At 48.6% G+C, this 72089-nt stretch overlaps 1 protein-coding gene across 3 annotated transcripts; it reads left to right on the forward strand.

The window, feature by feature from the left end:
- Positions 1-1241: 1241 nt before the first annotated feature.
- Positions 1242-40809, forward strand: LOC119285852 (vacuolar cation/proton exchanger 2). Of its 3 annotated transcripts, none has more exons than XM_037565183.1 (12): positions 1242-1362; positions 1436-1712; positions 1970-2040; positions 2524-2552; positions 2643-2839; positions 2915-3127; positions 25937-26062; positions 26159-26275; positions 26349-26402; positions 26510-26626; positions 26748-26841; positions 40398-40809. In XM_037565183.1, the coding sequence occupies exons 2-12, from the start codon at positions 1446-1448 to the stop codon at positions 40412-40414; spliced, it is 1302 nt and encodes a 433-aa protein (XP_037421080.1). In that variant the 5' UTR covers positions 1242-1362; positions 1436-1445; the 3' UTR covers positions 40415-40809. The 3 variants fall into 3 exon arrangements, with proteins under 3 accessions (XP_037421080.1, XP_037421082.1, XP_037421081.1); XM_037565185.1 differs by having other exon boundaries at positions 40401-40809; XM_037565184.1 differs by having other exon boundaries at positions 1268-1362; positions 1446-1712.
- The last annotated feature ends 31280 nt before the right edge of the window (positions 40810-72089 follow it).

A 72089-nucleotide genomic window follows, 5' to 3' on the forward strand; every position in this document is an offset into this window, starting at 1 on the left:
AGAGAGACCAAGATGGGAGAGATGAGTAGGCTCAGGTAGAGAGGGAAAAATATGTACCTCACGTCCTCACGCCCGTCTTGCACCATCATCCTAAGCCCAATGCCGATGCTGCCCTGAGCGCCGCTGTTTCATCTATCTAGCCGCCACAAGAGAAAAACGACATGGGAAGGGCTCATAGGGTTTGGCTGTCGTGGGTGAGAAGGATATGATCTGGGCCGGATTGGATCGTCCGTGGCCATAAAAGGAAGATTAATAAAGTGTCTAAAAAAAGGAAGATTACAAACGCAGGAAGGCAGGGAATCGGTCTGCCAACAAAATTGATCGACCGGGTGGACTTCGAAAGGGAGAAAAAAAAACATGTGGGATCGATGGGTGGGGATGTCGAACGAACGAACGAACCAACGACGTACGGACTGCTCCTTTAGGAGTAAAGAAAAATAAGACAAACAAACAAAACAACAAAATCATTCAGTTATCTATATCTATATACCAATATAAAAAGATCCAAACATGCAAATCCAATTAATCTCGATCATTAAATTATGTCAATCCAACGACCGAGATTACTTCAATGTCGAGCGCTCAACACTTTAGCGTGTACTTAATTTCATGCCAATATAGTGCTAATCATATAATAATACGTAAATAATATCCTACTTAACATCCACATACACTTAATATATTTCCAAATTAACATGCATTGGACGTACACATTGACTAGTTGAAAGAGTCACATATAAGATGATGTCATATTAGGGCATGTACAATGGTTGATAAGACAACATTATCTTAATTCTTGCATGTAATTTAGAGATGACAAAAAATAATGTCTATAATAGATTATTTCTTAGCCTTATCTTCAATAACTAGCTATTCCTAAAATAATGTCTACAATATATTATGCTAAGAGATCATAAGAGAAGACAAGCCTTTTCTAAGAGCATGTACAATGATGCTATCTTAGGTGTGCCACGTATGATAAATGATGAGATGGAGGAGAAAGAAATCATACGAGAAGGCTTGTCTTATCTTATTTAAGAAAAGACAAGAGATGATCTCTTAGCACAATTTGTCTCACTATAATTTTAGAAACAACTAATTATTAAAGATAAGGCTAAAAGATGACTCATTGTAGACATGTTTTTTTTGTCATTTGTAATTTACATGCAAAATTTAAGATAAACTATCTTATCAACCATTGTACGTGGCCTTAGTTATCTAGACGAAACATAGTCAGATAAAAAAGATTAGTAGAACGAACGAGGAGAGGCCTTGTTGATTCGAAATCGACCATCCAAATCCGAGCCGTAATCCTTCGCATTTCCTGGAGCGCTATCTTCATCTGTCCGCGTCGCGCGGGAGGTAGGATTCTTGCGCTGTCCGGGGGTTGACAGGGATCGGTGGCGGTTCTTGATTTGGATTCGCTTCGTTTTAGATTTGTTCAGATGACGGGGGCGGCGGACAAGGCCGAGCTAGGGTTCGAGGAGGATGATGATATGGCGGCCGGCACGCCGCCGCCGGCCAGGAAGATGCAGTCGCTCGACTTCGAGCACATCGGCTCGCTCGCGGCGGTGGCGGAGTCGCTCTCGCCCCGGAGCAAGTGGCGGATGGCGCTCAGGAGCATACGCATCGTCATCTTCCAGGCCAAGATCAATGTGCTCCTGCCCTTCGGGCCCCTCGCCATCACGCTTCACTACCTCTCCGGGAACCACGTAAGGAACAATGCCCACAATGATCACCCATCTAAACTGGGTACTCTGCATTATTCATCAGAGTTGATGCAGTATGATTTACTCTTTCTGCTTTGTTAGCTACTTTCATTTATACTACTGTACTACTTTTGAATCTATAATAGGGGCGCATGCTTTCATTTTTTCTGCTGCATTCTTCGTCACGTTTACTTGCAACAGCAAGACTGACCTGATAATGCTTTCCATTTCTGGGATTGCTTCCTTCAAATGCTTCACAGCAAGGATGGGTTTTCCTTTTCAGCTTAGTTGGTATCACGCCCTTGGCCGAGAGATTGGGATATGCAACTGAGTAAGTGCCTAGCAGATTTTGTCTAATCTAGCTTCTGTATGTTATATAACTTACTGTATATTACAACGGATGAGTAGGGCATTTTGGAGGACGGGCTCCATGGAGCCTGTTATTGAAAAACAAAATCAAAATTCAAAATTTTCAGTTTCAAAAAATTATGAACAAAAATATACATGTAAACAAAGATGTAATGTATACGTGTGTAAAATTTCACGGTGAAATACCATGAATTGTGAGCCGCACAAAAGACAACAAAATCGTGGACTTTGAGAATGAATAGTGCATGTGCTAAACAGCCACACATTTGTTTTTTTTGTGTAGCTCTCATTTTAACGTATTTCAACATGAAATTTTACACACATGTATATTATGTCTTTGGGTATATGCGTATTTTTCAGAATGTTTTGAAACATAGAAGTTCCGCCCACATGGAGCTCGAGCTCCATTTAGCATTTTCAATAACAGATGCCTTGTCTTGTGCAGGCAACTTGCTTGCTACACTGGCCCAACAAGTATGTGTCTTCATTCCATATTATCTTAGCTTCCTAATTCAAATCTTGACTTCAGCAATCGGTAAAGACTCTTCCTTTTTGAAACTGCAGTTGGGGGGCTTCTAAATGCTACTTTTGGAAATGCGACAGAGATGATTATCTCGATATATGCACTGAAAAACGGAATGATTCGTGTCGTACAGCAGTCACTACTAGGCTCTATATTATCAAACATGCTGTTAGTTCTTGGGTGTGCTTTCTTTGCTGGTGGGCTTGCTCATCCTAATAGAGATCAGGTCTTCAATAAGGTAAGAATAGAAAGGTGGTTATTTTCATTATTATCCACACATTTTATCTCTATTAACTTGCATTTTTCTATGTAGGCATCAGCTGTTGTGAACTCTGGGTTGTTGTTGATGGCTGTCTTGGGTCTAATGTTTCCAGCGGTGCTTCACTTTACACATTCTGAAGCGCACTATGGAAAATCCGAAGTTTCTCTTTCAAGGTTTAGTAGCTGCATAATGCTTGTGGCTTATGCTAGCTATCTATTTTTTCAACTCAAGAGCCAGCGCAGTCTGTACAGCCCAATTGGCGAAGTAAGTAGTTGAAAGCTAATTTATGCAAACACTTTTTTTAGATAAGGGGAACTAGTTTATGCAAACACTGAAAACTGTAAAGTGAGATATGGATGCATAAGGTTTTACTCTGAGGGGCACATATCATTTTAATGCTGTATCATAGTTATTATAGTCATCCGTGTAAAATTGTGTCTTCTGCATTGGGTAGTGTAAGTAAGTGATCAAGCTGCACAGTATGCATGTAATATATGTCGAGGGATTTTCGTGGGTCCTAACAGTGGTACTAGAGCTAGTACATCGAATTTGTAGTCGAGGGGACGTCACGTCAGGATATCAGATTATCAGTAGATCTAAAACACAAGTAAAGGGGGACAAATAATTTACCCAGATTTAGGACCCCAAGGTGAAAGCCGTACTACCCAACTTGCTCTTTTCTTTATATATCGAGGATATGGAGCATTACAATGTCAGGGGGTACCCCTCGAGTCATGGAAACTCAGCGAGTTGCGAGGATAGTGCATGAGATTTTGGATTGCTTCATCATGTTCCCGCCAAGCCGACAAGTTGAACACTCCACTCACAGTTTCTTCTTCAGAGAGACGCTCCTGATTCTGCTCTACTTGTATACATGTTCTCTCTTGAACGATCCTCTTCCCTATGATCTTGTGTATCGCCTTCTGGCAACATAAGTTTTGCTTCACCCTTTGGTTGTCCAGACCGTTGATGAAGTTCTAGGGTGGATACCCTGATCTGTCTCATGCATTGCAGTTGGTAGCGACCTCTTTCACCATGAATCTCTCATGATTCTCCTCCTTGGCTGAATTCGTCGGGCGTTTGGGGTCGGAGGACTTGAATTATGACGCCTTCTCCTGTGCATTTGGACTTCCCTTGGTCGAAAAAGAAGTAGGGGCGTTCTTGCTGAGTAAGCCCCCGAGCCTTTCTCCGGTGACCCTTGGCTATTTGTCCTTGCCCTAGATGGTTCGTCGTCCGACGATGATGATGAAATGATGTCATATATTTGATCTGATTTCGTGGCAACGACATGGTCGGCACCAGTTGTTAAGAGATTTTCGCTGGGTCCTAACATCGGCACTGGAGCAAGTACGTGGACTTTGTAGTTGAGGAGACCTAACTGTTAGGATACAGTAGATCTAGAACGCAAGTAAAGGGGACACCATGATTTACCCAGGTTCATCCCCCATGGTGGGTAAACGCCTTACTTCCTACCTTGCTCTTTTCTTTATATATCGAGGATATCGAGGATTACAACGTCGGGGGATGCTTGTCGAGTTATGATGGAGATTTCGACGATAAGCGCCGAAATCGTTATGCATGGAGTAGTATGCTAAAACTAGTTAGAAAGGAGTGGACCCCCTTCTATGTGGCCCCTATTTATAGCTCTGACATTATCGGCGTAAGTGAAATTACGTACATGTCTCCCATCGCCGCTCAAATGGGCTCTGCAAAGCCCAAAGTGTCGGCGTTCTAGGAACCAGGGTACCCAGACTTGCATGCTTGCGGCCCATGGCGTGGCTCCGTCTACGGCCTAATACGACCCATCTACAGCACCTTCAAGACAAGACCCTTGCGAGGGGCCAAGCCGCGCGAGGCGGATGACATGAAGACCTCCGGAGGGAGCGGCCTTCCCTGGCTGCCTCCTGAGGAGCGGGGATTTCTATGCAGGTGCCCACCTCATGAGGTTGAGGTGACACAAGCCATGACGACCAAGGCCAGGCGGGCGCCAGCGGGCGCAGAGGAGCAGATTTCCTCTTTGGTGCTAAGGAGGCAAGCGCAGGCGCGGGGTCCCGAGGAATCAACCAAAGGTTTCCATTCCCGTGCAACGAGACCAAGACCGCCAGGACGACAGGACAGATGTCATCGTCGAGCCCACCGCAGCGTCACGGCTAGAAGCTTTGCAGGCGAAGACCACCTTTCGTCAGGATAAGATGTACTACTTGTCTCCTTTCAAATTGGCCACTGCGGGATCCCTTCCTGCCTACGTTTTGGAGGAAGAGGACCAAGGCCACTATAAATATATGTTAGCCACCACCGTAGAAGGAGAGCTCTCTCCAGATTAGATCCACACCTCACCAGCTCACACCCACCAGAGCAGACCTCGTGAGGTTGTTCTTCCCTTGTACTAGTTCATACTCAGCCCCTCGTGAGGCTAATCCACCTCAAAGCAGGAGTAGGGTCTTACACCGCAAGGTGGCCCGAACCTAGGTAAACTGCCGTGTCCATCTTCTTGTTCATCGAGCTAGGTCGTGGGGGTGACGAACTGGTTGGATGAAGAGGTTGAGTTCTTTGCACACGCCCCAGAGTTTGAACCTTTCTTGGGTCTGCAGAGCCCTGAATCTGACATTTGGCGCCAGGTAGGGGCGTGTGAAAGCCGCTCTTTCGTCGTTTGCTCCGCCGCCGTTTCGTCGTTCCCATGGCCGACGCCTGCCGTGCCCGTGCCGAGCGCCGGGCCGCTCGTGTCGCTCAGACGGCACATGTGGGCAACGACGTGCCCCGCCGCTTTGCCTCCCCGGTGGCCAACGCTGCCACCGACCCTGCTGCCCACGAGCAGCAGGACTCGTCGCCGCGACTCCATCACCCACTCCAGCCACGACGTCGTCTTCTCATGCTCGTCGCGGGCCGGCGAACGCGCAGGCTGTGCTGCTCATGGCGCGCGAGCTTCTGCGCTATCGCCAGGCCAACGACTGGCTATCCCGCATCGCCGAGCTCGTCAGCACCTCTGGCGAGGCCCCTGCACCGCCCCGTTCGCCCCGTCCTCCTTCGTCTCTGGCGGGCGACGTGGCTCACGGCGCGCCTCCTCCTCCTCTGCGCGGCGTGGACCCCAAGCCGAGGAGCGAGGCACCCCAGCGTGACCCGCCACGCAGGGGCGCCAGCACGTGACGAAGAAAGCTGCTAGGTGGTGCAGCGGCCCCAAGGAGAAGCGCGTGCGCTTCCAGCTCCACCACGTCAAGACCGTGTGCCGCCAGAGGCGGCGGCGCGCGGGCGTCAAGATCAGGCTCCTCCTCAGCGGCTGGCTCCCATCATCCATGAATGCGGCGGGCTGCCGTGCATTCACTCGGGAGCTGCGCCGCTTTGTCTGGCCCGGCAAGTTCAAGCCGGATCTGCCTCTGCGCTACGACGACACTCCTGACCCGCTGAGTTCCTCCAGCTCTATGAGCTGAGCATCAAGGTGGCAAATGGCAACGAGAGTCATGGGGAACTGGTTTCCCATGGCCCTCAAGGATGGCGCGCGTTCTTGGCCCGTGAACCTTCCGGTGGGGTCGATCTCCTCCTGGGACGAGCTGCGCGAATGCTTCATCGCCAACTTCCAGGGCACTCACGACCGCGCCCCTGCTGTGGGCGACTTGCGGCGCATCAGGCAGCAGTCAGGAGTAACCTTGCACAAATACATACAACGCTTCACCAACGTTCACCTCAAGATCCCAAAGATGTTGGACGAGGCCATCATTTCGGCGTTCATTGATGGTGTCCGGGACGTCAAGATGAAGGAAGAGCTCGCCATACACGAAGATCTGTGTTCGGCTCTGGAGATGTTCAACATGACAACCAAGTGTGTGAGGGCAGAGGAAGGTCGCCTCTCCCTCCTGGAGCTCTCGAAGGCCGATCCTGAAGACAAGAAGGCCAAGGCAAGGACGTGAAGCGCAAGGGCCCTGCTGTGCTCGCGGCCGAGCCTGAGATGAAGCGTGGCTGTGACCACGCCGAGTCCTCCAAAGGCAGCCGCCCGTTTTGCGTCTTCCACAACGTCCACAGCCACAACACCAACGACTGGCAGGAGCTTAGGGCAATCCGCGACGGGCGCATCGGCCGCCGTCCCGAGCGCAACGACCGTGGCTATGGCCGCGGAGGAGGCCGCGGTGGAGGCCGCTGGGACAACTGCGACCCCTTTCAATACTGGCGTGATCAACCTCGTGAGGACCGCTGGCAGGGCCAGCCTTGCGACGGCCCCTGGCGTGACCAGCCCCGCGAGGACCGTCCTTAGGGCAACACCGGCCTTCCTCCGCTGCCACCGCCGACAAGGAGGAACGACGACCATCGCCAAGACGATGGGGCTGGGGGCTTTCAGGAACCTCGCACCATTGCCTGCATCTTGGGTGGCGCTCAGGCCCTCGCCTCTCATCGCATCTTCAAGCAGTTCGCTCGTGAGGTGAACGCGGCCCTCCCCAAGCTCGTGGCGTCGCGTCCCATCAGGTGGTCCAAGTACTCCATCACCTTTTGTTTGACACGAGAAATAATAAAAAATAACTTGGGTTATTATATTATTATCTCTCTACACTCCAGGGGAAACAAAATATTGCGTGCGTGCTAGTGTACTAAGTACACAAATAGACATAGGGAAACATGCACTTTATTAATCCCTCATCGGAGAAACAAAGTTACAAGTTCCCTTTACATATGCGTTTCGTGGTCTACTAGCGCGGCCTGCCTGACTATAGCGATTGCGGTCTATCGGTTCCCGAGGCCTCGGAAGGCTCCCGGTTAATTACTCCCGTGGGTTGCTTCGCGAGATACCTCTGATTAAGCCGTGTGGTCGTCTTCGTCGTCTTCGCTTCGCGTTCCATGCATTATGATGGTGGTGTGTGTGGTGTGGGCAGCGGCAAAGCCCGTGACCTCGTCGGTACACGTGCCGCTCAAAACATGGCTTTGTGCTAGCCATGTTCGCCCTTGCCGTCGCGCCTCGTCGGTCTTGACAGCGTTGATGTAGTCGATGTTGAAGTTGCATGGGTCCTGCTTTGCTCAGACTTCTCGACGATGTAGCGGCTTGGTCAGGGTATGCAAGGGGTTCGCCTCGCGGGAGTATTCTTATGGAGACTGGCGTGGGTGTAAAACCAATGCTCGCTCGTAACGGCAATGCCGGTGTGGTTGGCACCTCGTCTCGGCTGAATGCCGAGTTTACGGCGGTCCGTCAAGACAAAGGACGCCGCCTCATGGGGCCATCGAAACTTAGTGTTGGTGAAGCCATGTCGCCTTGTCGCCATCTCGCCTCGTCTTCATGGGCTTTGGGCCACGGAAATCGCCGTTGTCGCCATCTTCTTCGCATCGCGGGCTCCGTTTTGCGGGTAGCGCCGAGGCCGTGTGTCATCTTTATGGCTCCGGGTTGCGGGCTCCATCTCGACGAGGTAGACATTGGTGGTGACGTCCTGTGAGCTCCATGCCTTCGTCCTCTGCGGCACCAGCTTGATGATATTGATGACGGATGTCATCCTGGCGAGCTCCACGTCCTTGTTGTCCTCCGCGACACATGGCAGCATCCTTGCGAGCTCCACGCCAGGATCCTCCGTGGTACCGGGTTGATGATGTTGGCGATGTGCGTCGTCTTGGTGAGCTCCGCGCCGCCATTCACCGCGGCACGACGGCGGCGTCCTTGCAAGCTCCATGCCTCCGTCCATGGCACCGGCCTGGTGATGTTGGCGTTGGTGTCGTCTTGGCGAGCTCCGCGCCGCTATCCACCGTGGCACAGCGGCGGCATCGTTGCAAGCCCCCACGCCTTTGACCTCGATGGCGCCGGCTGGATGAAGAAGACGACGGGCATCGTCCTAGCGAGTTCCGTCTCGCCATCCTCCGCGGCACGCGGCGGCCGACATCCCTGCGAGCTCCACGCCTCCGGGCTCCATCTTAACGAAGTAGACGTCGGCGGCATCCCCAACGGGCTCGACGCCTACGGGGTCCAGCTTGATGATGTTGACGTTGGTGGCGTCCTCCTTGCGAGCTCCACGCCACGATCCTCGTGGTACCGGGTTGATGATGTTGGCGATGTGCGTTGTCTTGGTGAGCTCCGTGCCGCTATCCATCGCGGCACAGCAGTGGCATCCTCGCGAACCTCCATGCCTTCGTCCTCCATGGCGCCGGCTTGATGAAGTTGACACTGACGTCGTCTTGGCAAACTCCGCGCCACGATCCACCGCGGCACGGCGGCCGCATCCGCGCGAGCCTCCGTACCTTCGTCCTCCATTACGCCAGCCTGATGAAGAAAAACGAGGGCGTCGTCCTAGCGAGCTCCATGTCGCCATCCACGGCGGCATCCTCGCGAACCTCCCGCCTCCGGGGCTCCAGCTTGACGAAGTAGACGTCATCGGCCTCATCACCAAGGGAGGCCACCACTAGGAGTCCAGCGGGCTGCGCGTCGACATCACCGCTGGTTTGTCGGCGTCTTCAACGTCTGGGGACGGTGAAGTACAAGATTAGCCCCGTCTTCGTGAGCTTGAAGAAGTCGGCGGCAGCAAGCTGCGTGATGGAGGGCCGATGATGTCGTCTCCAAGAGCGGCCATCATACTGGCTGGAGGACTAGCGCGTAGTCCTTCTAGGCGCCCACTTGCGTGGCGAACACCTCCTCCATGCTCAGGACATGCTGCTCCTGGACAATCGTGCACGTGCATGTGTATCTTGTCCTGCATACAAAAGGAAATATATGTATATATGTGCTGACCTGAGGTGCAGGCTCCTTGTCAGCGTACCGTCCCTTCGACTGGTCATCTCCTTCATGCCTTGGCGCACGCGCTGCTGCCGTATAGGCAAGCAACCCGTGTGCTGCCCGGCAAGAGCGCCACCATGGTGGGCGCGTCTTTGCGTGGAGGGCGTACGCCGGCCTCCTCGTCTCCTCTGCCTTCGGTCTTTTCCTGGCCCCCTTTGATGTTTGTGGTTCCTCCTATATTTATAGGACGGGAGGGCTGGTGCTTGTACGCAGCCGCGGCTAATTCCTTCCTTCTATTCTTCTTCTTGATGTCCAAGTCTGCACAAGGAAAAGGAAACAAACCAATACATGCCTTGTTGCTTCAAGCATGCCTTTCAACAGAAATCGATGATGTCAGTTGAGTTTTGTTTTTCTAAACTTGTAGCTTGCCAATTATACGACCACACATCCGGCTGCTCTCGTGCATGCTTTTTTTTTCAAAGTGTAGCTTGCGCAAGGTATTCAGATGCGTACATGTCCGCCCCTGCCGGCCGGTCGCATATACTTGAATACTCATGTTGTACGGTCTATACATACAACGGGTATTCAAGTACATACGGATGCGAGCTTGCCGTTATATACATACAAGAATACGTAGATACGTACGTAAGCTAGCTAAGTCGCCGACTTACATGTGGCCACAAACGTGTGCATGCACACATGCATATTAGTTGCACCAAATTTCATGCATGTCCCGTATGCAAGTACGTGTGTGCACGTGCCATGCAAAATTATTTTGCTATTGCATAATGACTTGCCTTTGCTTATATAGCCTGCATCAAACCTCATTAGTTTTTTTTTCTGCAATGGTGCACAAAAACTCGTCGAACAAATGCCCCCTCGTCGAGTCGAGCTTGAATGCGAATCAAATTGAGCTTGACTCAATGAAATGCTCTTTCTTTTCATGGCGCATAATTCATATGCAGCCCGAAGAACCGGTTCTGAGTTGACATCTCCGTGACCACGCGCGTGCCATTCCAGAGATGATTCATTAGAAACAATGTATCTTAGTGTAGGTATATCCATCCACGCTTATGTTATCTAGGGAGCTCGCTGGATCGTATAACAAGCACGATGCCAGCCAACAAGGTAACCTTATCCCGTCTTCATTCCATGGCGAACTAACATGCCTTGGCCTGAAAATAAGAATAAATAAAATTTGCCAATCTCATCGCGACCGCCTTGCTGCAGTGCCAACCGACTTGATTGGAGGGTTTCACAGATTCACGCTGGCCGTACTGGCGCGTGCACTGCTCCCATGATCTCCTTGTGTTGATGTAGGTGAGGCATCGGTAGACCGTCGACAACTCCCCTTCGTTGAGCGAATCGTCACACCATCCATGGTGTGACAATTCTAGTGGCGGGACGCCATCGGCCTTACGGATAATTGAGGGGTTGACGCTGCCCCCATGCTTCATTGTTGTTGGAGACGGGGTTGCGGAGACGAATCTGCTCCACCTTCGTGAGCGCAGGCGTTGCCTTCTGGCGCCCATCGTGTGTGTCGGTGTAGACCATTGGTTGTCAGGCTGTCATCGGTGTTGTCAGGGACGCATAGGTATTCCTGCACCCAAACACCCAAGACGTAGTTCGGTGTAGTGGTTGTTGTCTGAATGCCGTCAACAATGACAGGGAGTGTCTCTCCATGGTTGCAAACGATGTTGGAGGAGCACAACTAGGAACACCAGAGGAAAACAGGCGAAAAAGAGAGGGGAAAAATGTTTGTGGGTTTTAAATGTTGGTTTTCCTGTTATACACCAGCTATAGGCGTGATATCTGAGAAGGCTACCGAAGGACTTGTCATTGGGAACCGTCAAAAGACCTTGACGATTCCAACTCAACAACTTAAATAGCTTTGGTGTACATGTATGAAGACGCCGTGTTTTGGGATGCTTCCGAGAGGCAACAAAAATTCATACTGAGGGCCCCCATAGCTCAACATGCCCCCTGCACACGCCCCATGAACCCAGAGACTTGGGTGTGGTAAGTTCAGGATAAATGGTTTTGGGACAACAGCTTGGCGATTTTTCTTCGTGCATATTGAGGGGTGGTGAATAGCTACCTCCCTCCTTCCTTCTAGTGGGTCCCTTTCTGCTTGGGACCACTTGATTGCTTCTTGTACTGTTGGGATTTTTCTTGAATTTGCTTCTTGGACTTTGGGAATTTTATTTTGATTGCTCACGCGGATGATTGATTGGCCGCGAACTTCATGGACTTGCTTTGACATTCAGCTGAACTTCTTGAGGACTCTTCTTCCAGGATTCTTAGGGACCCATCTTGAGAACTTGGAAGGCAACTGTTCACCTCCGTGGACTAGGAAAAACCCTCTAGCACATTATCTGGGGCTTTTGGTGGCGCAACCCAGGGTTGCCATGTGACCCTCCATGATCTTTTGCTATAGTCTTCCCTGGAGTGCGAGCCTCTATGAACACGAGGCATGCCGGGAAACATGAAGAGCGCGGGGTCTCAATACTCAGAAGTGCCCAAGTAATCATCTCCGCTGCCTCCAGAAGCATACACCTAGTACGTGTCGTGCATGTGGGTGTAGGAGCCGCTCCACCCGCAAATCAACACATTGTGCCGCCCTCCAACAAGTCCTAGGGTAGCCGAAACTTCAATCAACAGCGTAGTGCGATAGGGGAAAGCCATTTTTTGTTGGACTTAGTCTGTAAAAATTGGGGAAAACTAGATATATCCACGAAATGCTAAGGAGAATGCATCATGGATCCGAAAGCCCACAGAAAAAGTTTCCCCAATAAACTAGATCAATATTTTTTGAGGAACCTTCCGTTGATTGGGGGCATAGGTCGGACTCCTTGGGAATCGATGAGCTGGTATGCTCCCCCGTCGTAGACTTGCTCGATGACGTATGGCCCTTCCCACTTTGGCTCAAACTTGCCCTTCGTCCTGTGCGTCACGACGATGGGCCGCCTGAGCACAAGGACCACCTTGCCTTTTCGGAAGACGCGTTGCTTGACGAGCTTGTCATAAGCTCTCACCATATTCTGGCGGTAAAGCTCCAGGTTCTGTAGGGCATTAAGTCGACCCTCTTCAAGGGCGTCGAGTTCCTGAAACCGCAGTTGTACCTGTTCGTCTTGGGTGATCTCATCTTGGATAGCCACCCTCAAAGAGGGTAGCTGGACCTCTAGTGGTAGGACTGCCTCATTCCCGCAAACAAGAAAAAATGGGGTCGCCTGTGTTGGGGTACCGACGGTAACGCAGTACGCCCATAAGGACTTGAAGAGATGGTCATGCCAGTCTCTCCTGTTCCTTGTCACCGTTTTCTCGAGTATCTTGCCGAGTGTCTTGTTGAAAGCTTCGATCGCGTTGTTGGATTGGTGTAGATGGTGGGGACGTGGTGATGAAGTGAAGGGGAGAGCGGTACGCCCATCGCTCCGGCCATGCTTAGACATATCCCTTCGTCTTTGTCGATTATCTGGTGATGAAGTGGGCGGCCTTCGCCTCGCCGGTGCCCGGCCTGGTGGTGTCCGCCTTGTCGGTGTCAGACTGGATGACTTGCCTTCGCCTCGTCGGTGCCTGGCAAGATATGGATTGCTTCATCGGTAAAAAAAAACATGTGGGTGAAGTACAACTTCGCCTCGCCGGGGCTAAGACGATATTGGTGATGTGTGTTGATGTAGAAGTTGGAGTAGACTTGAGTGTCGCCGCATGACGGCGGCGCTTGAAGATGACGACAATACTAGCTTGTCGATGTAGACCTTGGGGCATCGCAGTTACGTGGACGACCTCCGCTCGGTGTAGGCAGTTTGTGTAGAAGAATGGCGGTGTGTCGGTGCAGTCTGTGTCCTCGCCAGTCAATAAGTCAAAGCAGATGGCGACGCCATGTGGACATCTGTCGGCATCGATGTAGACGACACACTTGCTAGATGAAGAGTTGATGAAGATTGCGACGCCGTGTCGATGTAGTCGGATGGCATCGTGTCGATGTAGTCGGCGTCCCCGCCGAGTGTGATGTCGATGAAGATGGTGACGACATGTTGATGTAGCAGCGTTCCTCGTTATGCCGGAGGTTGATGATGACGCCTCCAACATGGTCGCGGGTGGTGTAGATGGCGCCCAACTTTTGGTGCGCTCCATGTTGGCGAGGAGCAAGCGGCATGCCCACCATAGGCGTGCTCCGAGGCTATGTAAATTGCACCCGCGTTCGGGTGATGCTTCACGCTAGAGGTGGTCTGGACCATCTCCACGTCTGGTGAGCTCCACATTGGCGACGGTGTGGACGTCACCATGCCTTGGTCGAGCCCCCTGTTGGTAGAGGCACAAAAGTCGTGCCCGCCTTTGGGAAGCTCCAAGATGGTGTAGACGGTGCCCGCCCTTAGGCGATAACAGTGTTGGTGACGATGTAGATGACGCTCCTCTTGGGGCGTTAACATGTCTGTGACGGTGTAGACCGACCACCACCCAAGGCTAAGCTCCTTGTTGGCGGCGGTTTAGACCAAGCCCCGCTCGGACCAAGCTCCGAGTGGGAGGCAACAACGTAGATGATATCCCCGCCTTGGGAAAGCTGTGGGATGATGGTCCAGTAGCCGCCTCATCTTTTGAGATATCTGTGTCAATGGTGGAGAAGAAAGAGCTCCGCCTAGCCAAGCTCCGTGCCAACGGAGGTATATGGCGCCCTGCCTTTGGGGCGCTCCATGTCGATGGCGGTGTAGATAGCGCCCTGCCTTGGGGCACTCCATGTCGGCGACGGTGATGCAGATGGATCTCCACACCTTGGGCAAGCTCCGCGACGATGGTGGTGTGAACAACGCACCACCTTAGGATAGCTCCATATCAGCGATGGGTGAACAACCCCCACCTTGGACCAGTCACATATCACATTGAGAGAGATCCAGTTTGTGGCTACATTAATGATGCTTCACCTGGAGAGAACGGGGTGGCGGATGGTGCCGCCGAGTGGGTGATGGAGCCCTGTCCGCCGTCACCTTGAGTTGTGGCCGAGCTTCCCACCAAGGACAGGGCACATGTCATGGTGGAAGAGTTTTTCGTAGAGGGTCCGTGGTCGCTACCTTTGAGTGGGTTGAGGGTTCCTCCCACCGTCTTGTCTTGCCATTGTTTACAACGTGGGGGGCATGTTAGGATGCCCCCACTCTAAGTGGTGAGTTGAAGACTGTCGTCGAGGCGCTCATGATGAGGATGATGACTTGGGATTGGTGCCTTATCCTACCTACACCCTGCGTTAATGAAGTATTCGGCGCTCCTTGATCATGGAGCCGCCTATGGATATGGTTCACTTGTTCCTGGAGTAGGCGAAGATCCACACATTGAATCCTTGCCACCTGGTGTCGTGTCTTGAAGCAAGGAACGGAGAACCTATTGTCGTTGGAGAGTGATCATCAATCAACCGCCGAGTTGTGGAGACATGGCGCCCATGCACATCTTTGAGTATCGTCGAGGTTGATGGAAATTGTATTGCCTTGCAATTCTTCCCCTTGTAGTTGCGTAGAGGATGCGCGCTTTCAAAAAGAACAAGAGTTCACCATGAGCCTACGCAGGTTGTGGGAGATGGCCTCCAAACCTTCCTCCAGCTTGACCTCGGTGCGCCATGGTGTTGGTGTTGGCGGCTCTGAGTGTGAGGTCGCGGTAGAGGCGTGAAGGGAAGCCGCACTTGCTCGCCTGTTGGCGGCCCTGGTGTGAAGGCGTTGAGTTGCTCCACATCTCCTTGCATATCCGCCCTTGTTGACTCCTTAAACAGGGCCTGCGCCTCAACCATTAGCTCGCGACGCTCCTTCTTTGCCTTGGCGACCTCCCGCCTTAGCGCCTTTTTCGCCAGCACAGTTTGGAACTGTGCAAGATCTTGGGCTTGATGCATGTAGGCCCTGGCTCCATGCTCGATGAAGACCATATGTGACAATGATCCGGGATAGATCAATGCCGACTCAGATTTGCTGGCGTGGGAGAGTTCACCTGCAAGAAAGAGACTTACTGGCGAAGATCCTTGCAGCATGCTGTGCACGTTGGAGATTGGTGAAGACGATTTCAACGACCATAGCGAAGCAAAGATGGGAGGAGAACCACGTCCCACCGGGCGTGCCAATTTGTTTGACACGAGAAATAATAAAAAAATAACTTGGGTTATTATATTATTATCTCTCTACGCTTCAGGGGAAATAAAACATTGCGGGTGTGCCAGTGTACTAAGTACACAAATAGACATAGGGAAACATGCACTTTATTAATCTCTCATCGGAGAAACAAAGAAATAAAACTACAAGTTCCCTTTACATATGCGCTTTGTGGCCTACTATCGCGGCCTGCCTGACTGTAGCGATTGCGGTCTCTTGGTTCCCGGGGCCTCGGAAGGCTCCCGGTTAATTACTCCCGCGGGTTGCTCCGCGAGATACCTCCGATTAAGCCGTGTGGTCGTCTTCGTCGTCTTCGCTTCGCGTTCTCCATGCATTATGATGATGGTGTGTGTGGTGTGGGCAGCGGCAAAGCCCGTGACCTTGTCGGTACACGTGCCACTCAAAACATGGCTTTGTGCTAGCCATGTCCGCCCTTGCTGTCGTGCCTCGTCGGTCTTGACAGCGTTGATGTAGTCGATGTTGAAGTTGCATGGGTGCTCAGACTTCTCGACGATGTAGCAGCTTGGTCGGGGTATGCAAGTGGTTCGCCTCGCGGGAGTATTCTTATGGAGATTGGCGTGGGTGTAAAACCAATGCTCGCTCGCAATGGCAATGCCGGTGTGGTTGGCACCTCGTCTCGGCTGAACGCCGAGTTTACGGCGGTCCGTCAAGACAAAGGACGCCGCCTCACGGGGCCATCGAAACTTAGTGTTGGTGAAGCCATGTCGCCTCGTCGCCATCTCGCCTCGTCTTCATGGGCTTTGGGCCACGGAGATTGCCGTGTGTCGCCATCTTCTTCGCATCGCGGGCTCCGTTTTGCGGGCAGCGCCGAGGGCGTGTGTCATCTTTATGGCTCCGGGTTGCGGCTTCATCTCGACGAGGTAGACATTGGTGGTGACGTCTTGTGAGCTCCACGCCTTCGTCCTCTGCGGCACCAGCTTGATGATATTGATGATGGATGTCATCCTGGCGAGCTCCACGTCCTTGTTGTCCTCCGCGGCACATGGCAGCATCCTTGCGGGCTCCATGTCTCTGGGGTCCAGCTTGATGATGTTGACGTCGGTGGCGTCCTCCTTGCGAGCTCCACGCCACGATCCTCCGTGGTACCGGGTTGATGATGTTGGCGATGTGCGTCGTCTCGTTGAGCTCCGCGCCGCCATTCACCGCGGCACGACGACGGCGTCCTTGCAAGCTCCCCGCCTCCGTCCTCCATGGCACCGGCCTGGTGATGTTGGCGTTGGTGTCGTCTTGGCGAGCTCCGCGCCGCTTTCCACCGTGGCACAGCGGTGGCATCGTTGCGAGCCCCCACGCCTGACCTCCATGGCGCCGGCTGGATGAAGAAGACGACGGGCATCGTCCTAGCGAGCTCCGTCTCGCCATCCTCCGCGGCACGTGGCGGCCGACATCCCTGCGAGCTCCACGCCTCCGGGCTCCATCTTAACGAAGTAGACGTCGGCGGCATCCCCAACCGGCTCGACGCCTACGGGCTCCAGCTTGATGATGTTGACGTTGGTGGCGTCCTCCTTGCGAGCTCCACGCCACGATCCTCCGCGGTACCGGGTTGATGGTGTTGGCGATGTGCGTCGTCTTGGCGAGCTCCATGCCGCTATCCACCGCGGCACAGCGGCGGCATCCTCGCAAGCCTCCATGCCTTCGTCCTCCATGGCGCCGGCTTGATGAAGTTGACACTGGCGTCGTCTTGGCGAACTCCGCGCCACGATCCACCGCGGCACGGCGGCCGCATCCGCGCGAGCCTCCGTACATTCGTCCTCCATTGCGCCAGCCTGATGAAGAAAAACGAGGGCATCGTCCTAGCGAGCTCCATGTCGCCATCCATGGCGGTATCCTCGCGAACCTCCCGCCTCCGGGGCTCCAGCTTGATGAAGTAGACGTCGTCGGCCTCATCACCAAGGGAGGCCACCACCAGGAGTCCAGCGGGCTGCGCGTCGACAGCACCGCTGGTATGCCGTCATCTTCAACGTCTTGGCACGGTGAAGTACAAGATTAGCCCCGTCGTCGTGAGCTTGAAGAAGTCAGCGGCAGAGGGCCGATGATGTCGTCTCCAAGAGCGGCCATCATACTGGCTGGAGGACTAGCGCGTAGTCCTCCTAGGCGCTCACTCATGTGGCGAACACCTCCTCCATGCTCAGGACATGCTGCTCTTGGACAATCGTGCACGTGCATGTGTATCTTGTCCTGCATACAAAAGGAAATAGATGTATATATGTGCTGATTTGAGGTGTAGGCTCCTTGTCAGCGTACGTCCCTTTGACTGGTCATCTCTTTCATGCCTTGGCGCACGCGCTGCCGCCGTATAGGCAAGCAACCTGTGTGCTGCCCGGCAAGAGTGCCACCATGGTGGGCGCGTCTTTGCGTGGAGGGCGTACGCCGGTCTCCTCGTCTCCTCTGCCTTCGGTCTTTTCCTGACCCCCTTTGATGTTCGTGGTTCCTCCTATATTTATAGGACGAGAAGGCTGGTGCTTGTACGCAGTCGCGGCTAATTCCTTCCTTCTATTCTTTTTCTTGATGTCCAAGTCTGCACAAGGAAAAGGAAACAAACCAATACATGCCTTGTCGCTTCAAGCATGCCTTTCAACAGAAATCGATGAGGTCAGTTGAGTTTTGTTTTTCTAAACTTTTTTTTTTGAATGTCAACGGGGGGAGAAGGAATCCTCCCCACCTGAATTGTATTCATTTGTTGCCTATAGGCTTTGCAGCCTAATACAAGATAGGGCTCAAGTGAACCAGAAGTACAGGGGGAACAGGAAGGAGAAATAAAGCGAAACAACACACGGACAACACATGGCGAGGGGGGACACAACACAACAAGAGGCACCATCGGCGCTCGAACTGCAGCGGCGAGCCGAGACTGAACCATGACACTGCACCATCGACGCAATCGAAAAGCACCGGGCAACCAAGACTGCACAACGCCGCGACACCACCTGTGTCATGGGGTACATTCGAACGGTCACGCCGGGCCCAGACGACGCCACGACACCTGTGTGCCACCGGCGTAGTTGGAGGGCAACACCAGGCATAAAACTCCACATAGCACACCCAAGACATCACAATAAGGGGCACGACGGGCGCTCGAACTGCAGCGGCGAGCCGAGACTAAACCATGACACTGTGCCATCGACGCAATCGAAAAGCACCGGGCAACCAAGACTGCACAACGCCGCGACACCACCTGTGTCATGGGGTACATTCGAACGGTCGCACCGGGCCCAGACGACGCCATGACACCTGTGTGCCACCGGTGTAGTCGAAGGGCATCACCAAGCATAGAACTCCACAGAGCACACCCCAAACATCACAAGACCGGGGGATGAAGACAACGCCATCAAGATGGAGAACGACGGGAAGCGTCGCCGCTGTCTCGGCCAGCAGCAGGCCGACCAAGGATTTCTCCCCATCCCCGGTCACATCTGCCACGCGACTAGCCACAGAGCAGCCGCCAATAGCGCAGGGTAGCGCTGGAATGGACGGCCCCAGATCCAGGTGAATCCCACCGGCGGAGCAACACCGGCAGGCACCCTTGACGCCGAGGGCACCAGCGAGGACCACCGGTGCAGCGCCCCCCGGGGGGAACTGGGAGGTGGAGGGCTCCAGAGATAGGAGCCACGACGCCACCTTCGTTTGGTGAGCGCACGGAGGAGCACGACGACGACAGAACGGGCGGCAACAGAGGTGGGAAGGCGCGGAAGTTTTGGATCTGCGGGGAAGGTGTGACGCCCGGCAGACCACAACGACGGCGGACGGATGAGGGCGGGAGGCGGCGGATGCCGGCGCAAGGCGCGGAGCAGGGGAGACGAGGCGCAACATCGAGCCCAGCAGGCTACAGCCGGTGCAGCCGCCGCCGAGGCAGCACCCCGTGGGCGCGCGATGCCCGCAGCCACGGCACGCCGGCCGGATCTGGAAGGAGGGCGCCGGCCGACGCCGGGGAAGCGGAGCAGAGGGAGCACGAGGCCAGATCTGGAGCCCCCGATGCGGGAGAGGGAAAGGGGCAACAGGGCCTAGAGAACGATGCTGGATGGATCCCGCCGCCGCCAGCCTTCGCGGAGCTTTGCCCGGCGTCGTTTTGCCGGCGGCGGCGAGGCGCGGTGGCCGGAGAAGAGGCTGTGGCGGCGCTTGGCGGGGGTGCCCGCCCGAGTCGCCTCAGAGAGACGACGCGGGGGGTGATGGGTCGGACGTGCTGTCTTCAACATGATTTCTAAACTTGTAGCTTGCCAATTATACGACCACACATCCGGCTGCTCCCGTGCATGCTTTTTTTTCAAAGTGTAGCTTGCGCAAGGTATTCGGATGCATACATGTCCGCTCCTGCCGGCCGGTCGCATATACTTGAATACTCATATTGTATGGTCTATACATACAGCGGGTATTCAGGTACATACGGATGCGAGCTTGCCGGTATATACATACAAGAATATGTAGATACGTGCCCGCAAAAAGAATATGTAGATACGTACGTAAGCTAGCTAAGTCGCTTACTTACATGTGGCCACAAACGTGTGCATGCACACATGCATATTAGTTGCACCAAATTTCATGCATGTCCCATATGCAAGTACGTGCGTGCATGTGCCATGCAAAATTATTTTGCTATTGCATAATGACTTGCCTTTGCTTATATAGCCTGCATCAAACCTTATTAGTTTTTTTTCCGCAATGGTGCACAAAAACTTGTCGAACACCTTTGACTCTACAGAACAGCTCAAGTGTTCAGCCGCCGCCGGCGCGCTCCCAATGCTCCGCTCGTCCACCAGCAGCAACGTCCTTGTCACCAATGGACACTCATCGATGGTGGCGCGGGGCTCAACGTCATCTCCATCGAGACGCACCAGGTGCCGTACGACCAACTCCTCCCCATCAAGCCCTTCTCAGGAGTGACTGATGGCTCCACCACCCCCATAGGGCAGATTCGCCTCCCTGTCACCTTCGGCAAGCGTGACAACTACCGCACCGAGCTCATCGACTTCGATGTCGCCCACATCCGCCTCCCGTACAATGCCATCCTTGGATACCCGCCCCTCGCCAAGTTCATGGCGGCGACTCACCACGGCTACAATGTCCTCAAGATGCTAGGAAGTGGCGGCATCATCACAGTCGCTTGCGACGAGAAGGACGCGACGTGCTTCCTCGAGCGCGCCTACCAGGCTGCAGCGGTCGAGAACTCAGACGATGAGGGTGCCATCCGTCCTCCTGAGGCCGTCCCCAAGAAGAAGCATCTCCTCCTCAAGGACCGTCAGGAGCCTGGGGTGTCCGACGATCGTGCCTCAGGTCCCACGCCCACTGCTAGGGCGCCTTTCTTTCGCATAGAAAGGCGCGTTCGGCGCCCCTCTCAGGACGGGCTCGGGGGCTCTCGTCTGGAGGGCCTCTGACCCGACCAACGCCACGAGGGAGGCGTTCAGGCACCATGTGGAGGCGTGCTTCAGCGTGCGCTTCCATGAGCAGGGCGCAAGGTGCGAGGCGTCAGGCGCTCAGGAGTTCATCACCAAGGCGATCAAAGACCTTCAGGAGGCGCGAGCCATGCGTGGCGAGCATCGCCCCGCACCATCCAGTGCAGTTGCCGCCCCTGACATGGGTGGCGAGCTGCGCGTCTACGTCAACATCCCAGGCCTCAATAGGGCTGCTTCTCAGAAGCTCTTCTGGCCGTCCCGCGTTGGCCGGAGTGGGGGCTCCCCCTGCAGCTATGTTCGCATGCCATTCGGCCTGCTGAACGCGGCTGCCTCGCACCAGCGCTGCATGCAGGGCGTCCTGGCGGCTCACGAGGCCAGGCGCCAGGCAGTCCTGATGGAGGAGGTGTCAGAATTTCGCGAGCCCCCCGGACCTCCGGAGCCCCTCGGGACTCAGGAGCCGGCCGGCTCGTGAGAAGCGGCTCCTACAGCACGCGTCTCCAGCTACCCCAACACATCTACAACGACGGTGCCAGGTGACTTTTTGGTTTGTTCAGTTGAGGGCGCCCCTCGGGCTGCATCATCCTCAAGCTGTTAGGGCCCATCCCTGCAGCTGCACCATTTTGATTCATGTACTCTGGACCGGTTATGCATGCTCGAGTTATCATGGTTGTTGACGTTACTCCTGCCGTCTCGTTATCCACGGAGTTGCCCGTCGCGGCCTTCGCACGTTGCTAACCCGCCTCTCGCTCATCCCGCAACGGGGGCTGCTGGCACGATGCCTGTGCTCGGGTCCGTCCCTGCAGTGCTGATAAACCTAAGAAACCGAGCTTTGGGTCGCGGCCGGCCCCGTGCACGTCACCTCACCGGGTCCTTAGTGCATTCGTCTTCTTGCGGAAAGATCACCGGCAGGATAGCAAGCGCAATTGTGTGCTATGCTTTCTCTCTTCGGCTAACTCGCAGGAACCTCCGGAGCCGGGACCATGAGCAGCCTCGCCAGCACCTCGGGGCGCAACCCCTCCTAGGTACCCTCTCGAAGCCAACCACTCTTCTCATGCAAGTCGCTTGCACGTTAAAGGGGGGGGGGCTTGAGCACCGCGCCTCAGGGGCTCCTACTGGCTCTAGAGCCCTCACCCCCTGGTCTTGACCACGACATCGCGACCTGACATACCAGCGGCGGTTGAGCCTCGCTCGAGGGCCGGGACCCGAGAACATAGAGCATCTAGACGAGCGAGGAAGATGGGGTCGGCGTGAGCCCTGCCCAGGGGTGTCATCAGTAGAAGGGCATGGCTTAACGTCGCACGAGAAGCTCGTCCACGCAGCAAAGGAACCACCGCAGGTCCATCAAGATAAGTCACCTCGCACGCGCAGGCGTGGACCTCATGACCAGCGTTCTATCCCTCGCGATCTTGCTCGGGCAAGGAAACTTCCCTTTCAGTCCTTCGGGGGCTACTTGCACGCCAAAGGGGACCTCCTAAGCATCGCGCCTCAGGGGCTCTTACCGGATCTCGGGCCGCTCACCTCCTGGCCTTGACCATGGCATCACGACCTGGCATACCAGCGACGGCCGAAGCTTGCCTGGGGACTGGATCCTGCCGGCGTAGAGCACTAAGCTACCGCGAGAATGAAATGGGGAACCATGCGAAAGCGAGAAACGCAAACACGACATCGAATCGGGAATAATAACATTAAAATGCGAGCGTCAAAGTTTTTACATACTCCCACGGGGCCCGTCATGATTTTTGTACAGGAACGAAGCAAAAGGAGAAACCTCCTAAGAACCATGGCCCTGGCGGCATCGCCAGCGACGTCGGGATGGCGCTCCTCCTCCCCCTAGGCCCGGGCGCGACGACGCAGCGGCTCGTAGCTGTCGTCGTCACTTGAACCTGGTCCGAATGAAGCGCTGCTGCTGTCGGAGGAATTGCGGACAAGGCCAAGGACAAGTTCACCGCCGGTGGCCTCGCCGCCTTGATCACCTCCCCTAGGGCAGCATTCCAGATGCCGGCCGTCTTCTTTGAAGACCTTGAAGAAGAGCGTCGGTGCCCCGTCGTACTCGAAGTGGCGTGACCTCCCTTCGGGCGGCAGGTGCGGGCGATCGCGCCCCATCCCCGAGTCATAAAGACGTCGCCAGAGTCGACGACCTTGACTTCCGCTTCTGAAGCCTGGTTGCAGCAGCCGTCATGCTGCAGCCACAACTCGACGGGCCCCTGCGGCGGTACCTCCCTCGCCAGAGACCGTGAGAGCCGGATCCATGTGCGCGGCGGCATTGCCGCCCACACCACAAACTCGCGGGCCGTGCCTTCGGATGGGTCCACGGGCGGGGTGGCCGTATGGCCACCGTTTGTTCTCCTCCACGGCTCCGCTCCTCGCAGCGGCCGCGGTCGCTCCCATGGGCAGGGCTTTGCGTGCGAGCATACGCGCGAACCGGGAAGCCCGGTGGAGCGCGTTCGTGCCAGGGCCGTGTTTCCATGGGCACCGCGGTGGCATCACGAGAGCGATCGTGCCTCTTCTTTGGCGGGAGCAGCTCGGGTTCCACCTGGGGAGCCTTTCCCTTCTCCACGACAGAGAACCTCCTCACCGGCGCCATGAACGCTCTGGCAAGACGGTGGGACGAAGAGGACGAAGGAGTGGGCGGCGAGAAGACGAAGATGGGCTGGGGGCTATAGCTGGGGGAAGGCCAACCGCAGGCCACTCATGCCCCGAGCCATGATGGCCTTTCTGCATGCGCCAGGCAGTTGTCAGGTCGGGCAGTTGCCAAGGCAGCGTGGGGAAGTGGAGACGCCCACGTTCCATCAAGCGCCACGCGTCGACTCGGTCCGCAGGCGATTGGGGCCCACGGCGCTTCGCCCTTGCCCTTTGGCTTCGCCTCGAAGCCAAGCCCGAGCGTGCCTTGGGCCCGGGGGCTACTGTCGGCGTTCTGGGAACCAGGGTACCAGACTTGCGTGCCTGCGGCACATGGTGTGGCTCCGTCTACGTCCTGGTACGGCCCATCTACAGCACCTTCAAGACAAGACCCTCGCGAGGGGCCAAGCCTCGCGAGGCGGGCGACATCAAAACCTCTGGAGGGAGTGGCCTCCCCTGGCTGTGTCCCGAGGAGCGGAGATATCTATGCAGGTGCCCACCTCATGAGGTTGAGGCGACGCAAGCCATGACGACTAAGGCCAGGCAGGCGCCAGCGGGCGCAGAGGAGTAGGTTTCCTTTTTGGTGCTAAGGAGGCAAGCGCAGGCACGGGGTCCCGAGGAATCAGCCAAATGTTTCCATTCCCGTGCAACGAGACCAAGACCGCCAGGACGGATGTCATCGTTGAGCCCACCGCAGCGTCACGACCAGAAGCTTTGCAGGCGAAGACCACCTTTCGTCAGGATAAGATGTGCTACTTGTCCCCTTTCAAATTGGCCACCGTGGTATCCCTTCCCGCCTACGTTTTGGAGGAAGAGGACCAAGGCCACTATAAATATAGGTTAGCCAACACCGTAGAAGGAGAGCTCTCTCCAGATCAGATCCACACCTCACCAGCTCACACCCACACCAGAGCAGACCTCGTGAGGTTGTTCTTCCCTTGTACTAGTTCATATTCAGCCCCTCGTGAGGCTAATCCACCCCAAAGCAGGAGTAGGGTCTTACACCGCAAGGTGGCTCGAACCTGGGTAAACTGCCGTGTCCATCTTCTTCCTTGTTCATCGAGCTAGGCCGTGGGGGTGACGAATTGGTTGGCTGAAGAGGTTGAGTTCTTCGCACACGCCCCAGAGTTTGAACCTTTCTTGGGTCTGCGGAGCCCTGAATCCGACACAAAGATAGCACCTCGACACATGGAGAAGCGCCGCTCCCTCGGGAGACCTGCTATCGAATGAAATTAAGGGAGTAGGAAAATACTGTATGGAACATAGGAAAAGGGCCAAACGCATTGTATACTGACACCATATCCGACTCCTATCTCTGCACACCCCATCGCACCGATATGGAGCCTTCCATAACCAGTGCTATATAAGGGGTACCAGGGGCATCACAGAAGGGGATCGCTCCCTCACCCTAGTTTTAGCCTACACCATGTAGAAGATTCAGGAGCTTCAGGCCTGGATCTACACCATCATCAGAACTAGCCCAGACTGCCTGACTTGCCGAGGTCCTCCCTCTACATTGTAACTCTCGATATTCTCCACATTTATAAGGAAGGAGCAAGGCAGGAAGTATGGCTTTTACCCACAATTGGGGCCTGAACCCGGGTATATCATGTGTCTTCGTGTTCTGTGCTCAAGACCCTCTGTTCTCCTGACGTGACGTCCCATCGACTACAAATTCCACACTCGCTCTATTACCGCTGTTAGGATCGACGTAAAATCCCTCAACAGGTATGGGTGACTCCATATCGATGCGTGGGGCGTATAGGAGTAGGAGTTGGACTGGTGTTGGTTTACAACACGTATAGCCTTTCCTAAGTCGTAGGGAGTTTCCTTCGATATGTTGTACTTCGATGGGAAGTCTCCTCCGTGGTCGGTGGCAGTCCTCCTTGGTGCGGTAACCTATCTGTTGATTTAGTGGTGGCTGTTGACACGGCATTAAGGTCCCAGGCCATAGGTAATTCTTCTTATCATCGACAATGATAGCGACGCTCCTTTTGCCTTTAAATATGTTAGCTCTGCACTAGTACATCACATACCTTTCTTTGAATATCCCTTCTGACTTGTATGTGTGTCACTTCACCACACTTTCCAAACAGTTCAGGCTCTTTTAATTAGTCATGTAATCATTTGCTGTTTTCTCAAATTCACATGAGGCAAAAAGGAACAATTGCCCATCAAAACAAACCAGAGAAAATCTGGGCTTAAATTTGTGCACAGTTCCTTGAAATCCTAATTTTCCTACTTGCCATAACAGGAAGAAGAAAGCACTGAGGATGAGGAGGATGAAAAGGAGATAGCACAGGGGGAAGCTATCTCCTGGCTTTTTGTGTTGACTATTTGGATTTCAATTCTCTCTGGGTACCTGGTAGATGCCATACAGGTAACAAAATGTTTACATCAGGATAAATATAATCACTATTTTACATTAATGCATTGTCTCCTGCTCGAACTGTGCTTCTTTGCTATGTTGTAACAGGGGGCCTCTGAATCATTAAACATGCCACTGGCCTTTATTAGTGTTATTCTGCTTCCTATCGTGGGGAATGCTGCTGAGCATGCAAGCGCCATTATGTTTGCCATGAAAAACAAACTTGTAAGTAGCCTCTGCTTTCTGCAACTCAATTGTGTGATTCTGTTCTCATCTTTAATCTCTTGCATTCCACAAGGACATTACATTGGGTGTCGCCATAGGGTCGTCAACACAGATATCTATGTTTGTGGTAAGTTCATTTACTCAACAAGATTCAACTATTGTCCTGTACATTTTCAAGTTTTTTTTTGCAAGGTTAAACAATTGCAACCAACACCCATGTTGCATGATTTGCAGATTCCATTCTGTGTGGTAATTGGCTGGATGATGGGGGAAGAGATGGACTTGAACTTTCAATTGTTTGAGACAGCAACTCTTTTTATAACAGTACTTGTGGTGGCATTTATGCTACAGGTATGTTTGCAGAACGAGTCAGCATTTTTAATGTATTCTGTAGTTTATACAGTTGCCACAATGTACTCCTTTTAGATTTGATCAAGTGCAACTCTAACACTTTAGTCTATGCTTTTTCCAGGAAGGCACGTCGAACTATTTTAAAGGCCTTATGCTCATATTATGCTATCTCATAGTTGCCGCAAGCTTTTTTGTGCACGTTGATCCCAAATCAAGTATGTATTTTTTTCACCTTTCAACCTCCATAATTATATCATCACTAATCCCTTGAGTTTATCTGGTGCTTGAACATAAAGGCTTATTACTCCTTCTGTTCCAAAATAATTGAAGTTTTAGGATTTTCCTAAGTCAAACTTTTTAAAGTTTGACCATGTCTATAGAAAAATCCAGAGAGATTTACAATGTCAAATATATACAATATGATAATATATTTCATAGTGAATCTAATGAAGTAATTTTGGTTTTGTAGATGTTGATATATTTTCATATAAACTTGGTCAAACTTAATGAAGTTTGACTTTGGACAATCTTAGAACTTCAATTATTTTGGAACGGGGGTAGTAAACAGTAATTTGGACAAATAACCTGTTAATTGCTTAAAATTGTTCTGGATTAAGAAATGAAGTGACCAGTGTTTCTGTGCTTATATTCCTTGTCAATTTGAAGTTGATGTGTGCCATGCGTATTGTTATCTGGGGAATTCCTCATGGTAGGCGCAAGGCAGCAGGGGCCGGTTAGGCTGTGGCTTGACAAGGGCAGTTTGATGTCCTGAAGGATGCTTCTGTATTGGTAGTCTCCAGGTTCTGTTAAGGTAGTTTACTTTGAGTTATATTCCAATTAGAGTTGAGAGTATGACAAAGTAGTACTAGTTCGTGTCCTAGACGCGGTTTCCTTGGCCTTGCAGGCTACTACGGGCAAGTTCATCAAGAACTTTGGTACCATCGGAGCCCCGCTCACAAAGCTTCTGAAGAAAGGAGGGATTACGGTGGTGCGAAGAAGTTCAGGCCACGTTTGGTGCGCACAAGCGCCCCCTCAGTACAGCCTCAGTCCTTGATATGCTTGACTTTGGCACTCGCTTCATCGTCAAGTGTGATGCTTCCAGCTCTGGCTTCGGCCCCATTCTTCACCAGGGTGATTTGTTGGCTTTCTACAGCGGCCAACGTGACTCCAGGAGGCAGTCCACAGGCCAGGCTAGGAGCAAGGAGTTCATCTTGGTGTGCAAACCAAGAAGACCTCATGCATGAGGCTGGTTAGGAGCCCAGTAAACCCTAGCTCTCGTCCGGCGAGGCTAGGGGTAGCTCATATCCATCTGTTCCATAAACATAGACAGTACTCGGTAGTCATATCCACCATTCTCTTGTAACCCCCTCGCACGGGGTGCTCCCACATCAATACAAAACAAAGCAGGACTTAGGGTAGTACCTCACCATGATGGCCCGAACCTGGGTAAACCCTCCGTGCGAACTCGCCTCTGGTACTTCCGGCTACGCTCGCTACCCTACTGAGGGATCTGATGGTTTTCCGCACCGTCATCTGCGCCTATCAAGTTGTTGACAACGACATTACATGGAGTCTTTTGACTAAGGACCACCGGTGCCTCACCCTCTCACTGGTACGTGGGGCCCGCGAGAGGCAGGAGGACTCGAGTGCTTGGGAGCCTGCTCATGTCAAACGACCAATTGCCTGACAACAACCACCCAAGTGAAAGATAAGGCGTGTGACTAATTACGTCCAAGTTCATAGTATATATGAAAGGCCACTGTGGTGCCATCCCCTCCCCCTCGATGGTATATAAGGGGAGAGCCGCGGCCAGGAGAAGGGAAAGTCTTTTAGACACAATAAATCAAGTGGTAAGAAGAGAGGAGGGAAGAATAGGCGTGCCTGGGCCAGTACGCTCTGATCACTTAGCTATACCCGAGCACTCCCCAATAGTGTGTGAGCACTTGTACCCTCCATATATCTACCATATAAACGGAACAAGGCAGGAGTAGGGTATTGCGCATCATTGCGGCCTGAACCCGGGTAAAAAAGAATCATGTCTTGAGATGGTGATTTAGCTAGTTGTTTGTCTTAAGCGTGTTTTAGCCCAGGGCCAGATCATAAAAAGGAAGTCACCTGACTCTGATATCATGAGATCACACTCAGACAACCTTATATAGGGGGGACAGGGCTAGGGTTAAATGTATCCAGGTCGGTACGATCTAGCCTAATCATACGGGATTACACCAGATCTTGCGACGCGTATTTTCGTATGCCAAGTCTTGATGTGTGCCCCGGTGTATGTCATGGGCCGAGCCATGGGATTGTGGCATCCCATGGCTAATGGGCCGACTCCTGCCTTTGCTGGTACACCCTGGGGGCATGGCATCATCAAGTAGTTTGCAGCTTCTGGTAAGGTAGTCTAGTTTGAGTCAGATTCCAATTAGAGCCCAAAACATGTTAAAGTAGTACTAGTTCCCCCGTGTAAGCTAGAGGCAATCAATAATTAAAGAAGTCTAGTTTCTCTAATCCCCGTTCTCTATCTCTAATCCCGGTACTGATGTAGGGTAGGAACCCTAGGGGCCGATCTTTCACGAAAGGAGCGGATCCCGCGAAGAACACGAGGAACACGAGGGGGAAAAGAGGGAAAACACAAGAGGAAACACTAAACCAACACAAGAAAGTCACACATGTGCTAGATCCTCGAATACATCGGGTTCACACGGTACACAATCAACCAAGGACGATACAAGGGTAGCCGGTCTTCTCCGTGAGGAGGTCTTGATGTTCTTCCCTAAAGAGGGGTCTTAATCCAAAGGGATCTTCTCCGAAGAGACCGCGGTCTCTCACGAGGAGTAGATCCGATGTGGATGAGCGAAGCTCTATCTCTCAAAATGAGCTAAACCAACGCTAACCCTAGTACGGAGCTAAGGGACAAGTATATATAGTCCAAGGGGTAAGTTGGGGGATACATGGGGTAAAACCCCTGTCGCTGCGCGCAGGCAAGGCGGTTGTACCGCTGGGAGCTCAGGCACTGGTTCCTGGAGGCGTTTCCGGATGTGCTCAATGGTTGTACCAGTGCTTGGGGCGGTTGTACCGGTCAGGTGGCTGTTGCAGGGATAAACCGGCTATTAATGTAATGGCAAAAGTGATATGTCCAATACCAAGATGAGGTTACCGTTCTTCGGTTCCTCGTCCGTAAGCAAGAATGGATGACGGTGATCAAGTGGGTGGCACGAATACCAAGATGTAGTCGAGGTGGTCGTTGTTGTTGACGCGTCCGTGGCGAAGATGAGCGGCGGTGATGTCGATGTCGAACCGTACCTCGATAGCCGAAACACAAAAGGATACGGTACCGCAACTCAAATTCTCAAAGCTCGACGTGGCAAACGTGTCGGAGAGCGAAACGGTCCAAAATGGTGGTGGTATGCGGAAGTGGTGATGGTGTATAGTGGTTGAGGCAAAGATGCCAATCGGTTTTGACTGAAACTGGGCGGGGCGGTAGTACCGCTTGTATAGGCGGTAGTACCGCTGGGGTTGGAAAAAGATCACAAGATCTGGATCGGTGCGGGTTTTGGGGCGGGCAAGGGTAATTTCGAGGTCAAAATTCGAGCGATATCATGGATGGAAGGTGGAGAAAATTAGGGAGATGCTAGGTCCACAAGTAACAAGGCAAATCCCCGGATCAAATCCAACAAAATCCCAACACACCAACAAATTACAAAAAAAAATTGGGGTTATTTTTGTGAGGAATTTTCGAATTAGGACGAGAAACAACAAAAACTAGGCTAGAAACACAACGGGGAGGCTCCGAAATCGTGATCAATCTGGCTCATGATACCAAGATGATGTAGGGTAGGAACCCTAGGGGCCGATCTTTCACGAAAGGAGTGGATCTTGCGAAGAACACGAGGAACACGAGGAGGAAAAGAAGGAAAACACAAGGGGAAACACAAGAGGAAACACTAAACCAACACAAGAAAGTCACACATGTACTAGATCCTCGAATACATAGGGTTCACACGGTACACAATCAACCAAGGACGATACAAGGGTAGCCGGTCTTCTCCGTGAGGAGGTCTTGATGTTCTTCCCTAAAGAGGGGTCTTGAATCCAAAGGGATCTTCTCCGAAGAGGCCGCGATCTCTCACGAGGAGTAGATCCGATGTGAATGAGTGAAGCTCTATCTCTCAAAATGAGCTAAACCAACGCTAACCCTAGTACGGAGCTAAGGGACAAGTATATATAGTCCAACGGGTAAGTTGGGGGATACATGGGGTGAAACCCTTGTCGCTGCGCGCAGGCAGGGCGGTTGTACCGGTCATGGGCCGGTTGTACCGCTGGGAGCTCAGGTACTGGTTCCTGGAGGCGTTTCTGGATGTGCTCAGCGGTTGTACCGGTGCTTGGGGCGGTTGTACCGGTGCTTGGGGCGGTTGTACCGGTCAGGTGGCTGTTGCAGGGATAAACCGGTGTTGTACCGGCCTTGCACCGCTTGATGTCAGAAGCTTGACCGGTAGTTGACCGGTGGTCGAGCGGTTGTACCGCCCGGGCGGTAGTTGGGCGGTGCATGGGCGGTTGTTTCGGGATTTTTGAGGTGGGATGATGTTCTTCATGCTCTTGATCTCCTTCTTGCATCGTGACTTCTCTTGGGTTGCTTACTTGGTACCTAAGCACACAAAGAATCTCTGTTTGAGGTAGTAGCCATGTCTCAAGTGGGTCAAAGGGAAGTTCAACAAGGAGAGAGTTAACCTCGTTCTCAATGGCTCTCGTATGGGCTCTTGTCATTGGTCCAAGTGGTGTCGTGGGAGATGTAGGTAGGTCCATGGGGATGACCTTGGGATGCTCCGCATCATCTCCCCTCCCTTGGGGAAGATCCGTTCTCGGATCGAATTCTTCATCACCATGGAAGGGCGAGAGGTCCTTGACATTGAAGATATCGCTCATGTTGTACTTGTCACGGGGGAGGTCGATCTTGTAAGCGTTGTCGTTGTAGCGTGCAAGCACCTTGAAGGGTCCGTCCGCTCGTGGTCGAAATTTGGACTTGCGTTCTTGTGGAAAGCGGTCCTTGCGAAGGTGTAGCCACACGAGATCACCAATATTGAAGACCATGGGGTGCTTGTTGATGTTGCGCTTGGTCGCAAGTCGTTGTACTTGGCGCTCGACGGTTTGCCTTGTATCTTCATGCACCTTCTTGAGATGGGTCACTCGTGCACTTGCGTCCAAATTGATGCGCTCTTGGAGTGGTAGGGGAAGAATGTCCAATGGTGACAACGGGTTGAATCCGTAGACTACCTTGAAAGGGGACTTGCCGGTTGTTGAGTGCCTTGCTCGGTTGTAGGCGAACTCGGCGATAGGTAGGCACTCCTCCCACTCGATGTTTTTCTTAATGAGTACTTGAAGTAGAGCGGAGAGTGTGCGGTTGGTCACCTCTGTTTGGTCATCGGTTTGAGGATGGTAAGCCGTGGAGAAGAATAGCTTGATTCCGAGCTTGGCGCATAGGGTCTTCCAAAAGAAGCTTAGGGACTTGATGTCGCGGTTCGAGACGATAGTCTTTGGCACTCCGTGTAGACGCAATATGTCTCTACAAAAGAGATTAGCAACATGTGAAGCATCGTCTATCTTGTTGCAAGGAATGAAATGTGCCATTTGAAGAAACGGTCCACAACGACAAATACCGAATCCTTCCTATTTCGAGTCCTAGGCAAACTAAGTACAAAGTCCATGCTAATGTCTTCCCATGGTTGATATGGAATGGGTAGAGGCATATAAAGGCCATGGGATTGAGCTTTGGACTTAGCTTTGTGACATGTAGAGCATCGGTTGGTGAAGCGGTTGACGTCGCGAAACATCTTGGGCCAATAGTAGTTCTTTGAAAGCGTAGCGAATGTCTTGTCTCGTCCAAAATGTCCCATTAAGCCTCCTCCATGAGATTCCTGCAAAAGCAACTAACGAAGAGAAGACTCGGGGATGCAAAGTTTGTTAGCTCTCATAAGATATCCATCTTTGATGTAATAGTGTTCCCAAGAAGTATTCATCAAACACTTGGCATATGGAATAGCAAAAGTAGGGTCATGCTCATACAAGTCTTTTATGTGCTCAAAGCTAATGACATCCAATTCAAGTTGAGTAAGAAGCATGCATATGCGGGAAAGAGCATCCGCTACAATGTTTTCCTTGCCTTTGATGTACTTGATAACATAAGGAAAAGACTCAATAAATTCACTCCATTTAGCATGACGCTTGTTCAACTTGGTTTGGCCCTTAAGATACTTGAGAGTCTCATGATCGGTATGAATGATAAACTCATGGGGACGAAGGTAATGTTCCCATTCATGCAAGACTCGCACTAAAGCATATAGCTCTTTGTCATAGATGAGGTAATTGAGTTGCGTTCCGGAAAGTTTCTCACTGAAGTAAGCTATAGGGCGCTTCTCTTGCGTTAACACACCTCCTATGCCATTACCACTAGCATTGCAATGAATCTCAAAGGGTTTGTCAAAGTTGGGTAATGCAAGCACGGGAGCATGAGTAAGCAAATTCTTAAGCTCATTGAAAGCGGTATCTTGGGATGGTCCCCAAACAAAAGGCGCATTCTTTTTCTCAAAGCATGGAAAGGAGAGGCAATGGTGCTAAAATCCTTCACAAAGTGACGATAGAAACCCGCAAGGCTAAGAAAGCTACGCACTTGTTGCAAATTGGTAGGTTGTGGCCAAGTCTTAATAGCATTCATCTTGGACTCATCAATATGAACACCCTTAGAAGAAACAACAGAACCCAAAAAAACGAGCTTGTCAACGCCAAAAAGGCAATTCTCCATATTAGCATAGAGATGCTCTTTTCGAAGAGTTTGCAAAACGGTTCGTACATGGGTGACATGCTCCTTGAGAGACTTGCTAAAAACAAGGATATCATCGAAGTAGACCACAACAAACACACCAATGTAAGGGCGAAAAACATGATTCATAAGACGCATAAAAGTACCTGGTGCTTCCAAGAGACCCATAGGCATGACTAACCACTCATACAAGCTAAACTTGGTTTTGAAAGCGGTTTTTCATTCATCACCCTCTTGTATGCGGATTTGATAGTAACCACTCTTAAGATCAATTTTGGAAAAGATAGTGGCACCGCTAAGCTCATCGAGCATATCATCAAGGCGTGGAATGGGATACCTATATTGAACGGTGATAGTATTGATAGGTCTATAATCGGAGCAAATGCGAAAGCTATCGTCTCGTTTTGGCACAAGGATGACCGGAACGGCACAAGGGCTCAAACTTTCACGCACATGTCCATGGTCTATGAGATGCTTTACTTGCCTTTGTATTTCTTTGGTTTCTTCGGGATTGACGTGGTAAGGAGATTTGTTCGGAAGCGGCGCTCCGGGGATGAGGTCGATGCGGTGCTCAATGCCTCGTAGTGGAGGTAGTCCCGGAGGTAGCTTGTCGGGGAAAACATCGTGAAATTTCTGCAAAAGAGAAGACAACACTAGAGGAAGAGTGTGAGAAGTGTTAGTTTGTGGTGCATTGTCCTTGCACACGAGGACGTAGTGTAGGACACTAGATGGGTTCTCACACACTCCTCTTATCTCGCTTTTGGTGGCAAATAGGACTAAGTTCTTCTTTTCGCTCATCGTGGAGGTGTCTGATTTGGGCTTGTGGCGCTCACTCTCTTTTTGGTGGCTCGCTCTTTCACTATGATCTCCACGATGGGTGGCTTGCTTGTCGGCGATCACTTGGCTTGGCGACATTGGACGGAGGACGTACTCCTTGCCCTTCATCTTGAAGATGTAGTGGTTCGTTCGGCCGTTGTGGATGACTCCTCTATCAAATTGCCATGGGCGTCCAAGGAGAATGTGGCAAACGGTCATTGGAACGACGTCGCACTTCAAGGTGTCTTCGTAGGCGCCAATTTTGAAGGAGACTTGTACTCGATGCTCGACTTGGATAGTGCCGGAGTCGCTAAGCCATTGCACTTTGTATGGATGAGGGTGCTTCGTCTTGGGCAATTGAAGCTTGCAGGGGCAGAGCTCTGTTGGGGCCAAACTGGGCCATGGCCCGCCCAGGATTTTGGCAAAACTAATTTTACATATGCATCTTCGTAGCCCAGCCCAACTAGCACAGCGCATGACATCCCCATCCTCTTCCCGTCTCGAGCACGTAGTCGCGCCGTCTCCCGGATCAGGGATCATCGGCCATTGGAGCGAGCCGCCCGGCATCTCGCAGAGCAGCCGCCACCCACCATCTCTCGGAGAAGCCGCTTCCCGTCGGGATCTCGCGTCAATGTCGTCAACGTCCCTGCCCTACTCTCTCACCCTGAACGAGCGGCGACGACATCTGGGCGGCCGTGCCGTCGTGGTGCCGGCAAACTGCTGGCGCATAAGCCCCTTGCGGCCTTGCGTCTGCTCTCATCCAAAGCTCCAACATCCAGTCCTGCCAACATCCCTGCGCTGGTGCATGACCCCGACCGGACTGAATTTTCTTGAGGACACACTGACACATAACAGGGCAGCACTGGTAAACTAACATCTTGCCCCAAATTCCATGTTTGATAAGCAATAGTCTGACTTCTTTCAACTCCTTACATCTAATGATAAGTAATAGTCTGATCTTATGCAAATTGCAACCTAGGTAATTATGGGAAGGATAATCAGACATGGAAAAGAATTTAGTTTGGTTTTTAAAAGAAAAAGAGATGACATAACTCAAGTTGAGGAAGAACATGTATTGCCCTTGCTTGAATTAGCTAACTTAATGGTGCTTCATTGTTTGTATTAGCTAACTTAATGGTGCTTCATGGAATCATGGTTGAATATATGTTGCCGTGTATATATGTACATATCTGATTGCTCCATCTTGTAACTTTGCATAATATAGTAATATACTAATGCTTATGATTCAGATTTTTTTAAATGTGTTCTTCTTTAGTCTGGCCCGCCCAACATTTTCTTTCAAGCTCCGCCATTGGGAGCTTGTAGCAAAGTTCTTCACTTGCGAGGTTATGACAACTCCCTCCATCGATGATGACCTTGACGGATCGTCCATTGCTGCCGGCCTTGGTATGAAAGATGTGGCATCTTTGGTCTTCTTCTTGGTGATGTTGGAGAGTCGAGACTTTGGAGACAACAAGAGCGGGATTTGAATCTTCATCGCAAACGACTTGTTCTTCTTCACCGTTCACTTGCCGGTGCATGGCGACTTGCTCAAGAGCGTCCATTTCTCCTTCACTCATCGAGTCATAAGTGCCGTCGTCGTTGAGGATCATGGTCCTCTTGTTGGTGCATTCGTAGGACTTGTGGCCTCGGCCTCCGCAAGTGAAACACTTGAAGGAACTCGTCTTGACGGTCTCATCGGTTGGGGTTGATGATGATGAAGCTCTCGGCTTGAAGTTGCTCGTAGTAGGATGACTTGGAGTTGACGAGGCTTTCTTTGAGCTCGACTTGTCGATGTTGGTACTAGAAGGCTTGGTAGTCGGTGATGGAGTCGTTGAAACTTGGTTGTTGGAGAAGCCGTATGACTTGGATGAGAACTTGGCATACTTGAAATCATCTTGCACTTGGCGTTTCGCTTTGGTAGCTTGATGCACTAGCTCGATGAGGTTCGAGTATGGTTGGAAATCGGCGATCTTCTTGATGGAATGATTGAGGCCATTCAAGAAACGTGCCATTGTTTGTTCATCATCTTCCGTGACGTTGACTCTTATCATGGCAATCTCCATTTCCTTGTAGTACTCTTCAACGCTCTTGGTTCCTTGCTTGAGGAGTTGGGAGTTTCTTGAAGAGGTCGCGGTTGTAGTAGGTAGGCAAGAATCGTGCTCTCATGACATCCTTCATTTGCGCCCAAGTAGTGATGGGTGGTTCACCTCTTGCCTCACGGCGCTCGATTACTTGTTTCCACCAAATGAGGACATAGTCTTGAAACTCAAGGGATGCCATCGCAATCTTCTTCTCTTCTTCATAGTTATGTAAACGGAAAATCTTGTCAACCTTCAATGCCCATGAAAGGTACTCTTCGGGATCGTTGCTTCCGTTGAACTTGGGCATGGTGAACTTGAGTTTGCCGTAGCGTGCTCTTCATTGTGTTGGGGTCATGGATGATGACGCCCGTGTTGTAGATGATTGTTCAACTCGTGGTGCTCTTGGCGCGGAGGGTTGTCGACCTCATGATGCTCTTGTCGTGGAGGATCTCCAATGTCTTCATGTTCTTGATGTACTTGATGTTCTTGGCGAGCTTGTGGAGAAGCTTGTTGAGCTCGAGGAGGAACTTGAGGAACGTGACGGTGCAGCGAGCTTGATGTCGTCGTTCATGAATTTCTTCGCGAAGTGCGTCCTCTTGTTCACGGGCTTGTCGGCCTCGGTCGGCTACGGCTCGACTTGAATCTCGTAGTGCTTGTTGCGCTGCAAATGCTTGAGCGTCACGAAGTTGTTGTTCTTAACGTTGTGCCTCGGCATCTTGTACATCTTGATGTAGACGCGCGCGCTCTTCCTCTTCATGTTGGCGTTGTCTTTCCTGTTCTCGTGCTAGCGCGAAAGCCTCTTGGGTTTGACGTTGTCGTCGCTCTTGAGAGTCGGTGTCGCGTAGAGAATTGAGGCTTGCTTGACGATCGTTGTGCGCGGCACGGCGTAGAGTGTTCGAAGTTGGTGTATTTGAGCTGGAGAGGGTGAAGTCGGAGTGTCGACTTGAATGGCTCCTTGAAGTGGAAGAAGAGCTGTTGCGCAACAAAGCACGAATCTCATCCATTCTTGCGTCATTCTCTTGCTGGTGATCGTCGAGCTTGTGGTCGAAGTAGTCCCTTGTACGTTGCTCGGAGAGTCGCAAGTCGGCGACGAGGTTGTCGATGCGTTCACTCATAGCTTGTTGCTCTTGATGCAAAGCACGTTGTGCACCAAAGAGGTGACTCTTGGTGACGAAGGAGTTCATGTCGTCGTCTTGCTTCATGAAGAGTGGGTTGGTAGAAGTACTTGGCCTATCCATCATTCCAAGACAAATGTGAGTGGTAGAAAGAGAAGAACAAATACCAAATGTACCTTGACCGAAGTTGAAAGTGGATCGATGATCACCCCAATGTAGGACAAGGAAATAGTACAATTAGTACTAGCTCTTGTCGGTTTCTCACACCTACACAAGTAAAAGGTTATGGTGGAGCTTGGTTAGGATGGTGGCACAAAATTTGATGCAATTGTAAGTGAGCTTCAATAATGTTGGAAAAGATTCGCAAGATGCAATGTAATAAGTAGACCAAGCAATAAGGTACACGGAAACACACACGCAAAAAGATACGTGGGGTCGTGTAACCAAGGGTGAGCCAAATGTGGAATCCACAAAAATGCTCTTGTTGCACAACGCTAGAGAGACGCTAGCACGATTACACAATAGGCGGATACAAGAACTTGTGCACAACCTACTTAGCAAAAATGTAACGACTTCTATCCCAAGTATGCTCTATGCAAGGTGTTTCTATGATATGATCCAAGATGATCGAGTATGGCAATCTTAATGTTGTATGATGCTATGGTTCTTGCTTAAAAGCTCTTTGCTTATCTTTCCTCTTTGCTTAAAAGCTTATTTGGCTCTTTGATGTTTGAGCTCTTTTCTCATGCAATGCTTGAGGAACCAAGATAGCAATTGTGTATGGGATGACAACTTTGTGACACAAGAGATGATGCCAATATATGCAACAATGATGTATGTATGCTATGGGAAGTATGATCACTAACGTGCACAAGTCTCGTTGCCGGTAATACTCAAAGGCTAGTCTTGTTGGGTAAGCAACGCAAAGGAGTAAGGCTATGATGGCTATCAATGTAATGGCAAAAGTGATATGTTCAATACCAAGATGAGGTTACCGTTCTTCGGTTCCTCGTCCGTAAGCAAGAACGGATGACGGTGATCAAATGGGTGGCACGAATACCAAGATGTAGTCGAGGTGGTCGTTGTTGTTGACGCGTCCGTGGCGAAGGTGAGCGGCGGTGATGTCGATGTCGAACCGTACCTCGATAGCCGAAACACAAAAGGATACGGTACCGCAACTCAAATTCTCAAAGCTCGACGTGGCAAACGTGTCGGAGAGCGAAACGGTCCAAAATGGTGGTGGTATGCGGAAGTGGTGATGGTGTATAGTGGTTGAGGCAAAGATGCCAATCGGTTTTGACTGAAACTGGGCGGGGCGGTAGTACCGCTTGTATAGGCGGTAGTCCCGCTGGGGTTGGAAAAAGATCGCAAGATCTGGATCGGTGCGGGTTTTGGGGCGGGCAAGGGTGATTTCGAGGTCAAAATTTGAGCGATATTATGGATGGAAGGTGGAGAAAATTGGGGAGATGCTAGGTCCACAAGTAACAAGGCAAATCCCCGGATCAAATCCAACAAAATCCCAACACACCAACAAATTAAAAAAAAAAATTGGGGTTATTTTTGTGAGAAATTTTCGAATTAGGACGAGAAACAACAAAAACTAGGCTAGAAACACAACGGAGAGGCTCCGAAATCGTGATCAATCTGGCTCATGATACCAAGATGAGTAGGGTAGGAACCCTAGGTGCCGATCTTTCACGAAAGGAGCGGATCCCGCGAAGAACACGAGGGGGAAAAGAAGGAAAACACAAGGGGAAACACAAGAGGAAACACTAAACCAACACAAGAAAGTCACACATGTACTAGATCCTCGAATACATAGGGTTCACACGGTACACAATCAACCATGAACGATACAAGGGTAGCCGGTCTTCTCCTTGAGGAGGTCTTGATGTTCTTCCCTAAAGAGGGGTCTTGAATCCAAAGGGATCTTCTCCGAAGAGGTCGCGGTCTCTCACGAGGAGTAGATCCGATGTGAATGAGTGAAACTCTATCTCTCAAAATGAGCTAAACCAACGCTAACCCTAGTACGGAGCTAAGGGACAAGTATATATAGTCCAAGAGGTAAGTTGGGGGATACATGGGGGTGAAACCCCTGTCGCTGCGCGCAGGCAGGGCGGTTGTACCGGTCATGGGGCTGGGAGCTCAGGTACTGGTTCCTGGAGGCGTTTCTGGATGTGCTCAGCGGTTGTACCGGTGCTTGGGGCGGTTGTACCGGTCAGGTGGCTGTTGCAGGGATAAACCGGTGTTGTACCGGCCTTGCACCGCTTGATGTCAGAAGCTTGACCGGTAGTTGACCGGTGGTCGAGCGGTTGTACCGCCCGGGCAGTAGTTGGGCGGTGCATGGGCGGTTGTTCCGGGGTTTCTGAGCTGGGATGAAGTTCTTCATGCTCTTGATGTCCTTCTTGCATCGTGACTTCTCCTGGGTTGCTTACTTGATACCTAAGCACACAAAGCATCTTCGTTTGAGGTAGTAGCCATGTCTCAAGTGGGTCAAAGGGAAGTTCAACAAGGAGAGAGTTAACCTCATTCTCAATGGCTCTCGCACGGGCTCTTGTCATTGGTCCAAGTCGTGTCGTGGGAGATGTAGGTAGGTCCATGAGGATGACCTTGGGATGCTCCGCATCAGGTACCTTCCGCTACTGCACCGGCAACGGGCCGCCTTGCCGATGACCCGTCGGCCCCCAAGCACCCCCAGTCCACTGGATAGCCCTCAGATCCAGGGGCTGTTCCACATATTGTTATGTACATTGCTGATCTTTTAACTCTTTAAGCACTCTCAGAAATAATGCTATCTGTCACACCAACTCAGTGAGAGTTTCTAATGCCATATGGTATGTACTTGGCCGGAAGCAACCAACTTATTTTTAAATGTCTTGTTTGTACATTAAGTGGTTTTACTGTTGCCGCATCCACTAACCATGTTCATTATTGGCCTAAAGCAGGTGACAACAAATGACAAGTTCCCAACAGAACTGTGAAGTGATAGGGAAGGCTACTATCAGAATTGCAGATTTAGCATGTAGCAATGTAGCACCCGCGGATTCCTGAGTTTGAAGAACTTGCTGGTAGCAGCATCCCACATTAAGGCTTTAAGTTTCAGCTTGAAATCACAAGGCGCTGATGCGGCTTTTTTAAGATAGCAACGGCATCACCCTTCGAGAAACTGTAACTATATGGAATAGCGCACGAGGACCACTAGTCTGTATTTGCTGTAAGCTACACCTGGTTGCAGTTTTGATGATGTTGTTACAGTTTGCAAAGGAACTGACTACACTCTGCAGTCCAAGGGACACTGGTAGTTATGTAAATGTTCTATCACCGAATATAATATGGAATGGATTTGTTATGTCACGACGGTCTTTGCCGCAATGCTTAGCTCTTTCCATTATACAGATCAATTCACTTCCATATACTGAGACAAAGGAAAACAACGTGATCGGACTATAATTGAAGAGGTCAGTTGATGCTGGCTGATCAGGTCTCTAGTACTTTCCGTCTCCACAAGGCTATGTTTGGTTGCTAGGGTGAGAAATTCCAGGATAAAAACAGCACGGGAGTAATTTTCTTCACAACTTGAAATCCACGGGCATCGCCGAGCAAGAGAGACCCGTCTCCAACCTCGGATTAACCATGCAAATCAGCATAGCCAGCCGCCGGTACAGGGAGCTGAGCTCAACCAAACACCACCTTACGCAGCCTATTCAATTACTCGCCAACTCCCACCCTCTGACTACTCCTATCACGCACTAGCCAAGCATTTTTCCAAGTTCGCCAATCAGCTACGATTTTGCCTGCCACCACTGTTTCTACCGATGAGATCTGATCGAAGGTCCGACTGTTCCACTCCTTCCAGAGAGAGAACACGACAATGTTTATTAATGCATTCTTTTCCTTAGTTTGCTTGGTAGTTTTTCTTTAGCCCGGGGATTTAACGTGGATGGGCCCGGATGTCCCTCTCCCCTATATTGATAAAATGCACAACCCCACAGCCACAGGAAGGGATTCCATGGGTGGTAGCTACCCAAGGAAAGGGTGTGGATCCTGGGGGATATCGGGCAACCAAAGGAGCCCTAAGTATATGACCACAAGTTCCCTTTTCTCATCATGCGAGGGTTTAGTGTTGTTGCATTTTTGTTTTTGAAACCTTAACTAGCTCGTCGTTGCCAGATTTCTACATGCCTACGTTGTTAAAGTGATTATGCCCTGTTGTGGAAACGGAATGCAATTGCATGGTTAGAGGGCAAGAACAGTTGGCTTGTGAACAAGTCAACTCCAAGCTTCAATGTTAAAGGTCACCGAGTCAAAAATCCTTGAATTCATAAGCCAAATCACATGTGCTCCCTTCATTTTCTAATAGAGTTGTATACACATTTCACACTAATCTAGGCCCATTTTAAAAAGTTTATATAATGTGTACAAGGTGTTTCTATTTTTACAAGTAAAATAATCTTCAACACCATACTTGATATAACTATTTAGATGTCGAAAATCCCTTTTGGAGCCTGGGCTTCATGGAAAATTTCAATTTTCTAAAATTCTGAAAAAGTCCACATGTACATATGGATGTACTCTACATGTCTACAAAATTTTCATCATGAGATAAGTTAGAGGTGAGCTGAAAAAAAACACTTCGTTCATTTTAAGCACATGAATATGGTTTTTAATTGATTTATTTATTTATTAAAAAACAGACTCCATGGAGGCTGAGCTCCAAAAGCCCGCGTGCATTGCAGAGCCAGAATGAGCTAGGCCCACCTTGCCATCACTCTTCGAGCTAGACATCCAAAGATCCAGTCCGATGGGAGGCTAGCAATCGGCAGTCTAATGCCTTTTGCTACCTTTTTTTTATCTGAAATACCTTACATTTGAGTTACGAGGGACTGAGCAAATAGACGACCACGACACATTTAACATCAAGCAGGAAATCGCCCAACCACATCCGCTGGCTCTCGGGGGATCCCCAACTACCACTAGTAGCCAACACATGCACTAGTGCAGTGCATGCCCTAGTACAATACAAGACATGATAGTTATGAACCTTAGTTAGAGGAGGAACTTTGTTTTTCTGAACAAAACACCAAGGGGGCAACGGTCTACAAATTTGGACACCACAACTTGTTGTAAAGCCAAATAGCCCGACTACAAAATCATCTTGCCCATACCACGACTCTATGCCTATTCGATCGCCTTGAGGAGGGCACATGCTTCGGCTTGCAATGCATCATTCTGGCATAAAAGTTTCCCTACCGCCGCAAAAATAATATGCCCAACATCATCGCGAGCAATGACACCCTATCCAACCTCTCGTGAGTCAGCGTTGAAGGCCGCAACGAGGTTTAGTTTAATTGCATTCAGTAGGGGTTTGGGCCATCGACAAACCGGACTATCAGAACACTTCTCCTTCTTGCCTAGGAATTCTTTCCACTTAGCACTATGTCGGGTAACCATGAACTAGAACTGAAAGTGCGTTATATCGACTAGAGGGGGGTGAATAGGCGGTTTTTACAAATTCGTCACTAAGGAAATTCAAGGTGAGGAATTTTGATGTAGGGTAGAACCCTAGGGGCCCGATCTTTCACGAAAAGGAGGGATCCTATGAAGAACACAAAGAACACGAGGGGAACACGAGGGAAAACGCGAGAGAAATCACTCAACCAACAAGAACGATCACACATATGCTAGATCCTCGAAACACAAAGAGATACACGACCCGAATCCAACAAAGGACGATACATAGGGTAGCTAGTTCATCTCCAAAGGAGGTCTTGAGGGGTCATCCCATGAAGGGGTCTTGAATCCAAGGTGGATCTTCTCCGAAGAGGAAGCAGTCTCTCTCGAGGGAGTAGATCCGTATGGATGAGCAAAGCTCTATCTCAAATGAGCTAAACCTATGCTGACCCTAATACGGAGCTAGAGGACGAGTATTTATAGTCCAAGGGGTAAGTTGGGGGTTACACGGGTCGTAGCCCTATTACTGCGCGCATGCAGAGCGGTTGTAGCGGACATGGGGTGATGAGGACATGACTACCTTGGATACGACCAAAAATATTGCATACGTGTATATTTGTGAGGTGATTTCTAATGCAAGCTATGCAATAATTTATTTATGTCATCGAGGACAAAAATACTTCACAAACTTTTGTGCCATGTCTAATTGCAGGTGTATGGGACATTTGTACAATCCACATATGAAGATAAGGAAAAAAGAGAAGTTTAGGTGCTGTTCAAAAAGTCCTCTCACGTCACTTTTGGGCCAAGAGAAGATAGAGTCCAAGTCTCTCACGTTCTGGATTCAGATTCGAACTGCACAGACATACCTAACTCAAAACGCCAACAACTTTTTCATACAGACTCCGAATTGGGTGATTCTTTTTTTGTTTGAAAGTAGACTGCGTGCTCTTTCCAACACAATTAGATTCACCTTCAAATTCGTCCGGAGCGTTGAGTTATGGACGAAACAATTTGACATTGCAGCAGAATCCGAGTCAAACTACAAGCCCAAAGGTGTTGCATCACCTCCACTTGGGCCCATGAGCCTTGTACGACCTAGGGTTAATTTTAGGTTGCCTTGGGACGTCGTCCCACCTCCTTGGCCGCTACCCCTTGCTCCAATATAAGTAGATCCATCTAGTAGCTTTTTCCTTGGGTTTTGTTTAGATTAAAGTTCGCCATAGCTGTAATTTCGCGTACTTCGTTTGTGTTGAACAACCAGACAAAGGCGTCACAGAACCCCACCTTGACCAATAAAGCTTTCCTCTTATATTCGCAATATCTAGATTACAATCTTAGTTTCTTGCTTGTTCTTCATTTGCCTGCAGGAAACAGACCTTCATGGTCAGGTTGATCGTGCTCCGGCGTGGTCAATAACCTCTCGGAGTCGGTTTAGCGATTGCTAAGGCGCAACGTTGTGCACGTTTGTAGTTGGATCGTCAAAGTCGTCTCCACCAAATCGATAGTTACCATCTCATCAAAAGATCGTGACCCTCGCCTCTATCAAGTGGTATCAGTTTTCAGGTTGCTTGGTGAGAATTTCCAGTTTTTACTAGATTAGATTTATTTTCTTACCTATTGTCCAAGAAAAAGCCACAAAAACAGTATATCTATTCATCCTTTGTCCAAGCCAGTCTGAGACTTTCTAAATTTCTTTTCATTGCTTGCATAGTTTAATTATCGGTTGCATCGTCGTGTCAAGTTGCTGGTCTTAGTGTCTAGTTCGTTTAGAGTTTCGAGTTCTGTTCACATTAGTCACGCCGCCGCTGCATCATTATCCCTTTCGCTGTCCACCATCCATCCATCAATTTCCACCACGTGCTACCCATCGTTCATTGTCACAATCATAGTTGAGGTCGTTCACATCTTCGCTAGATCCAATCTGCATCTTATCTAGTTTGTCTGCGAAAGAGGGAGAGAGAAAAAAAGGTAGAAAAAAAGAGAGAAAAAGTTAATAAAAAGAGAGAAAGAAATAAAAGTGTGAGGAAATAAAATAGAGAAGAAAAAATAACAAAATTCGGATCTATGACTCAATCTCGTAGTTGAATTCGGATTGGAATCTGTTTCGTGCACTGTTCAGTAAAGCAGCCATAACTTCCTCATATGAAGTCCATTTTGGCTCTGTGAGTACTCAAATGAAAGCTAGCAACGAGCCTCATCTAAATAGTTGCAGAGACTAGTTCAATATTTGGCACCTCAAAATCGACTTCTAAATAGGTATTTTTGCCCTCCGAAGTTCGCAACACAACTTGTTCTAGTTTTTAGTCCAGTTTTAGAATTTTCTGACCCCTCATATCAACTCGGATGTCAGGACCCTGATCCTAAGCCACATCGATCTACCATGTAACATATCATATCACTTTGCGGCCTCACGCACGGTATTCCCACGGGTGCCATCTTACCTGGCCCGGGACCGTTTGCGCCTTTTGGCTCACATATATGATAGTGTCGCTAGCATCCATATGACAGAGAATCTGGGCCGACATGACTAGTCGTGAACCCAAATTGGCACTAACTTACAAGGACAGGCATACATGACCCAACAACGAACGTGTCGGTCATCAGCGAGTGAATTCGGGCTGTAGCAACTGGGCTAGCAGGACTCCAGTAATCCGGGCTGTAGCAGGCTAATAGGTGGGCTGGGCCACACAGTGTTGGGCCGGCTCGGGGTGCCAGGTAAGCCAGGTAAGTTTCTCTCTCTCTCTCTCTCTCTCTCTCTCTCTCTCCTTTATTTTCTATTTTTCTATTTCTTCTGTAACTTTGTGTCTTTAATTAAAATACTAAAGCTAACTCAAAAATCATGAAACTTCTCATGCCCACTGTATGGAATATTTCCAACAGTAAACATTTTAGTTTATGATTATTTGGACATTTAAAATAATTTATAGCATTTAAATGCCCAAATGCAAATAACCTATGATTTAATTCAGTGATCCAAGTTGTCCTAGAAATATGTGCGATATTTTTGACAGAGGTTCAAGACCAATCCAAAAATGATGAACATTTTGTGAAGGCCATTTTGGGTTCATTGAGGCAATTTTCAGTTGAAAAAGTTATTACCAAAGGGGGTGCTAGGGTTTTGTTAATCCCCATTTCAACTTTCTGGGAGATTTAAACATGATGCAACACCAGATGCTAGCACTAGGCAGACCGGAACTAGGGATGTGACATCGGAACTAAGTGATTCTTTTTTGCATTTGAAAGCTTGTGTCAGTGCCATTCTTGAGAAAAATTATCAGAAAATTGGCACAAACTTTTCCAGAGAAAAGTTTGAGAGAAAGTTGTTGTATATCCTGCTTGGCAGTTGTTTTTCATCATTATCTTTACTGTCGTTGTGATCTTCACTTATATCTTGCTGTCCAGAGCTACCTAGTATCCTTCATTGATGCTAGTTGTGGTACGTCGTGACCTCATTAGTGTTCTAGGCTCGCGTCTCTAGTCTGGTCTAACCTAGGACCAACACAGTACCGTCGTTGAGCGTTTATTCAACATTGCATCTCTGAATTGATTATTGCTAATCTTGTGCTACCATATATAGCCAACCTAGCTCCACATATTTCTACACCGTGTATACGTACGTTCCCCTGGCAATCGCTTTACACAATCTTCAGAGTTATTTGACACTGCTGGTTACCTGTCACCACCTGCCGCATGGTAAGAACTTGTAAGATATTGATATTTGCTTTACTGTGAGCACTTTACAACCACATCCTGGTAGTTCATAGGAACATTATTCTCGAATTTTGTTTCTTGTTTCTACTAATCATGACAGGTTCCGGAGATAGAAGTTCTTGGACGACGGACACATCTTCACGAGAGTTGGGACAACACACACAAGCATATGGTCAGGTTATCTCTTTACCATCATTTGAGGGTAGATTTAATCCTGCTATTTATCTAGCTTGGGATCTTGAAGTAGAACAAGTTTTTACTCACCATGATTTTTCTGAACTTGAGAGAGTATGAGCTACCACTAGAGCATTTACTGGTTTTGCTTCTGTTTGGTGGAGTGTACATTGTAAGAAAAACATTGATAACCAACCCACAACTTGGGTAAGTTAAAAAAAAGCTATAATGAGACAACAAGTTTTTCCTCCTTACTATCTCCGTGAATTGCTTTGCAAATTGGAACAATTAAAACAAGGCAGTAACACTGTTCATGCATACTACCAAGAGTTCAAATCTTATATGCATCATTGTGACATAGAAGAATCTGAGGATGATTCAATAATAGATTTTTTGGTGGTTTGAACCATGATATCCGTGCAAGATTTCAATATATTCCTCGTTGCATTACTGGTATATATGTTCGTGCTTGTACCTTTGAGAGACAGATACATGAGGATGCATTGGGTGACTACAATAACTACTATTCCAGTTCATGCTCACCACCGCCGGTTGGTTCCTCCACCGTTGCACCTACTAGAGCAGCCCCACCTCGGATTGTGAGCGCGACATCATCTCAAGAATATGGTACATTGTCAACATCCGTACCTACATCAGCTACGTCTTTGCGACAAGGTAACAGTAAAGGTATTGATGATATAACTTCACATGAGAATGATGCATGCCTAGTTAACTTGAATGCATCATGTGTTGAGTTACCTGTTGATTTGAGCACACCACCTATTTTAGAGAATCTTGTTACTGTCATGGATGCGTCATGTGATCAAACAACTAAAATACCAACAATTTTGAATGCACCCATTGAAATTAACCGTTGATGCAAAAGAACCAATGTTTAATCATTTTGATATGACCTCTAATCTTGGTGATGATTCTATGTCCAATGACTTATTGCATGTTTGATTATTTAAGCATGTTGTAGCATGTAAATTTGATGCAAGTAAGGTTTATTCACCAATGTTGGGATGGTTTAATGATGAGCATTTTCAATCATTGAAATGAATAAGAGCTTCACTTATAAGTGCAAACTGAGTTGCAATATTTTCATGTCTTCTACTTCTCGTGATAATTTTTTGGCTTTAGATTTTATGAACTATGAAAGTTACTCATGTATACATGTGTCATATGTGGAAAAATCAAGGGAAGTACAAATGGATGACATATACATATACAACATGTACACCTTGTCTCTTTTGTTAGCCACATTTTAGATTAAGCAACGCCGAGGACGGCTTTGTTTTCAAGAAGGGGAGGATGATGAGGACATGACTACCTTGGTTACGACCAAAAATATTGCATACATGTATATTTATGAGGTGACTTCTAATGCAAACTATGCAATAATTTATTTATGTCATCCAGGACAAAAATACTTCACAAACTTTTGTGCCATGTCTAATTGCAGGTGTATGGGACGTTTGTACAATCCACATATGAAGATAAGGGAAAAAGAGAAGTTTAGGTGCTGTTCAAAAAGTCCTCTCACGTCACTTTTGGGCCAAGAGAACATAGAGTCCAAGTCTCTCACGTTCTGGATTCACATTCGGACAGACAGACATACCACACTCAAAACGCCAACAACTTTTTCATACGGACTCCGAATTGGGTGACTCTTTGTGTTTGTAAGTAGATTTCGTGCTCTTTCTAACACAATTAGATTCACCTTCAAATTCGTCCGGAGCGTTGAGTTATGGACGAAACAATCTGACGCTGTAGCAGAATCCGAGTTAAACTACAAGCCCAAAGGTGTTGCATCACCTCCACTTGGGCCCATGAGCCTTGTACGACCTAGGGTTAGTTTTAGGCTACCTTGGGATGTCTTCCCACCTCCTTGGCCGCCACCCCTTGCTCCTATACAAGTAGATCCATCTAGTAGCTTTTTCCTTGGGTTTTGTTTAGATTAAAGTTCTCCATAGCTGCAACTTCGCGTACTTCCTTTGTGTTCAACGACCAGACAAAGGCGTCACAGAACCCCACCTTGATCAATAAAGCTTTCCTCTTATATTCGCAATATCCAGATTGCAATCTCAGTTTCATGCTTGTTCTTCATTTGACTGCAGGAAACAGACCTTTGTGGTCAGGTTGATCGTGCTCCGGCGTGGTCAATAACCTCTCGGAGTTGGTTTAGCGATTGCTAAGGCGCGACGTCCTCGCACGTTCATAGTCGGATCGTCAAAGTCGACTTCCTCCAAAACGATAGCCACTATCTCATTGAAAGACGGGAAACCTTTGTGATGCAGAGCATCCTACGGACATCACCATGTCAAGAGTCCATTTGGCAAGTGACACGTGCGACATCTACTTCTCATACCTAAAGGTGAATCTTCTCCTTTACATGTGTTCACTTGACCCCTTCGAGGATGGCATACTACTTGACACTCCACTCTTGTGCATGCATAGGTATTGCCGGAGCTTCACAGACGATGAGGAGGAGTGCAAGCGCCAAGGAACACCTACGCCATCCGTGAGGGAAGCGTGGAAGCGAAGACGGAAGAAGACGGAGCTGCGGAGACCCCAGCGGCCGGACGATCGACATGCCACCGGACGCCTGACAATCTACAGCGACCGGACGACCGGACTATGCCGAACGTCCGACACCTGGAACTCCAGCCAGCCCATGAGTCCAGCCGACGAGATCTACAGCGACCGGACGACCGACCGAGACCGGACGTCCGACGAGTCCCAACGCCCGGACGACCGGTGCCACTACACCCAAGAAGAATCAACAGACATCCGATGCGCGCCAGACGTCTGGACCGTCCTCAGCCACCGGACGTCCGACCCCCACCGGTCGTCCGGTACCTGCCTGTGCGCAGCCGCGGGCCTTTGGCCTTGTACCCCTCTCCCACTTACCCCTTTGTGGCTAAGACTATAAATAGAACACCTCCACCTCCTTTATAGGGTTAGAAAATGTGATAGCTCATTTAGAGATAGAGCTTTGCTCATCCATACGGATCTACTCCACGAGAGAGACCACGACCCCTCTTCGAAGAAGATCCACGTTGGATTCAAGACCCCCATGTGGGAAGATCCTTCTAGGATTCAAGCCCCCATCTCCTTTGGATTTGGGATGAACTCTACCATCAAGACCTCCTCATGGAGATGAACCTTACCTTGTATCATTTTCTTTGTTGTTCATGTACCTTGTGGATCTTGTGTGTTTGATTGTCTAGTGGATGTGTGATTGGACTTGTTCTTGAGTGTTTCCCCTTGTGTTTTCTCTCCGTTCTTCCTCGTGTTCTTCGTGTTCTTCACGGGTTCCGCTCCTTTCGTGAAAGATCGGCCACATAGGGTTCCACCCTACATCATCTTGGTATCATGAGCCACGTTGATCACGATTTCGGAGCCTCCCCTAGTTGTTTTCTAGCCTAATTTTGTTGTGTTCTTCCCCAATTTTGTTGTGTTCTTCCCCAATTTCAAAAATCCCCACCAAAAATAGCCCCAATTGTTTTTTGTGATTTGTTGGTTTGACGAAGTTTTGTTGGATTTGATCCATAGATTTGCTTGGTTTCAAGTGGATCTAGCATCTCCCCAAGTTTCCCAATCTTTCACCCACAAAATCTCATCAATTTTGACCCCCAAATCCCCAAATTCCGCCCAAAATCGCGTCCTGGAACTCGCATCTCGCGTTGACCCCGACCCCCGGACGACCCATGCTTTCCGTACGTCCGGAGCCCCTGGAACGACCGGACGTCCGACCTCTTCCTGACGACCGGAACCCCTAACCCGAGCCTAATTTACGGATTTCCGATCGCGCCCGGACGTCCGGCCCCCGGACATCCGACCTTGTCTGGACGGCCGTAACCTGTAGTTTCTGATTGTGCTCAAATTTTGTTTCCTCCATAACTAATTCATCCGGAGTCCAATTTTTCTTTAGCTCGTTGGAAAGCTCTTGACACCCCCCTTCCCCAAAAAATACCACCAAAATCTTTTGACACCATCAAAGTTTGACAATTTTGGCATCTTTGCCTAGGGCTTCCACCACATCATCCGCTACACCACCATCGACTTCCACAACCTAACCAATTTTGTTCCCCATCACATTAGTGGTTGCTTGAGGAGTGATTTGAGTCTCCTAAGGTGTCTAGGCTACTTAGGGACGGTTGCTTCTTCATCAACCACCACCACCACCACCGTAACTTTCGCATAGTTTTGCCCACCTCACACTCCCGCCACCCCGACTTAACCCAATTTTGTTTGTGTTGTGAGTTGTGTCTCCTAAGGTGTTTCAGCTACTTAGGGACCGTGCTTCCAACTCCGAAACCGTGTATAGTCCACCACCTTACCCTCCATTTCCGCATTGCGTACTCCACAACCCATCATTGCATTTCCGTAATCCGTCTGAGCTTCCGCAACCACCACCGCATTCCCGCTACCACCATTTGACATTTGAGATTTTGAGTTCGTGGTTTTTCCGTTTCCTAAGGTGTTTTGGCTACTTAGGGACGAGTCTCCATCATCTTGGTACCCCCATCAAGATCACCGCCACTCATCATCACCAAGGACGGTAACCTCCATATCATCTTGGTATCGTGGTATCCCTCCATTGTATATTCCCTTGCCATTGCATTGATAACCCCTAGCCCATTTTGCGTCACTTGCCTATCGAGACTAGCCATTTGAGTATTGCCGGCAACGTTACTTGTGCACATTAGTGGTCTATACCTTCCATTGCATACATACCATATCATATTGGTATCATATCATCTCGTGTGCCTCAAGTTTGTTCCCGCATATACACAATAGCTATCTTGGTTTGTGCATTTCGCAAAGTGGCGATACAAAAACAAGAGAATAAAGCTTTTAAGCAAAAGAGAAAAAGCAAAGAGCTTGTAAGCAATAGGCATAGCATCATACCACATTGCATAAGATTGTCATATCCGATCATTTTGGATCATCTTGAGAAACACCGGGAACCATACATACATATCATACTTGGGATAGAAAGTTCATACATTTTGCATTTTATAGGTTGTGCACAAGTGTCATATCCGCCTATAGAGCAATCGTGCTAGCGTCTCTCTTGAGTTGTGCAACACGAGCGTTTTCCGTGGATTCCACATTTTGAGCTCATCCCTTGGTTGCATGACCCCATTTATCTATCCGTGTGTGTGTTTCCGTGTGCCATTCATTGCTATTGGTCTACTTGTTATACTTGCGAATTTGTGAATATTTTTAACATTATTGACTCTTGCTAACATTTTGCATTAAATTTTTGTGCCACTGTCCTCACCGAGCTACTCCATAAACTTTAGTTTGTAGGTGTGAGTGAACAAGTCCGGTACCAATTCCACTATTCTTTCATCTCACATTGAGCGAAACAGGATACATCCTCAACTTGGGGAAAAGATAATTTGGTATTGTTTATCTCATTTCCTACTCACCTCTACTCGAGTCTTGTGATGGATAGGCAAGGCATTTCATCTTTGGTCTACAACAACAACGATGAGTTCGATGCCACGGACAACTCTAATGACGCCAAGATGCAAGCTCAAACGGAGGAGAACAAAGCCCTCACCAAGTCCTACAAGCGGTCTTCCTCATCTTCGAGAAGACGCTCAAGAGCACATGTCTCCGAGCTACCATCTCCGGCAAAATTAAATCAGCATCGACACCATCACCAACAAGGACGTGAAGGTCAAGAGCTCAACACCAAAAACCGCTCAACGACTTCACCATCTCCCTTGGCATCTTCGCCAAGCGACTTCAAGGCATCTTCGCCTACAGACATACGACATGTCCGCCCACAAGCACCTCAAGAGAAGCTCCCCAAGCTCAAGTCCGCGACTTCCATGAGCTACTACGACCTCGACATCGACCACACGATTCCTTACTATGGAACTCTAGAACCCGGGGAGTATCTTGAGTGGGAGTGTTTGATGGACGACTACCTCAAGCTACATCAAGTTCCTCCCAAAGATCAAGTGAAGTGCGCCACAAGGAACTTCCATGATTACGCGTCCACATGGTGGCTTCACGCATCTTCAGAGACCTACAGCATGAGTTGGCCCAAGACGAAGAGAGCTTTGCGGCGAGAGTTCGTGCCTCCAACCTACACGGAACAACTTCTACACCAATTGGAGAACACCACCCAAGGATCCAAGTCCATCGACGAGTACTTCAAGGAGATGAAGAAAGCCTTACGACGAGCCGGCGTGGACGACCCCATTTCGATGAAGTTCCACTTCATGATGGGATTGCACAACGACATCTCCAAGACTCTCTTCCTCGAGAACTACAAGTCCCTCGATGACTACTACATTAGTGCTCTCAAGGAAGAACAAGAACAAATGAAGGCCAAAGCTTCTCGACCCCAAGCTCACCTCGCGACGACTAAGCTCCAAGACGATGAGCATGAGGCTAGTACCACCAAGATGTCCAAGCCCGATGATCTCCAAGACGATGCTCCCAAGTTCGACTTCACTGCCTTGCCTCTTTGTGGCATTGATGATGCCGAGTCTACTTCGACTCTTTTTCAAGATGGTGCGGCGACGAATACGACTACGGAGACCATCAAGGACCAAGCTTTGGAGGCGAACGACATGGTGACGAGCAAGGATGATGCTTCCATCTTAGGAGGCGAGAGTGATGATGTGCCATCTTCAGCCTTCATCCGCGGCGACAACAACGAGATGGTTGAGCATGGGATTTTCCCTTCGACCACGGCGATGTATGATGACTTGAGTGACTTTTGCCACCATATTGAGAGTGAGAGTGACTTCACCACTAGCCCCATATATGATGTGTTACCCCAATTCCCATATGAGGAGAGCCACAACCCCCACCACTTGAGTGAGATGAGTGACTCCACCATACGTGAGATCGAGTGCACCTATTTTGTGGGAGTGAGTGAACCACCACATAGAAAGAGTGAGATAGTTAATAGGTCATGTGAGGCCACTTTCAACACTAACGACTTTACCTCTACCTCTATTGTGTCTTCTCATTTGGTGCTAGGTCCCATCTATGATGACGCGCCGACTCGCGATGACTTCGTCCTCCCTTTGGACAAGACGATGGCCATGGTGGAATATGATGCACCCCCACATGGTTCCATCAAGATGAAGATGACCACCATTTGGTATTTCACACCTCACCTACACCATTTGAGTGGAATGAAAACGGTAACATAGGTGACGGTGATGCTCTAGTCCCACTAGTGGACATTCTTGACATTGATTGCTTTCATGATGTTGATACCCCTATTGACATGCTTCATGCTAGTATGATTTCCCCATGCGATGATTTACCCATTTATGATGAGTATGATGATTGCCATGTGGAGTCTCTTAGTTATGATGCCATGTTACATAGGATTTCTTGTGACAATTCTCTAGGTCACATCATGTTTGACAATCCGCTTGACTTGTCATATGCTATGCATGAGATCAATCATATGTCATATTTGCAATCTCTTCATAGTGACTATGCATATGCCATTAAAATTAACCCAATTTGCACATATGGCATAGATGAAAAGCCTATGGTTATTGGCATTTGTTTCTCTTGTGATGATATTGATTTGCTCCCTTTGCATCATTTATTTCATATGCCATGCCATGACCACCTAGCTTCGGATATGCATTGCTTTGGATGTTGTCCATTTTCTCCACATGATGTTTCCAACATTGCTCATGAGGAGACCCCCATGGTTTCCTCATACATTTTAGGAGATTTTGATTCATCCCATTCATTGCATGATCCCAATACTTGTGTGCACAATATGCTCCCCATGAATAAAAATGCTATTGTTGTGCCTTATACTTGTATGCTCAATTTGCATCCCCATCGTGTTATACACAATAACTATTCTTTCATGATGGATGACATGTTCTTATACCATGCATCAAATTTCTTTGAGCGATGGTTATCTTGTACTAACTCTCACGTGCACATACACATCATGATGGATGATGCGTACATTTACCACATACACAATTTCTTTCATTTGTGTTTCTTTTGTGTAGGTACCCATGAATACTTGTCAACCTCGCAATCCCATGAGTTGACAAAACGAGCTCTAGAGAGCAACGATGACTTGGGATCCCATGGATTGTCTTTCCCACCGCTCTCTTCTCATAAAGACTTCGCACATTTCTTCTACATGACCCTCACTTGGCTCTGGGTTCTTGTTCATTACATATTCTATGCCCATCTTGCCATGTTCACTTTGCATGCTATGCTCATTACTATGCTTTTTCCATGCATTCATGACCCATGCTTTGCATTACACATGATGATAGATTCTCATACTTGTATGTGTATTTGCAAGCTTGGTGGAGATATTGCTTGTTATTACCATGTTTGCTTTGTGCCCCATGCCTATGATGATACTTTCATCTTGCTTTGTGTTCGTGCTTGCGATATGTCATGTGCATTGTCTATGTCTATTATTTGCTCACATGACATGATTGCCATGATTTCCTCCAGTATGTTGCATCTTCGCACTACTAGCTTGCACGACTTGGTTACTATGCTTGCTTATGTTGCATCACCAATGATTCATACTTGCTCATTTCATGCGGTTGATGACAACCATCTACATGCTTTGCACATGATTGTTGTTGCTTCTTGTCATATATCTCCATATGTTGCCTCTCTCATGCTAGATGATTTGACATGTATTGAGTGCAACAATGCCCCTACTCTTGATAATGAGTTTGCCCCCATAGCATTCTCACATATGATTGGAGATTTTGACATTTTTCTTCTGAAGCATGCATGTCTTGCCTCTTTGCACCATATACCTAGTGCCATGAATATAGCCATTGTTGCATCATATTATTCATGCACTTGTGCTTCTAACAGTTATGTGCAAAAGAAGAGAACCATCATGATGGATGATGTGTTTATCTACCATGCACATACATTCTTTATTTTGTTTTGCGCATGTGTAGGATACTTGGACTTTGTGTCAACTCCCACGTCACGTGAGTTGACAATCCGAACTCTTGAGAGCGAACCACCTTCTACCATGACGATTCTACATCGCACTTGCTTGTTCTTCGGCATTGTGAAGGACGCACAAGGACACGCCTACAAGGTGACATCTTTCTTGAGCATGGATATGACGGATCATACTACTTGTGTTGCATATTGTTCATCTTGGACTACTTGATTGCACACTTGTTAGAGATCTTGCTTCGACTTGTCATTTTCACCATTCCATGCATCATGACATATATGCCTTGTGTGTTGCATCCAATTCTTGGATTACTTGCTCCTCTCATATGTTTGGTTGCAACAATGTCATCACTTCACATATGCCATGTCCCATTGATTGCTACATGCTTGCCTTGATTGCCTCACACATGATGAACACTTTCTCTTTCTATTGTGTTGAGTGCCACACTATATTCACTACACCCCATGCACATTATGCTTGGATTGTCTTGCACTTGACCCATGTGTTTAGACACTTCATTTTATTTGGTGTTGTGAATGCTTCCTATGCCTACCATAGTCCTTTCATTGAGAGCTTTATGCATGCTTGCTATGACCATGAGGTAGATGCTTCTTCTCTTGTCACACACATTTGCATCACTACCTCACACTTGCATACTTGTCTCCATGATATCCTTGCTTGTGCTCAATTTATGTGCTTATATGCCATGTCACAATCCTTTGTCAAACCACATGCTTTGCATGATGACGACACTTGTTTGGTGAATCACCTCTTGAATGCTTGGTTTTGCACTAACGCTAACCACATTTGTTTTTCCAAGTGTTTGTTGTCTTTGCTCCTTTTGAAGGAATTCCAAGACGGTGCGACATTGGAGAGTGCCCATTTCGACATTCAAGATGACGAGAACTTGGTGATCGACCACTCCTACATGGCGACGCCATCTCTTTCCCATGGTGATTTGGTTTTCGATCCGAGGTCAGATCTTCTACAAGGGGGAGGGGATGATGCGGAGCATCCTACGGACATCACCATGTCAAGAGTCCATTTGTCAAGTGACACGTGCGACATCTACTTCTCATACCTAAAGGTGAATCTTCTCCTTTACACGTGTTCACTTGACCCCTTCGAGGATGGCATACTACTTGACACTCCACTCATGTGCATGCATAGGTATTGCTAGAGCTTCACATACGACGAGGAGGAGTGCAAGCGCCAAGGAACACCTACGCCATCCGCGAGGGAAGCGTGGAAGCGAAGACGGAAGAAGACGGAGCTGCGGAGTCCCCAGCGGCCGGACGACCGACGTGCCACCGGACGTCCGACAATCTACAGCGACCGAACGACCGGACTACGCCGGACGTCCGACACCTGGAACTCCAGTCAGCCCATGAGTCCAACCGACGAGATCTACAGCGACCGGACGACTGACCGAGATCGGACGTCCGACGAGTCCCAGCGCCCGGACGACCGGCGCCGACCGGACGACCGGTGCCAGTACACCCGAGAAGAATCAACAGACATCCGATGCGCGCCGGACGTCCGGACCATCCTGAGCCACCGGACGTCCGACCCCCACCGGTCGTCCGGTACCTGCCTGTGCGCAGCCGCGGGCCTTTGGCCTTGTACCCCTCTCCCACTTACCCCTTTGTGGCTAAGACTATAAATAGACCACCTCCACCTCCTTTCTAGGGTTAGCAAATGTGATAGCTCATTTAGAGATGAGCTTTGCTCATCCATACGGATCTACTCCACGAGAGAGACCGCGGCCCCTCTTCGGAGAAGATCCATGTTGGATTCAAGACCCCCGTGTAGGAAGATCCTACTAGGATTCAAGCCCCCATCTCCTTTGGATTTGGGATGAACTCTACCATCAAGACCTCCTCATGGAGATGAACCTTACCTTGTATCTTTTCCTTTGTTGTTCATGTACCTTGTGGATCTTGTGTGTTTGATTGTCTAGTGGATGTGTGATTGGACTTGTTCTTGAGTGTCCCCCCTTGTGTTTTCTCTCCGTTCTTCCCCGTGTTCTTCGTGTTCGTCGCGGGATCCGCTCCCTTCGTGAAAGATCGGCCACATAGGGTTCCACCCTACATCACTTTGCCTCTATCACGGGGGCAGTTGTACCGCCTGGATCTCTTGTACTGGTTCCTGGAGGTGTTCCCGGAAGTCACTAGCGGTTGTACCGGTGGTTGGAGCGGTTGTACCGGTCATATGGCTGTTACGGGGACAAACTAGGGCGGTACCATCCTTGCACCGCTCGATTACAGAAGTTGGACCGGTAGTTAGGCGGTAGTCGAGGGTTGTACCGGTGGACCGGTAGTTGGGCGGTACATGGGCGGTTGTACCTCTATCTCTGCACTGGGAAAATCCCTCTCCATGCTCTTGGTGTCCATCTTGCACCATTCCTTCTTCTTGTTGGTTCCTTGGTACCTAAGCACATAAAGTGTCCTTGTTTGAGGTAGTAGCTGCTACCTCTTGAGCACTACGTTGGGTTTCCCTTGAAGAGGAAAGGGTGATGCAGCAAAGTATCGTAAGTATTTCCCTCAGTTTTTGAGAACCAAGGTATCAATACAGTAGGAGGCCACGCACGAGTCCGTCGTACCTACACAAACAAATAAAATCCTTGCAACCAACGCAATAAAGGGGTTGTCAATCCCTTCACGGTCACTTACGAAAGTGAGATCTGATAGATATGATAAGATAATATTTTTGGTATTTTTATGATAAAGATGCAAAGTAAATAAAGCAAAATAAAAACAACACAAGAAATAGCTTGTTGACGAAAGATTAATATGATGGAAAATAGACCCGGGGGCCATAGGTTTCACTAGTGGCTTCTCTCGAGAGCATAAGTATTACGGTGGGTAAACAAATTACTTTTGAGCAATTTACAGAATTGAGCATAGTTATGAGAATATCTAGATATGATCATGTATATAGGCATCACGTCCGAGACAAGTAGACCGACTCCTGCCTGCATCTACTACTATTACTCCACACGTCGACCGATATCCAGCATGCATCTAGAGTATTAAGTTCAAAAGAACAGAGTAACGCTTTAAGTAAGATGACATGATGTAGAGGGATAAACTCATGCAATATAATATAAACCCCATCTTGTTATCCTCGATGGCAACAATACAATACGTGCCTTGCTGCCCCTACTGTCACTGGGAAAGGACACCACAAGATTGAACCCAAAGCTAAGCACTTCTCCCATTGCAAGAAAGATCAATCTAGTAGGCCAAACCAAACTGATAATTCGAAGAGACTTGCAAAGATAACCAATCATACATAAAAGAATTCAGAGAAGATTCAAATATTGTTCATAGATAAAGTTGATCATAAACCCACAATTCATCGGTCTCAACAAACACACCACAAAAGAAGATTACATCGAATAGATCTCCACGAGAGAGGGGGAGAACTTTGTATTGAGATCCAAAAAGAGAGAAGAAGCCATCTAGCTAATAACTATGAACCCGAAGGTCTGAGGTAAACTACTCACACATCATCGGAGAGGCTATGGTGTTGATGTAGAAGCCCTCCGTCATCGATGCCCCCTCCGACGGAGCTCTGGAAAAGGCCCCAAGATGGGATCTCATGGGTACAGAAGGTTGCAGCGGTGGAATTAGGTTTTTGGCTCCGTATCTGGTAGTTTGGGGGTACGTAGGTATATATAGGAGGAAGAAGTACGTCGGTGGAGCAACATGGGCCCCACGAGGGTGGAGGGGGTAGGCACGCCCCCTACCTCGTGCCTTCCTGGTTGATGTCTTGACGTAGGGTCCAAGTCCTCTGGATCACGTTCGTTCCGAAAATCACGTTCCCGAACATTTCATTCCGTTTGGACTCCGTTTGATATTCTTTTTCTGCGAAACTCTGAAATAGGCAAAAAAACAACAATTCTGGGCTGGGCCTCCGGTTAATAGGTCAGCCCCCCCCAAAAAATAAAAGTGTATAATAAAGCCCAATAATGTCCAAAACATAATATAATATAGCATGAAGCAATCAAAAATTATAGATACGTTGGAGTCGTATCAAGCATCCCCAAGCTTAATTCCTGCTCGTCCTCGAGTAGGTAAATGATAAAAACAGAATTTTTGATGCGGAATGCTACTTAGCATATTTTCAATGTAATTCTCTTAATTGTGGTATGAATATTCAGATCCAAAAGATTCAAGACAAAAGTTTAATATTGACATAAAAATAATAATACTTCAAGCATACTAACTAAGCAATTATGTATTCTCAAAATAACATGGCCAAAGAAAGTTATCCCTACAAAATCATATAGTCTGGCTATGCTCTATCTTTACCACACAAAGTATTTAAATCATGCACAACCCTGATGACAAGCCAAGCAAATGTTTCATACTTTTGGTGTTCTCAAACTTTTTCAATCTTCACGCAATACATGAGCGTGAGCCATGGACATAGCACTATATGTGGAATAGAATGGTGGTTGTGGAGAAGACAAAAAAGAGAAGATAGTCTCACATCAACTAGGTGTATCAACAGGCTATGGAGATGCCCATTAATAGATATCAATGTGAGTGAGTAGGGATTGCCATGCAACGGATGCACTAGAGCTATAAGTGTATGAAAGCTCAACAAAAGGAACTAAGTGGGTGTGCATCCAACTCGCTTGCTCACCAAGACCTAGGGCATTTTGAGGAAGCCCATCATTGGAATATACAAGCCAAGTTCTATAATGAAAAATTCCCACTAGTATATGAAAGTGATATCATAGGAGACTTTCTATCATGAAGATCATGGTGCTACTTTGAAGCACAAGTGTGGTAAAAGGATAGTAGCATTGTCCCTTCTCTCTTTTTCTCTCATTTTTTTCATTTGGGCCTTTTCTCTTTTTTTATGGTGATGTAGGGTAGAACCCCAATCGCCCGATCTTTCACGAAAGGAGCGGATCACGCGAAGAACACGAGGAACACGAGGGGAAAACGAGGGAAATCATGAGGGGAAACACGAGAGAATCACTCAACCTAACAAGAACAAGTCACACATGGGCTAGATCCTCGAGTACATAGGGAGAGATACACGAATCCACGGACAACTAAGGACGATACAAGGGTAGCCGGTTCTTCTCCGTGAGGAGGTCTTGATGTTCTTTTCTGCGAGGAGGTCTTGAATCCACAAGGGGATCTTCTCCGCGAGGAGGTCTTGAATCCAAGTGGATCTTCTCCGAAGAGGGGCCGTGGTCTCTCTCGTGGAGTAGATCCGGATGGATGAGCGAAGCTCTATCTCTAAGTATGAGCTAAACCAACGCTAACCCTAGAAAGTTGTACGGGATAGAGTATATATAGTCTATGGGGGTAGAAGGGGTACACGGGCCTCGGCCCTTTACTGTTCGCAGACAGGGAGGCCGGACGTCCGGGCGTTTGTGGAGGGCCGAATGTCCGGGCTGTGGAGGCCGGATGTCCGGGCTGGTGAAGCTGGCCATGTTGCTCTCGGGTTCGGGGGGGGGGGTCCGGATTTCCGGGCAGGGGGCCGGATATCCGGGACCTCGGGATGTGCCGGATGTCCGGGCTTGCGGGGCTGGATGTCCGGGGCCTGTAGGTAATTGGTGGTCGAGCAGCCGTAGAGGAAGGCGTTCCAGGGGCCGGATGTCCGGGGCCTTGGCCGGATGTCCGGGGCCTGGGAGATGTTCTTGGCTCCTTCCATTGGTTCTCCTCATCCGTGGACTTGGGGACTTGTCCGTCTTCATGCGTATCTTCGGGAGGACCCTCTTGGTACCTAATCATGCACAACATCTCGGACTTAGGTAGTAGCCATGTCTCATGCATAGAAAGTGGAAGTCCGGAGAGGAGTGAGTTCACCTTATCTTTGATAGCTTTGGCTCTGGCTCGTGTCATTGGTCCGAGTGGTGCCGTTGGAGGTGTGGGTGCGTCCATGGGGATGATCTTGGGATGCTTCGCATCATCTCCCCTCCCTTGGGGAAGATCTGTCCTCGGATCGAAATCCTCATCACCATGGTAGGGCGAGAGATCTTTGATGTTGAAGATGTCGCTCACGGAGTACTTGTCACGAGGAAAGTCGAATTTGTAAGCGTTGTTGTTGTAGCGTGCAAGCACCTTGAATGTTCCGTCCGCGCATGGTCGAAGTTTGGACTTGCGTTCTTGGGGAAAGCAGTCCTTGCGAAGGTGTAGCCACATGAGGTCTCCAATGTTGAATATCATAGGGTGCTTTTTGATGTTGAGCTTGGTCGCAAGGCGTTGTACTTGGCGCTCGATGGTGTTTCTTGTATCTTTATGCACCTTCTTGAGATGGGTCACTCGTGCACTTGCGTCCAAATTGATGCGCTCTTGGAGTGGTAGGGGAAGAATGTCCAATGGTGACAACGGGTTGAATCCGTAGACTACCTCGAAAGGGGACTTGCCGGTTGTTGAGTGCCTTGCTCGGTTGTAGGCGAACTTGGCGATAGGTAGGAACTCCTCCCACTCGATGTTTTTCTTAATGAGTACTCGAAGTAGAGCGGAGAGTGTGCGGTTTGTCACCTCCGTTTGGCCGTCGGTTTGAGGATGGTACGCCGTGGAGAAGAGTAGCTTGATCCCGAGCTTGGCGCATAGGGTCTTCCAAAAATAGCTAAGGAACTTGACGTCATGGTCCGAGACGATGGTTTTTGGCACACCATGGAGACGGAAAATTTCCCTACAAAAGAGATTAGCAATATGTGAAGCATCGTCTATCTTGTGGCAAGGAATAAAATGTGCCATTTTTGAGAAACGGTCCACAACGACAAATATGGAATCTTTCCCATTGCGAGTCCTAGGCAAACCAAGTACAAAGTCCATGCTAATGTCTTCCCATGGTTGGTATGGAATTGGTAAAGGCATATAGAGACCATGAGATTGAGCTTTGGACTTAGCTTTGCGACATGTAGAACACTGGTTGGTGAAACGATTGACGTCCCAAAACATCTTTGGCCAAAAGTAGCTCTTCGAGAGCGTGGCGAACGTCTTGTCGCGTCCGAAGTGTCCCATTAAGCCTCCTCCATGCGATTCCTGCAAAAGCAACAAATGAAGAGACAACTCGGGGATGCAAAGTTTGTTAGCTCTCATAAGATAGCCGTCGTTGAGGTAATAGCGTTCCCAAGATGTATTCGACAAACACTTGGCATAAGGAGTAGCAAAAGTTGCATCATGCGCATATAAGTCTTTGATATGCTCAAAGCCGATGACATCTAACTCAAGTTGTGTGACAAGCATGCATATGCAGGAAAGAGCATCTGCTACTATGTTTTCTTTACCCTTGATGTACTTGATGACATAGGGAAAAGACTCAATAAATTCACTCCATTTAGCATGATGCTTGTTCAACTTCGTTTGACCCTTAAGATACTTGAGAGTCTCATGATCGGTATGAATGATAAACTCATGGGGACGAAGGTAATGTTCCCATTCACGCAAAACACGGACTAAAGCATATAGCTCTTTGTCATACCTGGGGTAATTGAGTTACGCTCCGGAAAGTTTCTCACTAAAGTAAGCTATGGGGCGCTTCTCTTGCGTTAACACACCTCCTATGCCATTACCACTAGCATCGCAATGAATTTCAAAAGGCTTGTCGAAGTTGGGTAAAGCAAGCACGGGAGCATGAGTAAGAAAATTCTTAAGCTCATTGAATGCGGTATCTTGGGATGATTCCCAAACAAAAGGCGCATTCTTCTTGCTCAAAGCATGCAAAGGCGAAGCAATGGTGCTAAAATCCTTCACAAAGCGATGATAGAAACCCGCAAGGCCAAGAAAACTACGCACTTGATGCAAGTTGGTTGGTTGCGGCCAAGTCTTAATAGCATTGATCTTGGACTCATCTACATGAACACCCTTAGAAGAAACAACAAAACCCAAGAAAATGAGCTTATCAACACCAAAAAGGCATTTCTCCATATTAGCATAGAGGCGCTCTTTTCTAAGAGTTTGCAAAACGGTGCGAACATGGGTGACATGCTCTTTGATAGATTTGCTAAACACAAGAATGTCATCAAAGTAGACCACAACAAATATACCAATGTAAGGGCAAAAGACATGATTCATGAGGCGCATAAAAGTGCCCGGTGCTTCCGAAAGACCCATAGGCATGACTAACCACTCATACAAACCAAACTTGGTTTTGAAGGCGGTTTTCCATTCATCACCCTCTTGTATGCGGATTTGATAGTAACCACTCTTAAGATCAATTTTGGAAAATATAGTGGCACCGCTAAGCTCATCAAGCATATCATCTAGGCGTGGAATGGGATACCTATAGCGAACGGTGATAGCATTGATAGGTCTACAATCGGAGCACATGCGAAAACTACCATCACGTTTTGGCACAAGAATGACCGGAACGGCACAATGGCTCAAACTTTCACGCACATGTCCATGGTCTATGAGATGCTTTACTTGCCTTTGTATTTATTTTGTTTCGTCGGGGTTGACACGGTGTGGAGCTTTGTTTGGAAGAGGTGCTCCGGGGATGAGGTCGATTTGGTGCTCAATGCCTCGTAGAGGAGGTAGACCCGGAGGTAGCTCATCGGGGAAAACATCTTGAAATTCCTGCGAAAGAGAAGACAACACTAGAGGAAGAGTGTGAGAAGTGTTAGTTTGTGGTGTATTGTCCTTGCACACTAGGACGTAGTGTAGGGCACTAGATGGGTGCTCACACACTTCTCTCATCTCACGTTTGGTGGCAAATAGAACGAGGTTCTTGTTTTCGCTCATCGTGGAGGCACTCAATTTTGGCTTGCGGCGCTCACTCTCTTTTTGGTGGCTCGCTCTCTCACTATGATCTCCACGATGGGTGTCTTGCTTGTCGGTGATCACTTGACTTGGCGACATTGGACGGAGGACGTACTCCTTGCCCTTCATCTTGAATATGTAGTGGTTCGTACGGCCATTGTGTACGACTCCTCTATCGAATTGCCATGGCCGTCCAAGGAGAAGATGACAAACGGTCATTGGAACAATGTCGCACTCCAAGGTGTCTTCGTAGGCGCCAATCTTGAAGGAGACTTGTACTCGGTGCTCGACTTGTATAGTGCCGGAGTCACTAAGCCATTGCACTTTGTACGGATGTGGATGCTTCGTCTTGGGCAATTGGAGCTTTGAGCAAAGTTCTTCACTTGCGAGATTATGACAACTTCCTCCATCGATGATGACCTTGACGGATCGTCCATTGATGCCGGCCTTGGTGTGGAAATGTGGCATCATTGGTATTCTTCTTGGTGATGTTGGAGAGTCAAGACTTTGGAGACAACAAGTGCGGGACTTGAGTCTTCATCACAAAAGACTTGTTCTTCTTCATTGTTCACTTGGCGGTGCATGGCGACTTGCTCGAGGGCTTCCATTTCGCCTTCGCTCATGGAGTCATAAGTGCCATCGTCGTTGAAGACCATGGTTCGCTTGTTGGTGCACTCGAAGGACTTGTGGCCTCGGCCTCCGCAAGTAAAACACTTGAAGGAACTCGTCTTGGCGGTCTCGTCGGTTGGAGTTGAGGATGATGAAGCTCTCGGCTTGAAGTTGCTCGTAGGAGGATTGTTTGTAGTTGACGAAGCTTTCTTGGAAGTCGACTTGTCGATGTTGGAAGTAGAAGGTCTTGTAGTCAGTGTTGGAGTCGTTGAAGCTTGGTTATTGGAGCAGCCGTAGGACTTGGATGAGAACTTGGCATACTTGAAATCATCTTGCACTTGGTGTTCCGCTTTGGTAGCTTGGTGCACTAGCTCGATGAGATTTGAGTATGGTTGGAAGTCGGCGATTTTCTTGATAGGGTGATTGAGTCCGTTCAAGAAGCGTGCCATTGTTTGCTCATCATCTTCCGTGACATTGGCTCTTATCATTGCAATCTCCATCTCCTTCTAGTATTCTTCAACGCTCTTTGTTCCTTGCTTGAGTTGTTGGAGTTTCTTGAAGAGGTCGCGGTTGTAGTAGGTAGGTACGAAGCGTGCTCTCATGACATCCTTCATTTGCGCCCAAGTAGTGATGGGTGGTTCACCTCTTGCCTCTCGGCGCTCTATGATTTGTTCCCACCAAATGAGGACATAGTCTTGGAACTCAAGGGATGCCATCGCGATCTTCTTCTCTTCCTCATAATTGTGCAAACGGAAGATCTTGTCAACTTTCAATGCCCATGAAAGGTACTCTTCCGGGTCATTGCTTTCGTTGAACTTGGGCATGGTGAACTTGAGCTAGCCGTAGCGTTGCTCCTCATTGTGTTGGGGTCGGGGATGATGATGCCCATGTTGTAGAGGATTGTTCAACTCATGGTGTTCTTGATGCGGAAGGTTGTCAACCTCATGTTGCTCTTGTCATGGAGGATTTCCATTGTCGTCATGCTCTCATGAACTTGATGGTGTTGGCGAGCTTGTGGGGAAGCTTCGCGAGCTCGAGGAGGAACTTGACAATGCACGCGAGCTCGTTGTTCTTGGATTTCTTTGCGATGTGCTTCCACTTGTTCACGGACTTGACGGCCTCGGTCGGCAACGGCTCGACTCGAATCGCGTAAAGCTTGTTGCACCGCAAGTGCTTGAGCGTCACGGAGTTGTTGTTCTTGACGTTGTGCCTCAGCATCTTGTGCATGTTGTTGTAGACGCACTCGCTCATCCTCTTCATGTTGGTGTTGTCATTGCCGTTCTCGTGCTAGCGCAAAGGCTTCTTGATTTTGACGTCGCCGATGCTCTTGAGAGTCGGTGTCTTGTAGGGGATTGAGGCTTGCTTGACGGTCGGTGCGCGCGGCTCGACGAAGAGTGTTTGATGTCGGTGTACTTGAGCCAGAGAGGGTGAAATCGAAATGGCGGCTTGAACGGCTCCTTCTTGAAGTGGAAGACGAGCGGTTGAGCAACAAAGCACGAATTTTGTCCATCCTTGCGTCATTCTCTTTCTTGTGATCGTCGAGCTTGTGGTCTAAGTAGTCCCTTGTACGTTTCCCGGAAAGTTGCAAGTCGGCGGCAAGGTTGTCGATGCGTTCACTCATAGCTTGTTGCTCTTGATGCAAAGCATGTTGTGCACCAAAGGGGTGGCTCTTGGTGACGAAGGAGTTCATGTCATCGTCTTGCTCCATGAAGAGTGGGTTGGTAGAGGTACTTGGCCTATCCATCATTCCAAGACAAATGTGAGTGGTAGGAAGGGAAGAACGAGTACCAAATGTACCTTGACCGAAGTTGAAAGTGGATCGAGGATCACTCCAATGTAGGACAAGGAAATAACACAATTGGTACGAGTTCTTGTCAGTTTCTCACACCTACACAGGTAAAAGCTTTTGGTGGAGCTTGGTTAGGATGGTGGCACAAAATTTGATGCAATTGTAAGTGAGCTTCAATAATGTTGTAAAAGATTCGCAAGATGCAATGTAACAAGTAGACCAAGCATATAAGGTACACGGAAACACACACGCAAAAAGATAAGTGGGGTTGTGCAACCAAGGGTGAGCCAAAATGTGGAATCCACAAAAATGCTCTTGTTGCACAACTCTAGAGAGACACTAGCACGATTGCACAATAGGCAGATACAAGAACTTGTGCACAACCTACTTAGCAAAAATGCAACGACTTCTATCCCAAATATGTTTTATGCAAGGTGTTGCTATGATATGATCTAAGATGATCGAGTATGCCAATCTTAATGTTGTAAGATGCTATGGTTCTTGCTTAAAAGCTCTTTGCTTATCTTTCCTCTTTGCTTAAAAGCTTGTTTGGCTCTTTGATGTTTGAGGTCTTTTCGCATGTAATGCTTGACGAACCAAGATAGCAAATGAGTATGCGATGACAACTTTGTGACACAAGAGATGATACCAATATATGCAACAATGATGTATGTATGCTATTGGAAGTATGATCACTAATGTGCACAAGTCTCGTTGCCGGCAATACTCAATGGCTAGTCTCGATGGGTAAGCAACGCAAAGGAGTAAGGCTATGATGGCTATCAATGTGATGGCAAGAATGATATGTCCAATACCAAGATGAGGTTACTGGTCTTTGCTTCCGGTATGGTGTCAAAATGGTGGCACGAATACCAAGTCATAGTCGAGGTGGTCGTTGTTGATGACGATGTAGGACGCGTCCGTGGCGAAGATGAGCGGCGGTGATGTCGATGTCGAACCGTACCTAGATAGCCGAAACACAAAAGGATACGGTACCGCAACTCAAATTCTCAAACCTCGAAGTAGCAATTGTGTCGGAGAGCGAAACGGTCCAAAAATGGTTGTGTTATGCGGAAGTGGTGGAGGTATGCGGAAGTATATATGGTGGATGGAGATGTTGCTGCCAGGGGCTGGATGTCCAGGTGGAAGGCCGGATGTTCGGGTGGGGCCGGATGTCCTGGCTCTACGGGACGGATGTCCGGGCTCTGGATCCGGGGAAGAACGGGATGAACACAGCATGGGGAGGTTGAATCCGGGCGAAATTCGGAGGAATTTGTGGATGGAAATTGGGGGGAAAAAGAAAGGGAAGCTAGATCCACTCAAAACAAAGCAAATCCACGGATCCAAACCAAAAAAATCTCAACACACCAACAAATCACAAAAAAAAAATTTGGGGCTATTTTTGGTGGGGAATTTTCGAATTAGGACGAAAAACAACAAAACATGGCTAGAAACACAACGGGGAGGCTCCAAAATCGTGATCAACGTGGCTCTAGATACCAAGATGATGTAGGGTAGAACCCTAATCGCCCGATCTTTCACGAAAGGAGCGGATCCCGCGAAGAACACGAGGAACACGAGGGGAAAACGAGGGAAATCACGAGAGATCACTCAACCTAACAAGAACAAGTGACACATGGGCTAGATCCTCAAGTACATAGGGAGAGATACACGAATCCACGGACAACTAAGGACAATACAAGGGTAGTCGGTTCTTCTCCGTGAGGAGGTCTTGATGTTCTTCTCCGCGAGGAGGTCTTGAATCCACAAGGGGATCTTCTCCATGAGGAGGTCTTGAATCCAAGTGGATCTTCTCCGAAGAGGGGACGCGGTCTCTCTCGTGGAGTAGATCCGGATGGATGAGCTAAGCTCTATCTCTAAGTATGAGCTAAACCAACGCTAACCCTAGAAAGTTGTACGGGATAGAGTATATATAGTCTAGGTGGGTAGAAGGGGTACACGGGCCTCAGCCCTTTACTGTTCGCAGACAGGGAGGCCGGACGTCCGGGCGTCGGGCCGGATGTCCGGGCGTTCGTGGAGGCCGGATGTCCAGGCTGGTGAAGCTGGCCATGTTGCTCTCGGATTCGGGGGGGGGGGTCTGGATTTCCGGGCAGGGGGCCAGATATCCGGGACCTCGGGAAGTGCCGGATGTCCGGGCTTGTGGGGCCGTATGTCAGGGGCCTGTAGGTACTTGGTGGTTGAGCAGCTGTAGAGGAAGGCGTTCCAGGGGCCGGATGTCCGGGGCCTGGGAGATGTTCTTGGCTCCTTCCGTTGGTTCTCGTCATCCGTGGACTTGGAGACTTGTCCGTCTTCATGTGTATCTTCGGGAGGACCCTCTTGGTACCTAATCATGCACAACATCTCGGACTTAGGTAGTAGCCATGTCTCATGCATAGAAAGTGGAAGTTCGGAGAGGAGTGAGTTCACCTTATCTTCGATAGCTTTGGCTCGGACTCGTGTCATTGGTCCGAGTGGTGCCGTTGGAGGTGTGGGTGCGTCCATGGGGATGATCTTGGGATGCTCCGCATCATATGGCCTCTTTTTTTATTTAGTCCGGAGTCTCATCCTGACTTGTGGGGGAATCATAGTCTCCATCATCCTTTCCTCACTTGGGACAATGCTCTAAAAATGATGATCATCACACTTTTATTTACTTACAACTCAACAATTACAAGTCAATACTTAGACCAAAATATGACTCTACGTGAATGCCTCCGGAGGTGTACCGGGATATGCAATGAATCTAGAGTGACATGTATGAAAGAATTATGAACGGTGGCTTTGCCACAAATACAATGTCAACTACATGATAATGCAAAGCAATATGACAATGATGGAGCGTGTCATAATAAACAGAACGGTGGAAAGTTGCATGGCAATATATCTCGGAATGGCTATGAAAATACCATAATAGGTAGGTATGGTGGCTGTTTTGAGGAAGGTATATGGTGGGTGTATGATACCGGCGAAAGATGCGTGGTAGAGGCTAGCAATGGTAGAAGGGTGAGAGTGCGTATAATCCATGGACTCAACATTAGTCATAAAGAACTCACATACTTATTGCAAAAATCTATTAGTTATCAAAGCAAAGTATTACGCGCATGCTCCTAGGGGGATAGATTGGTAGGAAAAGACCATCGCTCGTCCCCGACCGCCACTCCTAAGGAAGACAATCAGTAAATAAATCATGCTCCGACTTCATCACATAACGGTTCACCATACGTGCATGCTACGGGAATCACAAACTTCAACACAAGTATTTCTCAAATTCACAACTACTCAACTAGCATGACTCTAATATCACCATCTCCATGTCTCGAAACAATTATCAAGTATCAAACTTCTCATAATATTCAACACACTCATAAGAATTTTTTTACTAATCTTGAGTGCCTATCATGATTAAAGAAAATTACCACGTTGTTTTGTAGGACTCTCAAAATAATCTAAGTGAAGCATGAGAGAACAATAGTTTCTATAAAAAAATCCACCACCGTGCTCTAAAAGATATAAGTGAAGCACTAGAGCAAAAACTATATAACTCAAAAGATATAAGTGAAGCACATAGAGTATTCTAACAATTTTCAAATCATGTTAGTCTCTCTCAAAAGGTGTGTACAGAAAATATGATTGTGGTAAACTAACAAATAAATACTCAAATAATACAACACGCTCCAAGCAAAACACATATCATGTGGCGAATAAAAATATAGCTCCAAGTAAAGTTACCGATGGAAGTAGACGAAAGAGGGGATGCCTTCCGGGGCATCCCCAAGCTTAGGCTCTTGCCACTCCTTGTTCCATAATCCATCAAATCTTTTTCCCAAAACTTGAAAACTTCACAACACAAAACTTAAAGTAGAAAATCTCGTGGGCTCCGTTAGCGAAAGAAAACAAAACACCACTTAAAAGTACTATAATGAACTCATTCTTTATTTATATTGGTGTTAAACCTACTGTATTCCAACTTCTCTATGGTTTATAAACTATTTTACTAGCCATAGATTCATCAAAATAAGCAAACAACACACGAAAAACAGAATCTGTCAAAAACAGAACAGTCTGTAGTAATCTATAGCTAACGCAAGTTCTGGAACCCCAAAAATTATAAAATAAATTTCTTGATTTGAGGAATTTATCTATTAATCAGCTTAAAAAAGAATTAACTAAATATATTCTTCCAAATAAAAATGGCAGCAGTTCTCGTGAGCGCTAAAGTTTCTGTTTTTTACAGCAAGATCAAAAAGACTTTCCCCAAGTCTTCCCAACGGTTCTACTTGGCACAAACACTAATTAAACACAAAAAAAAACAACCAAAACAGAGGCTAGATAAATTATTTATTACTAGACAGGAGCAAAAAGCAACTAATAAAAATAAAATTGGGTTGCCTCCCAACAAGCACTATCGTTTAACGCCCCTAGCTAGGCATAATAGCGAAGATAGATCTAGGTATTGCCATCTTTGGTTGGCAATCCATAAGTGGCTCTCATAATAGATTCATATGGTAATTTAATTTTATTTCTAGGGAAGTGTTCCATGCCTTTCCTTAACGGAAATTGGAATCTAATATTTCCTTCCCTCATATCAATAATTGCACCAATCGTTCTAAGGAAAGGTCTACCAAGAATAATAGGACATGGAGGATTGCAGCATCAACGATATGTTTAGTAAAAGCTTTATTTAGACTATAAACATGAGGAGAATTTAGCACGGATTGCAACAAGGAAATACAATCTATCAAAGAGAAACTATCATAATTAAATTCCTTGAAGTCCAAAATAGTGGGTTCATTGATATTTAAAGTTTTGACCTCTTCAATCCCACTTTTAACAATTTTAGCATCAAGATCTAAAGACTCCAACTTTTTGGAACGCCTTCTAGGTAAAGGTGGATCATATTCAGTCCCATCATTATCAAGATTCATATTGAAAAACAAAGATTTAATAGGGGACGCATTAATAACTTTTAGATCTTCATCTTTATTTTCCCAAAAAAAATCCGGCTTAGCGACCATCTTATTAACTAAGGTGGCCTGCTTATTCGAAACTTCAGCTATTAACTTCTCAAGATGAGAAATGTGAGATTTCAAACCATCAAATTCTTTAGACATATCATCGTGCTTTTTATTCATATAACCCATAAAGCTTTTTTGTTCCTTCAGCTCATTTCTAAAGAAATTATTATGCTCAAATT

The sequence above is a fragment of the Triticum dicoccoides genome, chromosome 4A (assembly GCF_002162155.2).
Source record: "Triticum dicoccoides isolate Atlit2015 ecotype Zavitan chromosome 4A, WEW_v2.0, whole genome shotgun sequence".
Taxonomy (NCBI): Eukaryota; Viridiplantae; Streptophyta; class Magnoliopsida; order Poales; family Poaceae; genus Triticum; species Triticum dicoccoides.

What these genes read in the sequence shown, in the direction of transcription:
- LOC119285852 (XM_037565183.1), top strand. Translation starts at nt 1,446, where the DNA reads ATGACGGGGGCGGCGGACAAGGCCGAGCTAGGGTTCGAGGAGGATGAT. An exon ending in ACTACCTCTCCGGGAACCAC is followed by an intron (nt 1,713 to 1,969) that starts GTAAGGAACAAT and finishes AATGCTTCACAG; the next exon opens with CAAGGATGGGTTTTCCTTTT. An exon ending in CACAGATATCTATGTTTGTG is followed by an intron (nt 26,403 to 26,509) that starts GTAAGTTCATTT and finishes CATGATTTGCAG; the next exon opens with ATTCCATTCTGTGTGGTAAT.